General features: G+C 37.3%; 2 protein-coding genes across 3 annotated transcripts; one reads left to right on the forward strand and one right to left on the reverse strand.

Annotated features, from left to right (window-relative positions):
- Window positions 1–3,654: 3,654 nt before the first annotated feature.
- l(2)k09913 (transmembrane protein 53-like lethal (2) k09913) lies at window positions 3,655–38,606 on the forward strand. Of its 2 annotated transcripts, none has more exons than XM_085940039.1 (8): window positions 3,655–3,897; window positions 17,891–18,097; window positions 18,546–18,679; window positions 25,170–25,335; window positions 31,583–31,713; window positions 35,132–35,269; window positions 36,680–36,857; window positions 37,423–38,606. In XM_085940039.1, the coding sequence occupies exons 2-8, from the start codon at window positions 17,999–18,001 to the stop codon at window positions 37,561–37,563; spliced, it is 987 nt and encodes a 328-aa protein (XP_085796165.1). In that variant the 5' UTR covers window positions 3,655–3,897; window positions 17,891–17,998; the 3' UTR covers window positions 37,564–38,606. The 2 variants fall into 2 exon arrangements, with proteins under 2 accessions (XP_085796165.1, XP_085796164.1); XM_085940038.1 differs by lacking the exon at window positions 31,583–31,713 and adding an exon at window positions 32,708–32,844.
- Window positions 38,607–39,202: 596 nt separating this feature from the next.
- Dbp45A (putative ATP-dependent RNA helicase Dbp45A) lies at window positions 39,203–45,677 on the reverse strand. Its single transcript, XM_085940037.1, has 9 exons — window positions 45,481–45,677; window positions 45,176–45,369; window positions 44,335–44,546; window positions 43,923–44,058; window positions 43,661–43,827; window positions 42,418–42,645; window positions 41,388–41,515; window positions 40,475–40,628; window positions 39,203–39,737 (listed from the first exon to the last, which is right to left on the reverse strand). Exons 1-9 carry the CDS (start codon window positions 45,557–45,559, stop codon window positions 39,344–39,346), a joined length of 1,692 nt encoding a protein of 563 aa, XP_085796163.1. The 5' UTR covers window positions 45,560–45,677; the 3' UTR covers window positions 39,203–39,343.
- Between the last annotated feature and the right edge of the window lie 26,412 nt (window positions 45,678–72,089).

The raw sequence follows: 72,089 nt of genomic DNA on the forward strand, positions 1-72,089 counted from the left end.
TCGAAGGCCTATCTAAATGTAAGGAGACAACCCTCTCTGCACTTTGTAAGAAAACTGACTGCGACATCTTACTAGTTCAAGACACCCACAGAGGCCCAACCAGTCATAGACCCTATGTACAAGGACTGCAATTAGTCGTTGAAAGGCCACACGACCAGTACGGCAGTGCCATTGTCGTAAAAACAGGCACCAGCATAGTCTCCACTGCATTCGCAGATAAAAATGACATCGAAATTCTGACCATTGAACTCCCACGCTGCAGCGTCACATCCGCATACAAAGCACCCGCAGCAAACTTTGAGTTTGAAGAACCAAATAATTTTAATGCATCCGACATAAAATTTGTTCTTGGTGATTTCAACTGTCACAGCACAACCTGGGGATACAGTACAACAGATGAAAATGGAGCGACACTGGAAGAATGGGTAGAAACCAAAGGACTTCAACTTATCTACCATCCAAAACTCCCAGCCTCTTTTAACAGCGGCAGGTGGAGGAAAGGATACAACCCTGATAATATATTCATAAGTGAAAAGATATCTGCTCAATGCACAAAGCAAGTGCGTGACCCTATACCGAGAACTCAACACAGGCCTATCATATGTGAAGTTAACGTAATGATTAAACCAACCATAGTCCCATTCAAGAGACAGTTTAACTTCAAAAAAGCAAACTGGGAAATGTTCAAGAAGATCTCGATAAGGCAGTAGATAGCCTGCAGCCACTACCAGAGACTTATGATGAATTCATTGAGGCGACAAAGAGAATCTCTAGGAAGAATATTCCAAGGGGGTGCAGAACTGAGTATATTCCAGGAATGTCATCTGAAACAAAACCTCTGTTAGACAGATATAAGGCACTTTACGAAGAAGACCCTTTTGCTGGCGATACACTTGAAGCAGGAGAAAAAGTATTGGAAGCAATATCTGAGGCACGAAAGGAAAAATGGTGCAATCTGCTAGAGAACCTCGACATGAAACAAAACAGTAGGAAAGCGTGGAAAGTAATAAAAAAAACCTCAGTAATGACCCGACAAGTCCACCTCAAATCACTACGGTAGTCACGCCAAATCAAATCGCCCACCAACTATTGATCAATGGAAAAACGGCTAGGAAAAAAGACAAAAACGTTGCGATGGAAAAAGTTAGAATACGAAACGAAATAAGTGAAAACAACTTTCTTCAAAACCCCCTCACATTGTCAGAGCTAGAAAGCGTCATAAAAGATATGAAGAATCACAAAGCAGCCGGATTGGATGAACTGAGAGGAGAACAAATTAAACATTTTGGACCCAAAGCTCTGCAATGGCTACTACAAATGTTCAATACATGCGTAAAAACTTTTCGGATTCCCAAAATCTGGAGGAAAGCACTGGTAGTTGCTCTTCTTAAACCAGGTAAAGAAGCAAATGATCCAAAGCACTTCCGACCGGTTTCGCTACTATGCCATCTTTTTAAACTGTTTGAAAGACTGATCCTTAATCGCATCTCAATTTTCTTGGATGAAAACGCCACGTTACAACTTACGTTTTTTCGTAACATTACATGGTGAAAATAGCCGATGGCGATCCCAAAAAAAACGGCCTGCCTCAAGGAAGTGTGCTGGCTCCAGCCCTATATAATATTTATACAAACGACCAGCCAACACCATCGAGTACAAGGCAGTTTATTTACGCGGATGATACGGCCGTAGCAGCTCAAGGCAAGACTTTCGAAGATATTGAAAATGAACTATCCGTCACGCTGGAGAAACTCTCAGTGTACTACGAGAGCAACCACCTCAAACCGAACCCACGGAAAACACAAGTATGTGCATTTCATCTTCAGAACAAAGAGGCCAAAAGAGAACTACGTGTTACGTGGAGAGGCGATAAACTCGACCACTGCCCAACGCCGAGATACCTGGGTGTACTCCTCGACCGCACACTGACGTTCAAGTAACACTGCATTACTACAAAACTCAATGGTTATAAAGAAACTAACCGGGTCATCTTGGGGAGCGTAACCACATACCCTGCGCACGTCTGCCTTAAGCCTATGCTTCTCAGCCGCAGAATATGCGGCACCAGTATGGAGCGCATCTGTGCATACCAAACATGTGGATGTATCAATCAACGAGACAGGTCGCATCATATCGGGATGCCTGCGACCGACCCTCGTTGATAAAATATACCCCATCATAGGCATAGCTCCTCCCGATATACGAAGAGAAGTACCGGCGAATGTCGAAAGAAGGAAGCAGACCGTGATCCCAGACACCCACTCCATGGACATCAAGGAGAGACCTCAAGGCTCAAGTCCAGAAAAAGCTTCCTTAAAAGGACAACGGAAGTGGATTGCCTCCCAGAAGAGAGTCGTATCCAGGAATGGAAAGAAAGACTCTGCAATCATTGGATAGAGCCAACAGAGGAACCCTCGCCGGGACACGAACTTCCCTTCGATGTCTGGAAGGCACTGAACAGACTAAGAGTCGGTGTCACAAGGTGCAAGACAAACCTCAAGAAGTGGGGTGTCTTAACCGGCGAGTATGTCTCATGCGAGTGTGGGGAGGTGCAGGATGCGAAGCATAATGTTGGTTTGCCCTTGAATTGGGATTGAGTGTGTTGAGGAGGACCTGTTGAAGGCCAATGACAGGGCGATCTCCGCTGCAACGTTTTGGAAAGGAGCGGTGTGATCCCGGACACGATAAGTAAGTAAGTAAGGAATGAGTGGAGGAGGCCAAATCCCACCCCGGGATGTAGCGCCGTGGAAGAATAACCCATTCATTAAGTCTTTACTATCAGAAACAGCAATTTCACACTAAACACAATATAGATTCTATGAAAATGTATAAATGAAAGTCCTCGCCAATGAGCGCTGGCAGACGTAATGCCAGTGCTCCATTGGCGAGCCAAAAGTCCGAGGACAATTCGTCCGATTTGTCTATGCTCTGCTACTGATCAACGAACGAATAAAAAAGTCGACCTGTCAAAAGTAAAAAGTTACGATTCTCGTAATGTCTTCCGATAATCCTATAATTTTGTGTTATTTATATGTAGACTTGCATAAAATAATATAGCAGTGAAAACAACACAAGTTTTACGATTTCTTTTATGAATTTCATAAATACAAATAAAAAAAAAAAATTGGTAAATCTCTCATTTTCTTATGTGTAAATTAACAAATAAATCAATGAAAATGTTTAAAACAATTACAGATTTTTTTTCGGTCCGAATGATTGCGTATTAATGTCAAATCGAATGTGTATAGTGATCGACTGACGAAGTCTGGCAAAAATATCAAACAGTCATGTTTGAAATCCAACGAGCCTGGTCTGCGGATTAAAAAATCCGCAGGCCTGGGGTGCTCCACGCGAAAAAAAAGTCCGAAGACTGTAAATCGTCTGACTTGCGTGCCAATGGAGCGCCGGCTTAAAATGTTTAATGGCACAAACCAAAAATGTTGGACTCTTCATACATAATCAAAAAACCGTTCAATTAATTTGACAACTGGCAATTTATTTGCGTATTTTACAATGTTGCCATTTGCTCACTCAGGTCAAAGTATATTAGTCTATGGGTCACTCTACAGATGCTCTACAGTCATATAAGTATCTTATCTATGTCTACAGTCTACTGCAGCTGCTCTGCCCGCTAGTATTGCTAGTAATTTCAATCTCTTTCTTTTTGACATTGCTGGCACTTGGTAGTGGCACGGGATATCGAATTCTCGTGGAAGAAGTTTTAGTACCAACACCAAAAGCTGCCAGTAGCTGATGGGCTTCATCCACGTAGAATTTTAGCTCGTACTTAGGATAGTATCCTGGAATTAAATTAAACTAGTTCAACATGGTGAATTAATACTAAAGTTATCAGTCAAGTGTGTGCCATTGGGAATAATACATTAAATCGCTCAAGAGGTATTTACATGTTTCAATTACTTATTGATGTATATGTACAACGATTAACTATTTTTCGGTTCCTCCTGTTTTCATATTAAGTACCTATATTACAGGTTTTGCACGGGTCGGTGGCATTCTTAGTCAAAGTATTTGAAACGTAAACGTTCGTCTTTGTTTACACTGTTTGCAGTGCCAAAGTAGGTACTAATGACGTGCTTTAATGCAATTTATACTATAGGTAGGTACCTACTATTCTAAAAATTGTGTTGAGTTGTAGGTGTCATGACTTAAGTTTTAAGAATGGTATAAGTTAGATACACCAGATCCAAGCAGTGCAGAGAACTGAACCAGAACGTAACACCGGCACCATGAGAACCCACACTAAACTCGGAGCTTTGGAAACCTGAGTCGCTCAACCCCCTTAAAAAAGACGTTGCGACGATATTATGCACTTTACAACCCAGTCTAATATCAATATCTACGTTTTTTTAAACAGAGTACCAGGTACCTACCTATTTTATATGCATAAAATGCTTGCTCAATTATTTACAGTACCGTTTGTACAGTACAGGATGGTTCGGTTTCCGGTTTCAAAATAAGGAGTTCTAATGATTCAGTTCTGGTCAGTGAGTACCACGTAACAGATTGATGAGATATCTGTGAAAGCCAATCGCCATGGACCGAGGCATATACGGTTTATTACGGTTAGGCTATACAATGCAAGAAACATAAAGCGCGCCGAGTGTCCTCAAATATCACCAATATTGAATGCGCGTTTTGTTTACGTGACAGACTTTACTTAATGCATAATTATTGTGATACAGACGTAACTATTGAAGACAACATTCTTTAACAGGCATTTTATCCACACTCGAGAACCTTGTTAGAGCCTCATCTAGAACGCAACCCACTTGTGTGTTACTCGGTACCAATAAATAAAGATTGTTGTTACCCGCAACCAAAATTTAATCAGATGAACCAGTATGTATGATGTACGATAGTACGAAGTACATAATTGAGGTAGGTAATGTAGATATTTTAAGCTTCCATCAATAAACAGAACTGTGACAAATCAGAACAGCGATGAACAGAACTATGACAATTCAGGACTATGAAAATTCAGAACCGGGGGAAAAATATAACATTTAATATTGAAATTGTCGTATTTCTATAATAATTATTATGTTGTATATATTTTTAATAACATTGGTTGTCAATTATTATTCGCCGCAAAAAAATCAATTTGCATATTATAGATTGTGCAATCTAGTCACCGGAAAACCCCAATTAAACGAATTAGACTCAACTCATTGATAACCACAATGAAGATCTCACATATCTATTCTCAACCTGCATCGAAGGAATTACAGGAAGATCACCTCCTTTCCAATTAGAATATGGAATCATTTTGAGGCTGCTTCTGAGAGATGTCCTAAGACCAGAGCCGTAGCAAGGTCTTTTAGTGCCCAGGGCAAGGGGTAGATTTTGCGCCCCACACTAAAAACGTAATTCCTGAAGATAACAATTAACCAAAAGACCCAAGACTTTGTTACGGCCCTCAGTCACAACACAGTCAAGATCACCATGATTGGTCTGGTCAGTGGTTTTTACTAAAAACTTTTTAACAAAAAGCGATTCATAATTAATTATTTATTTATTCATTTGAACCATTTAAACTAAATATGTATATAGAATTAAATAATATGTTCATGCTAAAATTTAACTTTTCGCGCAGAGATAATTGCTAAGCGGGATAAACGTTCTTGTCCAATGGAGGAACGAAGATATTTAAAAAATATTAAAACTTCGTTCACACGAGGCTTCAGTAACTGGTATGGTAAGAAAAATTCGAAGAGCGATTTAACAATCTTGAAGACAGTATCGCAAAAGTTTCATTTGGGATGCGGTGGCTAAATCTAACAAAAGCGAATTTGCTTGATATCTGAAGCTCGCTATTTCGCTTGCAAATTCAGTTTTATCCAAATAATGTTGGTATATGTTGGCCAGATACATTGCACATGTTCTTAATTGTTCGCTTTTTAAAAGCTTCAGCGAGGAACCAGTATACAGTTTCCTGTGTATATTATTTGTGTTCGATATCTTTTTGTATACCTAGATCATATCGACCTCGTTTTCGTATTCGATCGGTCACGTCTATGTTTATTAACATTATATTGAGAATATACAATGGGAAATTCTGGAGAATTGGCTGACGGAACGTCAGATTGGGGATTCAGTCCATCGGTCACAAGATTTTAAATAGTTACCTATCCATAGAATAATACATACATGGTGTCGGCTCTCGAACATCGGTAGTGTAGAAACAATCGCGGCTACCATTTGTCTGTTTCGAAGTTTATTAATATTTTTGTCCGAGTTTTCTTAAAATTCCTGGCATCACTTTGGCGCCCCCTATGCTCCCGAGCGCCTTGGCGCCCAGGGCGATCGCCCTATTCGCCATCCCCTAGATACGGCTCTGCCTAAGACTACAAAATTGTTGTGAAGGTTTGTTTGTTTACCTAAGCATTTGGAACCCATTAACATTAGAATCATTAGATGGTTTAAGACAAGATATAGCTTGCTAGCGATTATTATTAGCCAATGCAATGCCCCTTACGGGTCGCCTTGAAGTCAGAAAAAAAAGTAGGAGACCCTTTTAGTATTCGAGTGGCAATAATGTGCAGGAATATCCAAACCAAGAAGATAAATAAAATTGAGGTGTGCACGCCGAATGGCCAACATTATAGTGATTATATAAATATATTTATATTATAAATTTAAGTTTTATAAGTGCCTACTTAGGTATTTAATTGATTATACGTCAACATCAAATGTTTTATTTTCCCCCTATTCTGAATTATTGTCATATCCCTGTTCTGTTTCTTTGTGTTATATTTATTCGTGTCCTGTTATATAATCCTGTTATGTCTGTATCGTTCGTATACGGTATTTTATGCATTATATGAAAAAATAATAAAATATCCTTATAGGTATGTAACAGTCCCACGATGGCCGCGCGGCTTAAGCATTGGCATGTAACATCGTGGGTTACAGGTTCGAATCCTGGGTCTGGCAGTGTACTTGTTTTTCAATTTGTGTACGAGTCAGAGTATGGAGCTAATAGGATGAGCAAGTGGCTAACATCCATTTCTTGTAAAAACAAAAATCTGTAAATACAAACCTCCACTCTGTGGAGGCCCTTATGATCTGATTAGGACTGATAGGACTTAATGACTTACATTTCGGTAGCGGTATGATAATAAATTTCTCTATCATGCTCCATTATACAGATGATTTCAAACTTTTTTTTTGTCTCACGGCGCCTTTCGTGTCTAAAGATTTTTTTCACTGCGCTTAAAAATTTCAACTCGACGGATCTACTCTCAGCAAGTTGAAGTGTAACCGGACGGGACATTATAATATGGCATAATGATCTTGAACCTATGTTATTTTCCTAAGGGTATTTTTGAAACCAGTTGCAAAGGTGAGACACTAATAGATCTAACTAGATCCTAGGTATTTACGTGCTGTTAAAAAATGTGAGAATAAGTATTAATTGGAGCAGTGGCGCACCCAGGATTTAATATTGGGGGGGGGCCCAAGGAGGAGAATGTAAATTAGTCCCATAAGCTCTTTTTCTTCTTCACAACCTAATTTCTCGTTGTCTATTGCACTCGGTGTACCTAAGGCTAGGATATTTGGCGGGCCCCCTACCTACCGCTAAGATTAAAGGCAGTGTGAAACACTACATTAATGTTTTTCAAATTGTGTTTTAGTTCAAATTAACGGTACTTATACAGTGAATTATTGGCGATTTTCAATACATACAATACATTCCACTTTAATAATAGAGCTGTCGAGTATCGACACATAATAATCAAAAAATATATTGCACAATTATATTCTTCTTCTTATTGTGCCATCCCCTAGCGGAGGTCGGCCACCATCAAGGCGATCTGCACAATTATATAAGTAATTGAAAATGTTCATGGCTATGAAGTATAATAGCGTCGCAGACGACTTTTTTTACTATTAAAGCTAATTTATGATGTGTGTTTATCTCACTTATCTGGTCAACCCGACACGCCGGGCCCCCCACAGCCCGGGCCCCCAGGCTAGAGCCCTGTCAGCCCTTCCCAGCGATGACCTACACCACTCCGGAATTCGGGTGGACACCGAGAATTTTTTGATAGTTCCATTAGGGATTGGGTTTCTAAAAAAACCTGACATAAGTGTTTCGAAATTTTTGTGTTAGAAATAAAAATTTGAGAAATTGTTCTAAAAAGGGTGCTGGAAAAATACAAATCATTTTATTGCCAGTGTTTTTATTTGTCTAAGCCCAAAGGTTTATTGGCTTTCAATTTCAATGGTTAAAATCATTCTTATAATTTTCATGTTTGGGGGGTGTCAGGGCCCCTTGCCCCCCCCCCTTCCTGGGTGCGCCACTGTAACCACCTCACTTCAGTGTGAAAAATCAAACATTCGTACTTAGCTTCCATTGAAAATAAATGCAATGTTTTTTTTAAAAATGCCTGTTTTTAATGGTCTGGATTTAATGAAATTTACCATATTGGTCTACTACAGGTTTTAGCACTGCGGTAATGTTTTCGAAACTGTAGATTCCCTGTGTAAATAAAACAGTGCGTAGATATAATGTTAGGGTTTCTTGTCTTTGCGAGGGTAACAAATCCTTTAAATGAGCCTAACATTGATGGAGCACCATCCATACAAATTCCTCCATGATATTTTAGATTTTTCTAAATATGAAGAAATAGAATCAAAAACATCTTGTCCTGTCGTTCGCTCGGTGAGTTCTTTGCAGCATAGATATTGATCCACTATTTTGTTTTCATTTATGAAACGAAAACCTGTGAGGCCAACGGTAGACGCGTGCGATCGATTCGGCAACATCGAAATCACATTAGATCTTTCATCGGCTTTCATAATTTCATGAAGGACTTTTTCGGTTTTCGCTATTTCGCGGATTTTTCTGCTTTTATCATTATTTTCGCGGTGCACTTGCAACAAGCCAGCGGTGCACCGGTTAAGAACCACTGGTCTAGAGCTACAATATTTATGCTGAATTCCACCGAAAAAATGTTTTTTTTTTATTTACACCACCACCGACTGTGGTGGGCATGGCCCCCACATCATGAATGTTTGGCGGGCCCCCTTACCTATCACCAGGGTTAAGGGGAATGTGATGTTCTACAGTAGTGTTCCCAAATGGTATTCCGTGGATTCATCTATATTATTAAATAATTCCCTTGAATTCTTGATTTGTCGGACCTCATATCATATTATCGATCGTTATCATACTATGAACCACTGGTCGCGACCCCCTCTTGTGGTAGCCAAGTAGCATTCGACCCTTCGATAATGGATAAATAACCATTTTTATTTTTCTAGAAACACTAAAAATAATTGTAATATAAAATGATACACATGAATTATTATCATATAGTTACGTATATCATATTTTCATAATACTTCATATTTTTTATGTTAATTTTGATGAAGTAGTATAGTGCCACATGCGATTTTTTTTATAATATAACAAATTTCTGGTGTGTGTTTATCTCACAATTAGACGAGCCGCCACGCCGGGCCCTCTTAAGCCCGGACCCCCAGGCTGTAGCCCTGTCAGCCCATGGTGGTGGGTGTAGTCGTACTTTTCGCCGAATTTTTATCGTCGATTTTGGGTTTTTTAATAGTGAAGTTCCAAAATATCAATTGAAAATGGAAAAAAAAGTATTGTTGCATTTAACTTATAGGTACACAAACCTACCCAACAGGACACAGCCTAATTTCTCGTTTATCGGACTTTTGTCTATTGCACTCGGTGTACACCACTCCGAAATTCGGGTGGACACCGAGAATTTTTTGACATTTCCATTAGAGATTGAGTTTCTAAAAAAACCCGACATTAGTGTTTCGAAATTTTTGTGTTAGAAATTAAAATCTAAGAAATTTTTCTAGAAGGTGCTGGAGAATTTCAAATCATTCTTTGCCGTGTTTTTATTTGTCTAATCTATTGGCTTTCAATTTCAATGTTTTTGGGGGGGGCCAAGGCCCCTTGCCCCCCCCCTGGGTGCGCCACTGAATTGGAGACCAGAAACTGGTGCAATAATAGGATTTATCATTGTGATCGTAGACCAGCGCGCTGTCTCGCTCGTCTAGAAGTATTATTTTTCAAACAGATTGCAGCGCCCATGGAAATTGACCTAACTAGCATAATATCAAAATACACAGAAAATGGAATTCTTTAGGTAGGTAGGTACATACTTATTTAATAAATCGGTTATTCGTATTAAATCGTTATCGGATGATTTCGAAATATTTTGAAGCCACTAATTATATTTTTGTGTAATTAGAATAGGTAGGTATATTACCTTCTATCCTTTGATTTTTTGAAACTTAATTTGTATATTGCATGCACGGAGCCATTATTAATATGGCGTACACACAAAAAATGGGCAATCAGTAATGCATGGATGATTTACACTATTTTAATGGCTGTCATTCTTATATTATGTGATATATCAGTGCTTCGCAAACGTCATCATTTACTTACTATATTATATATTAATTCCTTTGTATTTTGCATATTTTATCGATAATAAGAAGAGTATCTATAGAATAATACTTCTGCAGATTATATGGCAACAATGTACCCATCGAATAACCGGAATAACACTATTTTATAGCGAATAATTTAAACGTTAAAATAACCCCCGTTTCAGACGGGACACCGGTGTCCTACAACCAGAGAACAGAATTAATACTTACTAAACGGCTGAGAGCGGAATGCAGAAACATTTGTCATAACTAAAATTTCCTTAGCAGAAAACACTATGCAGAAACATTGTCATTAGTTAAGATCATTTCTATTGAAAATAATACCATATTTAAAAATTCTCGTTAGGTAAATTATTTTATAATTGTTAAACGATGACAAAAATATGACAACTGCATTTTATAAATGCAATAACTATGAATACATATTAATATTTAATTATAATACTCTTATGTTTCCGTTATAAGTCATTATACGTGATTCCACAGGCACCACAAGATTTTTTTTAACATGGTAACAGTAGCGTCAATTGTCATTCTTCATCTGGTATTTTGTATTTCTGCGGGCTGGCGTATAAAAATAAAATAATATTCTGCAAGTACATGCCAAACGAATTAACGCTATCAATATCCATATTGAGATACATTGTTAAATGAATTTGAGTGTATGGACTGTGTTATAGACATGCGAATTTATTTTGACAGCAGCTGTCAGTGGTAAATGGTAATACAGAAGGGGGCGTGTTCATAACAAAAGTAGTCTATGGTTAAGGATTCTTTAACTCTATACTCAGGATTGTCTATAGTTAAGTCATGCTTTTCGGCGACTTATCCTTAGGAACGAAATCTTAGATTGTGCATTCCGCTCTGAGTTGTATGTTGTAGGGATGTAGGGGTTGTATGTGTATAACGTCATTTATTATGTGAGACAAATCGTTGCGTTTTGAGATTGTGCGATTGATTTCAATATTATAGACACTTCTATAATATTGAAATCTATCAAGAACATAATATTAACGTAGCAAATAGCTGATATTGTCCATACTCAATTATGCATGTCTACCTATTTTACGATAGCAGTAAGCTGTCGTCCGATAAATTTTATATTACTGCTCTTGCCAACAAGATAGCGTTGCCAACCATATTATTTTCATTAAAAGCAGATTTACAGCCAGAAATGGAATGACGGGCACATTACTTACATAACTCAGACACTTCATATCATTTCTATTTTTTAACATAGGGGTCCGATAACCTGTATTATTGAAGTTTTTATTATTATATAAAAAAACATTGGTATTAAGTAATTAATTAATGAAAAATATATAACTTATAACAATGAATAGTGACAATTTAATAAGTGAGATCTTTGGCATTGGATTTATTCAATCAATTTTTCACAGTTAGAAATATACCTACCTACCTATGTAGATATTCTATTCTTAAACAGTGGTGTAGATTCGTATGAGTGAGTCGCGATCTGTATTCTGATTTTATCATGTTCACTATTGAAAATAATGATTCGCATGAATTACTTGAACCAAAGCATGATTTTATCTTATATGTCGTACATTTTTGGGACATATTTTTTTCGATCCACTAGGTTGCTTGTTCAACGATACATCGACGATGAATTTAATATGTATATCCATTCAACCAACACGAAAATTCAATTTCAAGTACTTTTATTACTAACCGATTTAAAATGTTAAAACAGTCTAATGTTTGTTTTAAAAAAAATGCACAAATGAGTCCGTGGGTGCACGCAAAAGTGTTCGCAGGCACATGGTTTGGAATTCCTGGTCTAAAGTCTACACGTCATGCCACTGAAGACCAAACTCACACTCACCCGCACTCATATTAATTTATCTATATTTCACCACTACATAGGTACTTGTATCGAATGTATTCTTTTTACTTCTGCCGAAATACAATGTAAGCTGAGTACGTTGTTAGGTATATTGTATATTATAAATTATAATAAATAATATTATGCTTAGTTCTAAAGAACGTGCTGTTGAATCGTTATATCGTTATCTTTCTGAGGTAATTTAATGACTATGAACGTTGTGACGTGATGACTGATGGTGACTCTTTTTGTTCCTACGTAATCACTTCACCATTATTCGTCGTGAAATTGCCCATTTTATATAAACGCACGTAATACCTCAGTACCAATCTAAGTACTTATATAACTTTATCTGGCGAGCTTTTTTTAAACGAACTGCTGACCGCACTTATGCAATATTAGGTACCCACCCAAGTATTTGAAGTTACTTAGTTTAGGAATATAAAAGCATGACCGCACTTTGTACCTAGCGGTGTGTTTTCCTCTACCAGTCTACCACGTGCGATCTGCTAAAACCAGCTATACACTCAGTGACGTCCCTAGACAAAATGCCGCCCCTAGGCAGCGTCAAAATGCCGCCCCATTTTTTTTATCATTCTTTCATTACTCCAATATCTAAGAAATGTGTTGTATGAAGCATGGCCCCCGCATCCTGAAGCGGGCCCCCAGGCTAGGATCTTTGGCAGCCCCCTACCTATCGCTAAGGATAAAGGCAGTGTGACGCTCTACAGTAATGTTTTCCAAATGGTGTACGCGTTAAAATTGATGTGTATATTTAGTGTTTTTTTTATATTTTAATACACCCATTTGAATTATGGAGTTTTTGAGTATCGCTACACAATTATAAATTGTATTGTACAACCACATAATTTTAAATATTAATATTATTGAAGAAAATAGCGCCGCAGGCGAATTTTTTGCTATTAGAGCAAATTTGTGATATGTGTTTATTTCACTTATCGAGCCCGGGACCCAGGCTAGAGCCCTGTCAGCCTCCCCTTGTGGGGGGCATGGTATGGATGGATACATTACTAACAAAATATATACCTACCACTAAGCTGAATCATAAAAAAATAAATTTAGATATTAATAAAAAAATAAGCGAATAAATATAATATTAGTTAAACACTTACCCAAATCACCAGAGTCTGAGATGCCATTTGGTTGATATTATGTCTGACACATTGGTCTGTACCATTTAGTAATACCTACGCAGACGTAATATTTTTACACCATTTTTTCTATGCTATTATTGTACCCTACAATATGTAAACACAATAATTTTCCTCATTATTTATTTAATATAAACCTATTTTTAATCATAAATACACTATTAATTAATAGTCTCAACACTCAACCGTTGATGATTGAAATAAAATACCCAAATCCACACTATTATCAGCACAAAATATGTTTACAAAAAAATGACTTAAAAGAAGGTATTGTTATTCACAGCACGGTAAATACGATATAATATAGGTAGGTACCTACTAGTGTACATTTTTATTACAATTAGCTGGTACTTAATGTAAATACTATTATATGCACGAATACTAATTAATTATGACAAATGTCAATGGATTAATAATCATTATGAATATCTATTTTGCAATAGGTACATCCGGCAACTTTTAAATCTCGGGAGTGACTGGCAAAAATATTTGGATAAATTAAAAAAATACGGAAGTATGTACCTACCTATAAATCTCTACCATAATTTTCCTTGTTTTGTCACCAACGTTAAAATCTATATAGGTAATATTATTTTGTTTCAATACCTACCTACGTCGCTTGTTCGGCGTCACCTATGGCGCGACGGCTTTTGCGCGTATACCTACATAATATCACTGTTATGAAAGGAACTCTATGACATTATATTATTATATTATGACTGATTTATTATGGTTTTTTGGTGTTTTACATTTATCATTCATAATGTGTCTACGTGCCAAGAGTAGTAAAAATATTTTTTATTGGCATTTGTATACGAAACCGAGCAGTCAAAAATAAAACAAAAAATCCTCGCGAAGCGTGGTGACATCATACTAAAATATGTACTCTAGTAAGTACTGGATAAAAAAAAAACATCTCCAACGCTCTGGTTATAATATAACTAGTATAAGGTAGCTATTTCTATATAATACCAAATAATTCTCCTCGATTTGCCGCCCTTCGAGTATCTGCCGCCCCCAAGCGACGCTCAATCTGCCTACCCCCACGGGACGTCACTGTATACACTAATTATTGTTCAGTCCATTTTAGTGCCAGATTATACTTTCGCGGTTAAAATGAAGTTTATAATTATCATTATAATAGATAATACTTTGTCTACGTCTCAAGGAAACATTCAAAATCATACTGAGAACTGTAATGTGAGATATCATACAAAAATAGTACCTACCTATATAATATAATAATATCATCTCAGTGGCGAAGAGTCCACGCTAGGCGATTATTTAAAGCCTAGCTTAGACCGATTCCTGCGGGGTGTCTATTGGTTATAATATATTTTTTTTCAGAAGTGTTCTCAAAATTATGTATATTCGATAATTAGAATGTTACACTCTTAAATCTTGTGAATTATTCGTTGAATAAAAAAAATAGTTACTTAATTATAAATTATTGTAACAGGTATTTCATATTTGTCTATAATAGTCAATAAATTTAATTATTTAAAGTTTATATTAATTATTCATGTAAACTTATTCAATTTATATCTAATTATGAATGTGTGAAACTTTTAGAATACATCAGAACACGATGCCAATGCATTTTTTTAATACTTTTAGTCATATTTAAGTAGAATTGAATTCATTTCCAGTTAATTCTGTTTTGTATGAAAAGTTATTTCGGAAGAAATCCGTAATCCAATCCACTATTATTGGTTGCTAGGGGTCTGGGGTCCTAGCAACTAAATTATTAATATATATATATATATATATATATGCGTTACTATGGAAATCAATATGAAATGTCAAAATGACATTTCAGTATTATCTATCAAGTAATTTTTTTTTGATCGTTTAAGCTAGTCAAGTCAAGTTTATATGATTCAACAGAAAATTTAAAAACGTTGTATATAAAAAGTTCTTTTTATCTTGTAATTATTATTAATTTATGTGAAAATGAGGAAAATGAATTTAGGTAAATGAATTGGCAACTTACACTAGGTAAATCAAACTTCATTCAAACTCAGTTTATTTCTAATCTAGTTATTTGTTATTAAAAGTATTTTTTCTGTATATTTTCGTTTTTATTTAATTTTCCATAAAAATTGATAAAAAATCAATCCCGAAAGTTTCGTGATTATGTTACCAATCCCGGGATTCATAGGTATCGAAAATAGTTCGGGATCCCGGGATTGGAATCCCTAGCCACGACGACAGCGTGGATTAGAAAATAAAGTCTTGTCGGTTTGACTGTCACGAAGTGGTAAACGCGCAATGACAAATTATTATTACACTTAGCGATGGTGCCCACAGAACGCGTCGAGCGGGCGAAGTCGGCGTATTAAGTGTTTATTCATAACCATAATCACACGTCTCTCACCGCGCATTACCCTTCACCTATGTAATAAGCGGCCCAAGCAGCACAAAACAATTATTTTTACAGCGTCTCTCATAACAAAGCAATAAAAATATTATATTATTTCGGGGCTTGTAATAAATATTTACGACGACATTATTCAACCAGCGAAATAAAGGACATGCAATAAAATTAAACAATGCGTTCTCTGTTATTAAATAATGACTTTTCGCCCGTCGATCGACGACGCCGTCCAGAGCGTGATTTTGCTCGCTGTGTTCAATGAATGGACTCCATTGTATTTTCTTTCATTCGTATCGCCGAGAAGCGGCGATTCGCGAAAAAACGATGATTCATGCGGCGGGCGCGTATAATGCGTCGCCAAATCCAGTGGGCGCTGGCGTATTTGATTACGTTGTATTTTCGATGATTTACGCGCCACTTTGTAGAAATTTTGCGCGAGCGCCGCACTCGCTGCGTCAATGGGCTTTATGCCTTACGCTGTTGAATATTCAATCTCAAATTTTCTGGAAAGATTGCATTCCCATCATTGCTGACAATTTAAAAACAATCGATATTCTTAATTTGTATTGAAGAAAAAACATTCAATGGAAAATAATATGTACATAGATGCAAGTCAGATAGTCGGATGTCCTTATAAATCTAAGCGGAAGAAACCGGTACCAATATTGTTGTTACATTTAGTGCAACATAATAATATTTTCTTTAACAATTTGACCTTCCGCCAAGAATTTATACTAGTAAACGCAAATAAAGTGACAATATTATTATGAACGTACGACTCTATTAATAGGTATTATTATTTATGTCGCGCATGCCATCCGTGCATGGATGATATTTTTGGAACGGCAAGAAAGGATTGCGATGTCAGCTGATGTGTAAGGTGTGCTTACAAAGTAAAGTGAGTGTAATCGCGACCTTCAATACGCGTTTTTTGTTATTCCTTGTTGGCGCGGAAATATCCACCGACGCCGACGTCGAAAGGAAGTTTCGCGCCAACATAGCGACAGCGACGTTAGGTGCGGTCCGGAAAATTGTAAATCATGCGATGTTGCATTTTCATCGGGATGGCAGCATTGCCGAAATAATTGCAGGGGCGAGAGCACAAGGGCAACGGCCGAAAGGAGATTTAAAACCACAGGCTTTTCCCTAAATAATGTGAGAATTTAACAATGCGATGTGGAGTAGTCAGCAGGTAACCACATATTATCTTATTTTAGGTAGGGTATACGTTTTATAACTTTGCACTTTTTGCTACACTGATACACCTCTTTGCCTGATTCCCTCGCATACAATTAATAAATAAAAAGGATTTCAAGTTATACACATTTATATTTTTTTTAAATCGATGTTTTTTAAAATATATATAAAAATATTAAAATGATGAATTAGTCAAAAATCTTCTTTTTCTTCTTCTTCTTTCGACCATGTCCGATCCTAATAGGATCATATGGGCCTCCACAAAGTGGAGGTTTGTATTGATAGATTTTTGTTTTTACGAGTAATGGATGTCAGCCACTTGCTCAACCTATTAGGTCCATACTCTGACTCATACACAAATTGAAAAACAATATGTTTACTTGCCAGACCCAGGATCTACACCACTACAACATCTACACCACATAAAATCTAAAACTTAATAAACTAAATTTTAATAATAAATATGGCCATAAAATATAATGTAATAATAAGATTTGACCCTGCAACGAATTCACATTTTATTACATTTTTTTACAATTGCCAGTTTATCTTTAAATTTAAAAAAAAATAAAAAATCTTTTTAGTGTTTTCAGATACATATTTATTAATTACTTACTACAGTTGAAATTGTAAATTATCAAAAAAAATCTCAAATTGCAAGCTTCGTATTTTTCCGTTAGGTGCCTCCTTTCGCCTCTGATAGTATAAGCATCCCCCTTAAAAAAATCTCTTATTGAAGATTCACACTCTTTGCCGGTTTAATAATTAATTATATTTAGTTTTTATTAAAATTGAAGTGATAAAATTATAGTTGTGCTGACTCATTCTATTTTGTTACAGATTACTTCTGACAAAGCTGGCATTTTAAGTGGGGATTCACCGACCACACTGCCGACTGACTGCACCGTTCTTCTTTTCCTCTGAAGAAGCTAGTATAAAATTGGTGAGATGTCAGCTCTGAAAATGGCTTTCACGTTCGCGGCGAAGAGCGGATCATCTGTCGTGCTACCGGCCGCTAGAAATTCTACCGGACTTTTAAAATTCCACGTATGTAATCATTTATAAAACTCGAGTGTAGCAAAGTTAAGTGCATAAAACCAGCAATTTAGTTTGTGCCAGATTCTGGGTGATGTCCTGATTGAAAGACCAATCAATTTATCGATTTGTACATAGTCAGATGTCATTCCTAGCCCTCTTAGACTCAGACGCTACAGACCATAGCTGTCAGGCGATCATCAGTAATCATCAAGTCGGTTATAATTTCGTGGTCCCAGATTCGAATCCGGGGTCTGGCAAATACAAATATTGTTTTACAATGTGTGTTTGGAGTCACAGTACGGACCTACTAGGCTGAGCGAGTGACTTACATCCATTTCTCGTAAAAACAATACAAACCTGATCAAATGATCTTCTCAGGATCAGACATGGTCAAAAATTATATATAAAAAAAAATACATATGAATAAGTGTCTCGATCCATCGGTTTTGTGTTGCAGGGAAAAAATAGTCCGCTTCTCACGATAAGTGTCATGCAGAGCCGCCTTCTCTCCAGCCAGGATATTACCAAAAACATCCAGTACATCAGCAATGAGAAAGGATTAAACCTGGAGAGGGACCCGAAGACTTTGAAGTAAATATACCGAACGGACTGTTCTTTTTTAATCTGTATTCCGTTTCAATAATGAACGTAAGTAACGAAGATGCAACATTGAATTTATTTGGAACATAGATTTTTATATGCCATATATTAATGAAACGGTAAATCTAGTCATACTTAGCCCAGTACATAGTAGCCACTCGAAAGGTAGACATAGAGATTGGCGTGATAGTTATGTTCTACGGAAGTACGTGGCACTATACAGGACCGAGAAGAATCGTGAAGAGATCCTTTCATCCAGCATAATATATTATGGATTGATATTGAAGTTGAATACGTTGAATCATGTGTAAATATGTTGTGTTCACATAAGATTATTTTAATACTTATCTATTCCGGTGGAGCGACATAGGATTAGTTTACGGTGAATGATTTAGGATGCTCTCACATAGTATTCATTTAATATCGATTTTGTTTGATGATTTAATTTTTTTCTTTTTGATCTTTCCACAAGTGATATAATACATATGGTAGAAAAAGAAATGCGCTTCACGTGGTATCAATAACTCATTTTCGTCAAAATCACCACGTAGGAGGTATTTACAGCGATGATATTATTATTAATGGCACTAAAAACCTGGTCCGGGTCCCGGCCGTCTCCGACATCGCTCTCCGCCATGCCTTCTCCCTTGCCCTGGAACGCCAGTCGGACACACTGAGAATCGAGAGGTCTTTTTCTACTCCATCTGACCACTGGAATTGCGGCCTCTCTGCGTATTGTCCCTCCAGCTTTGTCGATATTACGCGCTTTGACGCCGATGTATTGTTCATCCTTCCTATGTGTTCCACCTCACCATTGGCTCTTTATAAATTTTACGATATTCAGCTCATCATAGACACTATGGTTTGTGATCGAACCGGCACCGTCATTCTCTATTTTCATAGATTTGCCCAAAGATCTTTCGTAGTACCCTGAGCTCAAACACAATCAGTGGAGCGCAGGGTCCGTGTCATTGATTGTTCTCGATGATCATTTCGATTCAATCCATTTGGCTAGACCGAAGAAGCAACTATTTGTGATGATAACTCTGCATTTCATTTCAGTGCTCACTTTATTAGCTCAACATTCACTAATTCCAACTAACGCAAAATTTGACTCTTCTAAGAACCCCTGTTGCTCGCCAGTTATCTTGCATCTTCCCGGGCAATGCCATCATCCCATAGGTCCGTCGGTGTCAGCGGCGAAAGGTGGAGGTAGGCTGTTGAGATCAAACATAAATAATGCACACTAAACTTTGTCAGTCATACTTATTTGTTCTCATTGAACTAAGAATACAATTTGCTGATGGCGCTGGTTAGTTTTTATAATTAAATTAAACATTGCCTAAAACAAATACATATGACTGACAAAGTTGTTTAGTGTGCACTATTTGTGTTAGATCTTAACAGCCTACATCATACGCGGTCGCTATGAGTTTTCACAAAATACCATGACTCACTACTGTAAAGCGAGGCAGAATTGCCAGAACGCGATTGTCCAATGGGAGGCACTCGGTTCTTACTGAGTACAACTGAGAGTCCCAGACATTGAGTTGCATCTGCATCGTGTCGAATGCTGCTCCGGCCATTTCCATTTGAATAACGAGCTCTCCGTGTGATCTCCAACAATTTCGCTGTCACTGATCAAAGGGCACTCAATCGAGATAAGCGTTATTGCACATAGTATTGGATTTCTTTGTGCTGATTTTCAGGCCAATGTGAGACTAATTATGCAGTGTGTCAGTTGTCTTTTGAATGACCCCCGATAGAGTTGCCAAATAAGGACCGGGTTTAGTTTTCACAGTATGGGTAACGGCTACCTTCGGTCAGGTGATATCGAATTCTGCTGTTCTATATTGAAAAGGGTGGGGGAAAAAATCAGAGCAATTATGCAACCCTGTCTGACTCCAAACATTCTGTGACAGGTGAAAAGTTTACCTCCACCATGGAGATGTAATTTATTTGTCTCAGATGGTACTGTTGTCTGCTTGTTCATGTATCAACATTATCTCCCCAAAATAAATAAAAGAAATGGTTGCTTGTTATTACATGTGACTGGAGGCAGTATTTATTGTATTGCGTTTATAATTATTACTTATCTCTATGAATATAGTAGCCGGTAGTAAGCAGTATATTGATATGACATTGGAATCGAACTTTGGAACCAAATACTTGCATTCTCTAGCCACTGTGTAGATTATTGAGAACATAATGTCAATATTGTCATTTGTTTATCTGTGACAGTGATTCCCAACATTTTTTGAATTTGTTGAATAATTTTGTACAATCTCAGGAAACTCCTAACCGCTGACAATGTATAATTACAATTGACATTAGAGCATGTTGCCGATTGCTATATTCTTGCCATCGCAGTAAGTAAGTACCTACTTATTATTTTCCTTCAAATTATTTGAATAACAACCGATTCCCTTGAAACACTTCAAATTAATATGCAATTTGTAATAATCCTGTAGGCCTATTCCAACATATCACTTAACATAAAAAAGAGCTAATCGTGATAAATATATCACATTTATCACTTTATGTATTCTGGTGGTTAATTATGTAAAAAAGTTAACCGTCTGAACTGTCAAAAGGTGATATCTTTTAACAGCTCGTTTCTTGGCCGTGCTAATTTTGAGAACGAGACAGGGTATGGAAATTTTACATATTGAGATGCCAGACTGACTGTTTTACTGCAATCGCAATGACATGACTAATAAAATTGTAGGTTATGTCGATATGTCTTATGTGTCAATACAAAATTCTCACATTCGGCTCATTACCGACTAGATGGCGCCGGTTCGGCTTTATCCGCTCGGGTTCGGCTTTATCCGCTCGGGTTCGGCAACATGAACATATCCCAATTTGAACGACATATCTGCCGACCAAAATTTTCGCCGTATTACGAATTAGAGATAGCCACCGATTAATGTCTATACATATCCATAATACCTTCCATGTCAATTTGCAACAATGATAATTATGGAAACGTGCTAAAGTCATAACCGTTAAGAATAGACCTACTGGTCACTTTAATGGTGTTAACTTTTTATTCTCAGTGGAAAGACATTATTATATTCTTCTTATTGTGCCACCTTCTAGCGGAGGTCGGCCACCATCAGGACGATCTTAGCTTTGTCATTTGCCACCCGGAACAGTTCGGCGGAGCTGCACTCGTACCGTTCACGGAGGTTCTTAAGCCACAAAATGTGGCGTTGTCCTCTGTTACGTTTACCGTTGATCTTTCCTCGGATGACAAGTCAGGGAATGCTCTACTTTTGTCCTTTCATAATGTGGCCGAGGTACTGTAGTTTTCTTGTTTTGATACTACGCAGAACTTCTCAGTGCTTTCGCATTTCATTGAGAACTTCAACATTCGTCACCCATCCGGTCAGTCCGAGGAATTTTGAGGATGCATCTGCATGATGCACGGCCACATCTCGAAAGCTTCAACTCTCCGTGACATCCCTCGGTTTAGCCTCCATTCTAGGTTTTATTTCCTGAGACTGGTCCCATTTCTCATTGACCTGTGTTCCTAAATATTTATAGTGGGTCACGCGTTCAATTGGTTCGCTGTCAATGGCAAAATTTCACTTTGTTACTATTTTTGATACCAATAGTAATGTTGGTTTCTTGAGGTTCATTTTTAAACCGTATGAATCGCTGACCTCATTAACCCTTTCTACCAATTGATTTTTATCTCCACTGATTTTGTTTTCAATCGTAATATTTTCTGTTCGTTTCCAATGTAGGTTAGCTATCAGTTAAATGTCTCTCGCATCTAAGCCTTTCTCCTGTGAGAGTTCGAGAAGTTTAGGATGCTTAACACTGTCAAATGCTTTCTCGTAATCGATGAAACACATATAAACATCAACATTGACATCTAGGCATCTTTGCACTGGAACAATCAAGCTGAAAAGTGCTTTGCGAGTGCACAAACCGCTTCTGAAACCAAATCGTGTGTCATTCATGCTTCTTCGCATTTTCGGAAATCCCTATTTTGAATGATTTTTAGCAAAATCTTTAACATGCGGCTCATCAAACTAATTGTTCTGAATTCGCTGCACTCTTTTGCATTCGCCTCAACTCAATTTCAACCAATCATCGGGAAGTATGCCCCTTTTGTAAATTTTATTAAACAAATCAACTAGAATTTTTAATTCATCTTATTATTGGACATTATAATGATTAATCTACAAAAATGATGTGGATCAAGTACCTACACCTACACATACTGTATTGTGTTTTATGTGTTGTATTTTACATACATCACCTAACCTGATCCTAAATGAAAAGAGACCAAAACATTTATTGTGTGATTTTAATTATGGAATGATCAGTGACCGAATTGAATGTGTACACTCTAATGGCAGTAATTTATTTGTGAGATGATCGCATGTGAAAATGTCAGTTCAGTGTTAACAGAAACCGTGTTCCCGCCGTACAACAAATAGATACCTATAAAAAAGATAGTCACGAAATAATCATTTGATTAGTTATCGAAAGGAAAATAGTTTATTATTATTAATTATTAATTAATTATGTATGTGTAAAAATTAAGATATTGCAGAATTTTGTTCTGATGCGCTCTAAAATGAGTTGTATATTTCACAAGGGCTCCAAATAATTAAACTATATTCAAGAATATTATGCCCTAACTAGATGTAAGTTGAGTGTTCAGGCGGCTCTGGTATATACCAGAGGTCAGATCAAAATTTAAAAAATCATTCAAATTGGTTTGGTACATATTTTTGACGTATTTATAAAACTCTTTCAATATTAAATATCTACCTATTGATTTGAAGGTTTGATTTTTTTTTGAAAATATTTGCACAGATATAAACAACGCAAACAAACAAACAAACTAACAAACAACTTGACTTGCTTAACAAACAAAACGTAAAAAGATAATGACAAAAAATACCATGTGCCCACAAAAGTAAAAGATCACCCACCAATTGCTTTGTGCATACTAATGTCTTATACTTGGCCTTGCACATCGCAGCTGTCTATAATAAAAAAGGAATGCGCATAATATGCATTTATAAAAAGACAGACAGTAATGCATCTGCAATTTCAAATTTCACTCATTGCCTACAATACAATATTGTATTATGTAATAATTGAATGTGTTGAAATAAATTTAACTTTTAATTTTAATTAAATTTTGAATTTGTATTTTAGATGTAAAATGCAGAAAATAAAAACGTAAAACATGGAATTTAATGTACTAAAATAAAACAGGACTGCAGAAACTATACGCAAATAGCAAGAAAACGTGAATTCCGGACATGTAAAATCAAGGTTCCACTGTACATATTATTATATTCTGATCTAAAGTACCTACTAATGAAGAAAATGAAAATTCAAAATTTTTTAATGCACATTATTTAAAAAAGTATGTTCAACTTGAAAACAACCCATCAATGTGCATCAACTCAACTCAACATGTTCAATCTACTTTTTTTGAAATTCTTAGAATTGTCGTGTCATGCCATCTCGTATAGTTGTAGTCAACAGTGAAAACTTCTGAAATTACACTTTGGATGACTTGTGATTCTTGGGTTCCTCAATTTTGAATAGTCGTTTACGAAAATATTACGTCTGCCATCTCTAGTATATACAATCTTTGACATTTGTGATAGGTAGAGACTTGTTTTCTACAAATTATGTCATTACAATGGATATGTTTAAGTAATGGAACATTAATCTTTATTGATGACACAAAGTGATTGTGATGACGATTATGTGATTATTTGATTACCTATTTGATTATTCTCGATCAAAGTCTAAATTGCCAACACCTGATTTATGTATCTGGATATTTTTCAACAAAAGATTTTGTGCTGTGCAAATGATAAATAGGTAAAATACCAATGACATTAATATGGACGAAGCATCTGGAAAAAAAATGACACTCACTTTTTTGTCGGGTCTGCCGAATGGCATAATCTGTTCTAATGCCATTACAATAAAGGTGATATTGCTATAAATTCCCGATGCGTGATATCGCATAATGGAAATTACGTGACATCTACCTATACATGTGCGAATGTTGCTATGTGCGAATTTACTTGCTAGCTGTATTGAGTGTGAATGTCATTGGTACCTACTTATTATGTCATTATAAATTCTTCTTTAATATAGATTTGAATTCATTATGCCAATATCTACAAGATATGAATAGGATAATAGGTTTTTGCTATTCCGGTGAGAATTTTCTATAATTTATTTTCATCGAAATAGAGAGTTTCCCGAATACCTACCGATCAACATAATATATAAAAAAGGCCGCATCGCCGGTTACCGGTCACATGGTGAGAATGGTGAAATCTCAGATTTAAAAATAACTCAACCGACATGACCACCGTAATCGTAAATATAAACCCTGGAAGTGATGCTTCGCCTGCGGTAGAAAACGTAACATAATAATATAGTTATTATATCGATTGAATGTGGCGTTGCCGATTTACGTTTTCAGGTTGGTGAAGCCGCCGGAGAAGCCACTGTGTGTGATGCTGAACTGGATGCTCGCCAAGCAGAAGCACATCCACAAGTATGCCGGCATGTACCTGGACCAAGGCTATGACGTGCTCTCCGTCAGCTGCACGCCTTGGCAACTGCTCTGGCCCATGAAAGGATCGCAGGTGAGTTTTCGTTTTACCGGCCTCGACTCGCCTTCTGAATCAATATTATTACCGTGTCCTCGGGGTCCGATCCTCTCGGGAAACGTTTCAATTGTACTGCGTTTGAACTGTCACGGTCGTGAATTGTGGCTGGCCTTTTATAATTCATAATGTAAAAGTTCAACAGCATCCGGCGATGAACGTTGATTAACCTTTGGCAAACGATCATCGACGTCTGGCATAAATTTATATCTCGTGAGGATTCGGCTCCGCAGGTTCCATGTGAGTTAATAGATTTATGAAAAAGTATTCAACGCAATTAATACACCCGATACTATGCACGATGTGTGTGCTTTAATCTGACTAGTAAAATATGTTACTGCTCATAACAATATGTACTATTTTTTTTACCAATTACGAAATACCTATATGACCTTTCTATAAAAATATGTCATCACTGTCAGAATACAATAGCAAATGCTAGAAATCAATCAGAATTCGACAGAATGCTTTGTCCTGTTTCGATTATGGACGTCATGCGACAGCACCGCACCACAATCACAACATTGGGCTCGATGACTTGATACAGTTCGATACTTTCCGTCGAGCGCAATTTATTATTTTCTTTATTCCTATATGTTTAATAATTTTAGGTATGTATAAATTTTTCATGCGGATATTTCATTTTACCTGTGCGTCGATCTGACGTCTCTATTGCGCCCGATCCTGCCGAAGGATCCGTAGTTTTATGTCTTTGGCATTGGCTTTTTATTTATCTCCTCGGTTACGGAGTCTGTGTGATATCACTTCCTCCGGGAAAGTCACAGGTCTGATATCGACCTCAAAAACGGCAATGAAAAATATGTACATACAAAATATTATTCTAATCAATTTTTCAAAAGAAATATTACGTACCACCTATTTTTGACACCTTTTCACACTTCAATATGAAGCGCCTAATTTCAAATCCCCCTAAAACAGTTTTTGAAAAATTTTGAGTTAGATAATATGTTTTTAGATGGATATTTTTGTTACCTATATTCAGGCCAAAGATTGAAATTTAAAAAACGCCAAAAACTGTCAATGCATAATATGATCATATATTAGGGTAAATTTCAAAACCCGCTAAAATGGTTGGGTGGGCTTTTCAAATACCCTTAAAATGGATAAACCAAAACAATCTTTAGACTGTACGAATTAAATAATAAATACATAAAGTAAGCAGATTAATAGATATGAGTTTTTCTCATTTTTCACAAAACAGCCTAAAATCGTTTTAGGGGGTTTTGAAGCTAGGCCCTTCATATTATGATAATCGCAAAATTTTTGAATCATTCACTCATTGACTCATTGACTCGAGCTTAAAATGCAGATTTTATTAATTTCCTAAAATGAATATAAATTTTTTTGTTGTCACATACTTACCAACAATGTTTAAATCCACCAATAACTCAAAATAGAGTAGTAGCATGCAACATGTCCAAACGCAACAGTGTGAGGGATCATCCTGCAAACGTGTTTGATTGTCATACAATATTACTCGCATCGCAAAATGGACCTGGAAAGATATTTTGCTTTAGACTTCCCTTTGTATTCGTCAGTCACTTTCTTAAAGTATTAGATTTTAAAAAGTAGATCATTTGATTCTAAAAGAAATAATAGTGAAATGTAAACATAATGCTGTTTACTTAAATTGGTAGGGTGCTGACGATTTTATTCAGCCATATTATGCATGCGTGTCGACCATCATTTTTATCGATAGCACATTGAAGAAATTTTTATATTCACCCGCATGTATATTTTTTTCTAGCTTCCGCTGCTTCTTGAATCTTTTAATAATCCAAGCAATATGTATAGTATTTGTCCATAATTAATTTTTAGATATGTACCTACCTACTTCCTTTGTTTTGAATTCAGTCCTGGAAATGTTCCCAAATAGTTATCGCTTTGGGTTCCCCTCGGCGATCATTATTTCTTCTCATCACTTGTCACTCACTCTTCGCTCTTCATCTTTCATTGTTCACGGTTCACTCTTACTTTCTGGTCATTATCAGATTCAATTCAATCAAAGATATATAATTTAATTTGTATGTATACGATACGATTTACGATAATTTGAAAACCGATTATGAGGATAAACTGAGAAAAAAAACGTAAATATTGCATAATAATGCCAACCGAATTATATTGACATTTTAATGAATACGTATGGAAATAAATAAAATGTACCCGGGGTAGGGCGGGGGGGCTACTTTGATACCTATTTATTTATTTTTCTGCTTTTGTTTGATTATAATATGTGGGATTTTAAACCCATCTGTTGATATACTGTTTCATTATTTTTTCTATTTTTATTTCAGGAATTACAAGCACTAATTTACATCGGGATGACTTTGATAGGGTATCAATGTCACCCCTTGAGTTAAGTCAGTAAAATAAAAATATGTCAACGTATTCCCAATCAAGAAAGTAAATTAAAAATGTACAGAATTGCATTATGTATAGCATTTATTCATCATATCAAAAAAGTACAAGGTAAACAACAAAGAACTGGGACATTTTTATATGAGACCGAAATTATTATTACAATACAAAATAAAATAATTTAAACTTCTTTCGTATCAATGTGCTGATCAAAGCACACACATAACTTTGCACTCCCGGCTCTAGGATGAAAATGATGTAATATATTCTAAAAATATCTTTTTAGAAATATTTATTATCTTTTTATTTTCTTATTACTGCTTTTATAAATACGATTGAATATCATTTGATCTGCGAGGTAATTAGGCAAAGATGCGAATCAGTGTATGTAAAAAGTGAAAAGTTATAAAACGTATACTCTACACAACAGTATTTATGTATTTATATCAATTTTAGGGTCAGGTAAAATTTTAATAATATCATCTCTACTAATAATGGAAACATCATTTTCTACAGCAATACAATAAATACGTTTCTTCCACCTTTACTTTTATATCCCATAACTTTGATCAAATCCATTCTATTTAAAATTTCTTTGACAACGCATACATATCGATACAATTTGTTAAGTTTCGATATAAAATTTAATTTGCAAGAATATTTTGATCTCCAATTTCCAGTGTAGATTGTTATGATGTATTTGTCTGGATTGTCAGTGTTGTCAGTCTGATCAGGATTGATATGGATAATGACAGTCACTGTTTGTTCTTCATCGTCACTAACCTCCGAATTGTCATTTAATTCTGGCATCTCAAAATCTGACTCTGAACTCGATGATTCTGGAGCTGTGACATTTTTCCCCGCCTCAATTAGTATTCGGGATTTAGCTGATCATTGCAGTGTTCTTGTATTTCTTAAGATTGCAAGAATTTGGTTAAACGGCTTTCAATAACATCTCCGCATGCAACATTTGATGAGGTCTCTTCTCTTGGTATTTTCTTTAATACGCGATATTTATTAGAAAGGAAAATATCAGTTCCGAAAGAAAGCAACATCCAGTGGTTGGCGTGAACGCTTGGAGTCAGGCGGCGGTAGACATTCGAACAATACATTGTTTTTTTGCAAGATCGTATGACATTAGGATTAATATGAGATGAAAGGTTATCTCGGATCATAATATTTTTCCCTTCCAATCTTTTCACATGAGGCAAAAATGTCAATTCAAACTGATCTGTGAAAATTTGAGAATCAAACCGCCTGTGTTTGCTACGAGCATATCGAGTTCCCTGGCTGAAGCAGATCTTTTCACAACACAGAGGTCCTTTAGGACCGCCTGCTCGTCAAGTATCCCTCACTGCATGCACTGTTATATTATGATTTGAAGCAAGGTTATGATTAAATAAAGTGTTATAATAATCGTAATATAGTTAAAATGAAATGCCAGATAGTTTATCGATAGAACATGAAATAAATAGTACTTTTCTGTTAACTTGAACCTTCCGCAAAGAATGCCTCATCTCGCAATTAACTTTAATAAAATTCCCATTGTAACCTCGATTGTAATATGAAAATATAATATTTGGGCGCCTTTATAAAGTGTATATTTTACAAATAGAAATGAACAATGAAATAAAAACATTGCATATATTTGTTAAAAAAAGTGTTATTTAATTATACAACACAATTAGGTAAAACATTTAAATTTTGAAATGATACAGAAAAATAAAAAAATAATACAACGATGAGATATATTCGGTTGGTACAGTGGTAATAGAGACTAATTGGTTTTAAATAGTACTTAACTTTAATTTAGGTTGAATGCTGCGTACTCAGCTTGGCTGGAACTCTGGTTTGCTAACTTGTCCCTGTCCGAAAGGGGATCATCAAAATGGCGTAGAACTGTTATTTAAAGTTAAACCGGGAGACATCCGTCTTGTATTGATTCTAATCTTGGAGTGTAGATGTTTCGTGGGCGGAAATAGTGGTTTGGTCCTGACCCCTTCCACATAAAAATTATTGCATCATCCAAAACTTTTTGATTTCTTATTGGTTGATTGTTATAACGGTTATTGTTTTAAGCAGGGTTGACACTCATTATCAACAAGGATGTGTCGAAATTATTATTATTTGTTAATTAATTAACGGTATTTATTTAAAGTTGCATTAAAAAAGATGTAGAAATGTCACATGAAATGTAACATGACAGCACTCACTTCGATAAACAACATGGAGGGAGAAGAACTCCATCAGCTGATCCACACATCATAATTGATGTTGCAGATTCTTCCCCTTCTGTATAATGCGAGCTTCTTACTTGGGTCGTCGCACATTGCTTTTGTCATAATTAAAAATGTCGGAAGATTTTCAAAATAATTATTTATTGTCTCACGAGACAGTGCTACGAGACGACTTTAAATTGGCGGCTAGTCGCTGCGATGCCTCGGATGTATGTCTCTTCAATAGAGATAAGGCCCAATTATTTCCAGGTATATCATTTGTAAAAACAGGTACTGATCTACCTTGCTGTTCTAAATAATATTTCACGAACATTATTGTAAATCTTGAATATTTAAGGGAAATTCCCAGTCGCCGGTAGCTGCTTCTATGAGTGCATTTTCTTCTGTTTCTGTAAAAATTGTAACACCCTGAACTATCCTTGTGTGTTCTCCATTTAATTTATTGTGGAGAGTTCCAAAAGAAATTTTATACTGCTGAGAAGCTGCCTTGATAAACAAAGTTTTGTTTTTTATCTCTAAAGCTGCTTCTTCCGATGTGTCATTCGTGTATTTTTCGTAAGCTCTCGAACCTAGTTTTCTTTTATACTGTCGCACCATCTTATTCTGGAATTAAAAACATGGAAATTATGAAAATTTTCACAAGAATATCCTTAAAATTTAGCGACTACATCATCTTCAGTGTAGGTATTAAATGTGGGGGCGACTTTGATACCCCGTATCAATGACGCCCCCAATGATGACAACCTAAATCAGCATGTTACACAAAAGTGTACATGATAATAAATGTAACATCAATAAATTTGAATTTCAAATATTATGAAAAAGAAATAGTAATACCACACATACATACATTCATAGGTACATTGGATTAATATGACTATACTCATATTAATTAATAGCTCTTCAAATAAGACACCAAATTCACGTTTACGGATTCCGATATACAACAAATCGGACGCTTAATAATTACTGTATTTGTAATTTTTTTAAATCGACTGGTTACTTATAATCCTACCGTTATGGTGGGAACTGTGTTGCCAATTTCAAAAACATGTTCAAAGTATCAAAGTAACTCTTAACGCCCCATTTGACAGTACATTACACATGTATCGTATGTAAACGTTTCATGAAATCATGTTATATAATATTGTTATGCTGTTTTACAATATATTATATCTGAACACACCGTGATACAATTTATTTTTTGCATTTGATTGATTCTAGTGCATCGGGCGGGCATCGGTAGAGGTCTCTTATAATGAGGATAAACAAACCACTTCATTAATAATTATTACAGTTTAAATTACAATTTCATTTTACGGATGACACACTAAAAGAACACCTGTGTAACACCAACTAAATTTCTTATTTTTGCTAAATCCCAAAATCACATGCACAGATTGTCACTTCAGATAACACAGTGGAGTTATTTTCATTTATTCCCTTCCTCTGCCGAGTCACGTTCTCGTTTCATCATCAAAATTCTCACCATCACTCTATTGTTTGTTCGCGTCATCATTCTGTAACCTCAAGTCATGACGTGACATCCCCCCGACCGTACTGACCGGACTAACATTGCGGAACGTTGTGATTGTGTCCGTTTGCAGTTAGTGGCGGCGGATTTGCTCCGCTTCATGGAGTCCAACGGGCGTTTCAGTCCGCTAATTCTGCACAGCTTCTCCATAGGCGGTTACCTCTGGGGCGAGCTGCTCTTCCACGCGTCCAAAGACAAAGAGAGGTTGGTCACACTCACCCCGTCACACATTGACAGCTTCTGCAAAATCGCCCGACCCACCCTTTGCCCCCTCCATTTTGGACCGGCATCGGTCGCCTCTGATGATTTCCTGTCGTATCACCGTATTAGCCGGTTCTGTTAGACATAATGAATGTGCGGCAGGGGTGTCCTGTTAACAGTTGTTGAAAAACTCGCACACTATTACACATCATTAAATGTACTCCATGCCCTTGATACATGATGACACATGAATGATATATTAAAATTTATATTTTTTAAATTAAAATAAGAATAAGTAGGTACGTTTTTAAGGAATTTATCGAAACGACATGTTAATGTTAAAATATTCATAAAATACAATGTTATTAGTATATCCAATATATTTAATATTCATAAATGCATATTGATTGTTTAAAATGAAATTTATCAGTAAAATGTATTAAATTGTAGATTTTGCTATAAGCTCTAATATACCTAATACCCTCCACCTTAAGAGATATTTCCAATTTCGTATGAAATCATAATATACAATTCAATTAAGTGCAGGTCGATCGGTGTCATTCATTCGGTGGTATCAGTGTAGTATTTTGATACTGGAAAGAAGACGCCTTGCCATTTGACCGTTAATTGTCATGCAAATTTTATATCTATAAATGGATTACATTAGCTGATGTGGTATTTTGTTATGATTTGATTGCGGATTCTTAAAAACGAGCTCTCACATTTTAATTCTCTAATTTATGTGTCAGAGGTAGATGTAATATGTCATATCTCTGAAGAATGTTATGATACGATACTGGATTATATTATCAGAGTGCGGCCGAGTTTTAAAAAAATCCTTCCGTTTAGTGACCGCCGCTTTGTTTTAGCTTTCAGCTTATGTTCCAGCCGGCGGAGAAGTGCAACAGACCGTCCGTAATAAAACTAACAAAAGCTGCCATAATAAAGATGATGTCACGGTCTTACTGTGGTTTTGTTTGTTGTTCTGATTTTGCAGCTAGTGGCGGCGGACCTCCTGCGCTTCCTCGAGTCCAACGGCTCCCCCTCCCCCTTCCCGATGGTGCTCCACGGCTTCTCGGTCGGGGGTTACATGTGGGGAGAGGTTTGCATGCTCGCTTCCACTGATAAGACTAAGTAAGCGAGCCCACTTTTCACCGGCCGCCTCGCATTCGATTCGGCGGCGACTTCATTTACATATTTACATTCGCACTGAATTACGACTGCATTTTTATAAAATAAAATCAGTCCATCATGTTTTATTCATTATGAATGACCGGCCTGCCTGCTATAAATGCGATGACACATCATAGATAATTGGATGTGCGCTTTTTGAAAAAAATTTATAGTCGACAGCTTTGTGACAGTTACCGAAGGCGACGTGATGTCATATGAAGTAAGCTTTTATAATGGCCGATGGCTACCGCTACCCTACATCATAATTCTGATGTTCTTTTCTTAATATATAATAATAGAATCATTGCACGATTGAGGTGTCTATTTCCAAATATTAATGTCACATTTCACAGAAAATTTTAATGTCGGTTTCTTTTTTCTATCATATTGTATCTTCAAATGAAATCAATATGCCCATTTTATTTAACCGATGAACCCTTAATTGCAATAAATAGAAGCGAAATAAAATTAGACATGGATAAACATATCAGTATTCGTTTATATTTTTAATCATCATTGTAATTGTAATCATTAAGTTTTGAAACATTTCTTTTCAGATGCTTTTGACTGGTTTCAGAAAATAGATCATTACATTTTGTATGAAATTACGTAGAATATGTACATATGTATTTTTGTTGGATTTTGACTGTGTTTTTGGAAATAGACGCCTTTAATTAAAATATGTTTTCCATTAACTTTGGTGTTATAATCGTGAGTTTTCATCACGCATACAAAGTTTTTATCCACTATGACATTATGAATGATATCTATGGAACTTCATAATATTTTGTATCGCGGTCTTTTTATATATATCCATTCACCGTGGAGCAGAAATTGATGCACTGAGCTCCCGGTCGGTAGATCGTGGGTTCGAATCCTGCAGCTTGAGATCGCCGCTCATGATTTATTCAAGTAAAAAAATGTCTTAATATTCTCTCGACCGGAGGCATGTCAATATGCTATAACTCGGAGCAGAATCGGTGATCTACCTTTTTTATGTTTACACATTTAACATCAGTAGGTCAGGCGGCATTTTGTGGCAGGAGACTGGAGTGTGACTCTGTCGATTAAAACAACATGAAATTTGTTGTAAGAGATTCTGCTTTGACATTTGTAGGTGAAAGTGTTCAGTGTACACTATTTATATTGGATCTCCACAGCCTACCTCCATCCTTTGCCATTATGATAACATTAAGAAAAAAAATCGGTGTGCATATTATGTCTTTACAATAAATTAATTTTTACATTGTTTTATTGAAGAAAATACTGAACTTGCGCCTGTATATAATATTACTGATAGTGATAGGTATTCAACGTGAATAATTCTATCTTTTTCTGATATTTCCTGAGACGTATTTCATACATAATAGATTGAATAAACTACATACATAAAACTACAGAAAAATTTACACCCACTCAGTAATCCATTACATACTATTTAAATTCTAAATAGCGTTTATCCATGAGATATTAACTGGTGTGCACATAACCTCACTCATCAATCAATATTGTGGCCGTATTATTAAAAATCATACATAATATTTTTAGCACTCTTGGGATATTAATAAATTGCCAAAATATATTATGACTACCTATAATTTTGTAATACGTGTTACGGTAGGAGTAGAATCTCGATTATCTAGACTGATCGATTCGACGCCCACGGTGGCCGCTGCGGCTTAAGCGTTGGACTATAACGCCGTGAGTCCCAGGTTCGAATCCTGGGTCTGGCAAGTACACATATTGTTTTTAAATTTGTGTGTGTCAGGGTATGGACCTAATAGGTTGAGCAAGTGGCTGACATCCATTTCTCGTAAAAAACAAAATCTGTCAATACAAACCTCTACTCTGTGCCCATATGATCGAATGTGGTCGAAAGAAGAAGAAGATCGAGGAGAGGATGAAGACAACAAATCCGGATGATCAAAAACTCATACTATTACAATATTTTGGAAAATTTAACTTTTTTCATTAAGTACATATTTTTTTAAATCATACATTTTTCTTATACTATTAAAACGCCAAACTTAATATGACCATGTATAAATCCAGGTAATTGAGGTTCTACTGTATGTGTAAATACATTGTACCAAAATGGTAAATGAGACCCTTCAAATTATATTAGAAGACAGTCCATCATCAATGCTTTGGTAAAGTAATTTTTACCATTTCGTATAAGCCTTATCTGTCTTCGAGGTGTGAGGAAGACTGCCGATTGCGAAATTAACCCATGAAATTGTGTCGCCAGATACCAGCCGGTGTTGGATAAAATAGCCGCTCAGATCTGGGACAGCGCTGCGGACATCAGCGAAATCCAAATCGGAGTGCCCAAAGCCGTGTTTCCCAAGAATCAAGTCATGCAAAATACTCTCTATAAATATATCGGGTAAGTCAACGCCCGTTGATATGTCCTCATTTCAAAATGTGAGTTAAGGGAATCTGTATTTTTTTCCAGTCGATCTCGAAAATCAACAAAATTTGTTTTAACTGAAGAATATGAAGAAGGAGCCTTATACGTCATCATATTTTCTGATTCGACATTTGAATGCATTTATCAAACAAATGATTACACAGTTAAGTTGATATACTTCATAGACATTTTACGATTGAGCCGACCCCAAATAAAACAATGGCTGCCAATATTCAGCGTCTTTGCACTTTATAGTTCTCCTTCGTGCAGTTATAAATGACTTTACAGATTTTTTCATAGAGGTAAATAATAATGCCAAATCTGCTTATATAGGGGTAACTTCATCCCACATTGGTTACTCACTCCTTCTGGTATAGAGGAAGGTACGAGCCGACGACACAATGGCACTCTTTATGAGCCAATCCACCTCAACTGGTGTCAATGTGCCCTCTGCCCACTAGGAGCCGCCGGCCACTCATTGACTGCCAAGTTTTCAGTGTGTAGAAAAAATGATTCAAGCGGATTATTCATACAAAAGGATAAATGCCATTGTATTTATCAAGAAATTATATCTTCAGTTTAATGATGGTAATGATAAAATTTAAATATTTATATTGGATTAGTATATTTCCAAAAAAGTTTTTTCGAAACAGCAGGCAACCTTACCGTTAACCGCCGAGTCATCTTTTTATGAGTGAGAATTATTTATTGAATATAATAATTGTACATTGTAGTGATGACTTCAGCCATAAAATGTGACTAAAATGTTATAATGTATGAAGTTTGGTAAAGTTATACAAGCATATTGATATAAAAAATATTCATTTATTCATTATTCATAGTAAAAGTAAATAAACACAAAATTAACAATGCTCTGATATTGTTAAGCCTTATGCTCGCTCAACAAAAAGCGTTTACGTCAAGAGAATTTCACTGGAGTCAGGGAAGAACAAACGTTCGCTCGCTTGGTCTAAATGCAGCTTTAGACTATCATTCTATGCAGTGGTGATTTTCTTTGACGCAAATGACCTGGTTTTTTTATACGTAACCCTTGCCCCAGTATAATCGGGCATTGTCTTTAAGCAGTTGCATAGTAGCGGGTTTGCATCTAACCATATTTTGATAGCTTTTTTTCGATGCAATGCTGTCATTACCAATTTAATGTAGAATTTGCTATGAACAAAACAAAATTGTGGTTTAAGTGAAATTTGTAAAAACACTAGTTAACTTCTTCGCAATTAGATCTTGCACACATAACTTGGTGGTCAGCGACACGGGCGTGGGTTCGAATCCAGAATAAGATTTGATCATTAGCAAAAATGTCTTTGCAAAATAATCATTGACAAAGTGAAATGATAATTAATTTGAGATTTCGTTCCCTGGCAGTTATCACTTGAAGACGTTCCACGAGGCTGCAACAGTGCACTACATGAGGTCCAGCCAGCAGTTCCACAGGAATCTATGCCGCGCCCCCGCACTCTTCCTGCTCAGCAAATCCGACCCCGTGGGTGCCGAGACTTCGAACCGGAGAGTGCACGACTCCTGGAAGAGTATGGGAATCAAGGTGCATCTTTTTTCTCATTTGACTTACCGCACGATGAATCAGCGACGCTACGCGAGCTAGCATAGCAGTGTTTGACCGACCTTCTTTCTGCTGCAAGGGGCGCAGACAGTGGAAGACTCAGGGATGAAGTTTATTCCATTGCCAATAGTGTTTGGCGACAAAAGCTTGAGATGTAAAATTTCAATTCTATAGTAAAACAATTTGTCAAATAATAAGAGATGGAAATGAAAGACCTTTTCTGTCTTTATCCGACCTTGCCCATCAGGAAACAATCTTATCTTTGTCACAATTATGTCCCCGTGTCTGCGTCTGCAAGGAAAATGAGTGCATCCATCATTTCTCAATGTTAACCGTATTGAATTGTATCAATCTATCTTCTCAAAATCAATATTTTTAAATAGATGGTGTTGAAATCATCCTGAAATTGCCTCATTTGAGTAGATGTGCTGCTTAAGTGTCCCGGGGGTGGGGATGAATGAAGAAATTTTCGATCAAACCGAGTCTGCAACCTCCCCTCCCAAATTGTATCATTCTATGATTATACTAATGGACATTTTTGTTTTAGACGACGTGGAAGTGCTGGGACAAATCTCCACATGTCCAGCATTATATGCATCACCCCAAAGAGTATGTGGCAGCGCTGAGAGAGCATCTGGAAGCCCAGGAACTATTGGCGCACCCCGACAAGATCAGTTTGAGGGTCTGAAGAACCACATTTCTACTTTACCGTCTGCCAATCTATGCCGAGAGGAACACACGACTGATAGATGAAAACGACTACTTATTTCACATTAGTCATTTCAGAATAATAAAGGAACGAAACGTTATAAAAATGATATCACCTGCATTTTTTTTTTGGTTTTCTTTTATCCTGTTATAGGTATAGAAAAACTGTCGGCAGGGAATTTCCATAATTAAGTTTGTAATCCCCATTCATTTTCAGCCTAAAAAGTAAAATATCGACGATTTCATATTGAAAATGACTCATGACAGTTTATTGTATAATGTATGTGAATGTATTTAGGAAGCAGACGACCCGCCCTCTATGATTTATTTATATCGGCATTCTCAGAATAACACTATATTTAAATATAATATAACACTGTTGACCTTGTTGATTTGAATTCTGTTTGATTTTTTTGAGTCAGCTTTGTAGATGCGTATAAATCAAAGTGCTAAATTTAGCTCGGTATATCCGATAAGGAGCTCGTTATAAAAGTGAATAAATGTATGGAGAAAATCATAAATTAAAATGTCAACGAATGTTTCCTCATTACATCCGAGATCTCGCTATATCCGCGATCGTAATAACCGAATTCGACTGTAATTACATAAATTCCTGGCACGTGGCATCTGTCAAAATAAATGTGGAACAAGAATTTTATTTAAATCGATCGCGATATAACGAATTCGCACTCGCCAAGGTCGCGATGAACGAGGGTTACCTGTTGTACTCGTATGTACATAGTTACATTGCAACAAATCTGGAATTAGTAAAAACATGTGCCTAATATTTTTCTTGTTTCTCTGTAATACGTATTTGAACAATTATTAAGTCACATTGCGTGTATTATGTTTTGTGAAGCTATTTTAAGTAGGTAATTATAATATTTCATTATGTAAGGCTGGCTTTTTAAGGAATGTGTTCGCTTATTGAACGGTGGTGTGTAGTGTTTTGGAAAATGATATTAAGAAATAATGTATTTTTATAATGACAAATATAATGTATATAAAGATAAAAAACAAAAATTGTGTTTAATTCAATACTTCAAGTTAACCTGGTTCAAGAGTAAATATATCGTACTGATAAATCTTACTATATGACATGTATTATCTGAGCATATAAAATTGTCATAAGTGAAGTTGGTTCTTAACATGTCTTCACTATAATAAATATGTCAGACAGCGATCAACCAATTTGTAGATTTAACATAATTTATTTTATCATTTTGTAAAATGGTATCCTGCAATAGGTTTCTACCAACTAAATGCCAAAATATAAAATTTCTCTTATCTCCCATTCTATCTTTGGTGAGGCAGTTATCTTTTCAAAGTTATGGGCTCCATCCCCAGCCGGGTGGAAATATATAAATGGCCGCACATCCGTTTGTGATCATGCCAAACAGTACTTTTTTGATATAAGTAAATAATTTTGTGAAACATTCAACTAAAAAATTAAAAATTCTGTACTAAATATTCTGCTGTCCTGTACCTACTGATGATTTTATATGGATATGTTGATATTATAAAAGTCTATACATTGAAAAACACATTTTGATATAAGTACACACCTATTACTGATTTACTTATTTTTATTCATGTCTTCGAATAAAACAAATGAAAGATCATTTTCATATTAAGTAATTTATTTAAATACAAAAATAATTTAAGAAAACAAAATTGAATGAAACTCAATATTAACTCTCCAATCTTTTATTTTGCTTGTGTTTATTCCTCTTGACTGCTTTATTACCCGCCACAGATTTCTACGTAACCTGAAATTTCATTCCTGTTTTCTTAGAGGGATCTTTTTTATTGTCTGATCTTTCGATGAGGTCAACTTTGACAAATCGGCTGCCCTTTTTTATAGCGGTCGGGTGAACTTTGCTGGCGGCCGTTTTATTGCGGATTTTGGATAATTTTTTTGGCATATCTTTGAATCGGCTATCTTTTTTCATGATTGTTTTATTTATTGATTTCATATTATTTTTAAATTCACTGGTCAAACTGGATACATTCCATTCACCATTATCCGCAGGTGATGTTGTAGATGTTCTGGTACTTTCTTCCAAATTAAAAACACGCTGCTTCATCTCTTGCATCTTTTTTATTTTTTCTTTCTTCGCTTCCAATCGATGTTGTCTTATTTTCCTTAAAAATCTACAAAGAAAATTAATTTTATTTTTTGATGACTGAAATCCAGCCGATGGTGTCATCACTTATTATATTACCATGGCATACATTTCGGAATATATGATATTGAGGGCTGGTGGTAAAAGCAGTGGACAACAAATAATTACAAAAAATTGCTTCTGACAGAATCAACAGGTATAAATAAATCATAGTAAAAAGTGAAAGAAGCGGTATGTATCATGTAATCAAATTTAAATGTTACTTTCTTTCTACAAAGGTTTGTTTGTTGTTTGAAAGTGTACTACATACGTATGTACATACCTTGAAAATCTACTTATTTAATGGGTGAGAAGACAAAGGCAAAAGGTTAGATTTACATGTTTCTGTGAGAAATAATTTAATTTAATAATTAATCTAATTTAACAAAAATTATATTATCTATATTTTAGAGTTCTCAATTTTAGATCATTTGTATATTAAACCATTTCGAAATATTAGAAAATCACTATTTCCCCTGTCATTAGGATCTTATAACACCCCTAAAGTGAGGAGATAAGTTAACTCACATTATAAAGATTGACTTTTAAACCCATGGGTCTGAGTGCTGGATTCAAACACATTGAAAAATGTTAATTTGACTCAGTCCTGGGATAAGAAACTGCAACCCACGGAATAGAGGTGAGTTTTCTAGCCTCTACTCGGCTGCAAACGGATTGGGTTGAATAATTCCTGTTAAAAAATAATATTGTAGTCGTGAAAAGTACCTGGCCTCCATGACATCAGGATTTAGTCCTTTCAACAACCAGTCCTTTCGTCTATAATTTTTAGCTCTTTCATCGAAGTCTTCATTGTCTAATGTTATTTCAGCTTCTCGTTTTGTTACAGAAACCTGCGTAAAAATCTTGGCAGCTTCCTTGTCTGAAATTAAACCGACAACAGATACATAATATTATGAGCTTAACACTGCGGGGCAGCCGCAGCGGTCATTTGGTTTGAGATGATACAATGTTACGAGTGATCAACATAAAAACTAAACTGCTTACTTAAGACTTTATTATGCTTTGTTTGAACAGATCGGTGGGCATTCAATCTCGCCTGACCTTTCAGTGATTCAGTCGCATTGCTTTGTTTGCACAGGCAGCTCAGGCTTGCTTGGCATCTCGTATCACGAATTTTTATAAGTCGCAACAAAAATGAAAATGTAAGTTTTTGCTAAATAAATTATATATCCTGCATTTATCGGTTTTTTTTAGGGTCCCTTGAAAATCGTAGAATCGAGGTTTCACTGTATCTAATAAAGTCATCTATTTCGGCGTTGAACTAGATAATAATATGTTAAAATTGCCTATGATGCCATTTTTATAAGGAAAAGTGTAGTAATCAGTGGATCTCTTTTAAGTGGGCAGTGCGTTGTCAATCACAAAGGCCTACCGGACAACATCAACGGACATGCTCCTTGTCTTGGCTTGGGTCCTCCCTCACGTTGTGTACAAATTATGTTCTCTATTCAATTGAAAACCTTTGATGTTGCTAGCTTAGTTAATCAGTTTATGTGTAATGGTGTGTAATTTTTCTAGCCTGCATTTTCAATATGATGAAAAAGAATAAAAAAACCTGTCATGTTCATCGACAATATGTATGTATTAATAATGTAAGTAAAAAATTTGTGAGACTCACCGTCGATCTTATATTCGGTGAGCTTAGCGTTGATTTTATCTTCGATGGCACCTAAGCACAGCAAATCGTATGGAGTGATGAGTGATATTGCCAATCCGGATCGTCCGGCCCTCGCAGTTCGCCCAACTCTGAAATCGAAATCTTTCATTTGACAAATGCACCGATGCGCTTATCTAGTTTCATTTCTTATCTAAACACCGCTTTGTTGATGTTATAATGCTTCCATTTTGGTTTACTTATACGTCTTTATACACTCCCGAAATGTCTTGAATTTGAATTGAGTGAATTTTACAGCAATTTATCAATTACAGAGATTATATAATTTAAAAAATCCTCTTAAATCCTATCCATCACCTACTTTACATTTTTCAGTCAATCTGTAATAATTGTACTATATTGTATATAGTACTCGGTATATCGCAATTATTCTCGCAAACCATTTAAAAATTAAAATGGGGCATTGACGTCCGATAAGTTTTAACCTTTATAAAATGCAAGTTTCCCCACAAATGACTACAAAAATATAATCAGACTATACCACAATGGCATCTGTCAAGACTTATAAGAGAGATTAATGTTAGTTCAATTGTTTTCTTCAAGGACACGGTAAAGTGATAAACAAAACAAAAGTTTGCTACTTTTCAAATATCGAATTAGAGCTGCCAGAATCATACATAATGTAGGTGTGTATAGAAAATTGGTGGGACATTCCTTTATGCGTAGGTATCTAAGAGCATTGGTCATAAACCATTCACTCAATATATATTCTTTCACAAGTAGAGCAATTTAATCTAGAATCAAGGGCAGATGTGATTTCTTCTAGTGCGCATAAATTACATAGAGCGAATGTGACAATGCTCTTATATCTAGCCTATTACATCGCTTTCTGTTGCTCGGCGTCGGTCCGACTGTGTCATGTTTCTATCAATACTATCGAACTTCACACTAATGAAATATTTATAGCTATGGATTAAAGCTATGTTCAAACGCCACAGTGACTTTGGAATTCAGAAGAAAAACCCTGACTCACCTGTGCACGTATTCATTCGGTTCCAACGGCATCTTATGGTTGATGACCAATTGCACAGCAGGAATGTCAAGACCGCGGCTGGCCACATTGGTAGCGATGAGAACGCGGGCCAAGCGACTTCTAAATCTGGTCAGAGCGCTCGTTCGCTCGCGCTGTTTCATATATCCGTGCAAGCAAACATTTTCAAGTCCTATGTTATTCAGTGTCATAGAAAGTAATTGGCAATCTCTGAAAACAATATTAAAACAGTCGATGACGGATTAGAACATCCGCTTGTAACTCGAACATGGAATACTTTCCATATGGCTTATATTTATTTTTCATTGTAAAGATTGTGTATCAAGATTTGAGGCTATATTTATATAAGTATTATTTATGAATAAATTTATATCAATAAATAAATAAATTTTGTGAATGTTGAGTTGGTAAATAATTCAAAAAATATATTAAAATTTCGATTTTTTTATTAATTTATCATGGGCACTTCTGAATCGATTATAACTGCTGTATGGCAAAGATGAGTTTTGGTCCAATACAATAATTAAATTACAATTATCATGTGCTATATGAGACACAGATGAATCGCGTACGTTTTCATCAACCTCAACAATCCACTGTAATATTAATAGACTCAGGTAACGGCTTATTTTGTTTTGTTACGCCAAAGAATAACTTCTAACGCGCGTACATAATTTATTTTAGCCTGGGTGGGCATACGGTATGTTTTGTCAATCTACGTTTTGGCACGAATGTTAGCACGCTTGCTCATTTAAAAACAATGGCGTAACGCACTCAACACGGTTGTGTAGAGCTTCTACATACAACGCCACAGTTGTAACTACTTTATTACATCTTTACATTTTGTTTGTTAAGTTGTTTTGTGTTGAATATAACAAAAGAAGATGCTATGAGGTATATCGAGGGCCTAAAAAGCCATTTACCAGCATTGATGATGTACAAGGCGAAACCTTGAAATCAATCTATAATATTGAAGAGTTTTATATGAACAAGTCAAAAATATACACTAATCCAATTTGAATGATTTTTCGTACAATTTACGTTTTTTATGTCAGTCCCTTCAAAAATGTTAAATGGGGTTTTCACTGTATTAATAATTCTCGATAATTCAATAGTAGCTATTTCGACTTATTTGTAGAATTATGATTCATTTTGGATTGGAAACAATTAAAATAAATGTACTATATTCAGGTGATATCTAATGAAGACGTTTACTAAAACATACTTTTTTGTGGTAGTGAATATCAAAATATTCCCATCGCTGTCTTTTATGTAAGTGCGTAAAACTTCAACAAGAAATACGTCACGAGCGTAAGCGGGACAGATGACATAACGCTGATCTAATGTTGAAACTGTCACAACGAGAGCGCTCTCTTTCCATATCAGCAGTTCCTGAAAAGGAATTTAAAAATCATGTTAAAGCGTTAAACTGACTTCGGAAAACCTTCTATTTCTATATTAAAAGATCTAAAAAATAGATGGCTCACTTTTTTATTAAACGTTAAGAGTTCGTTTTCAATTATCTGTTCCGTGATGGTGGCGGAAAATAACAATGTTTGCTTTTTGGCAGGAAGCACGTTCAGAACTTTGGTCAAATCATCATCGAATGAGCCACTCAATAATCTGCAACATTAAAATTGACATCTTATACTGCACTTACCATAAGTTTTTTGTTTTCTCATTTGTTCTAATTATTCACACAAAATCGCCAAGACGGGTACACATTTTACAATGAAAATTAAAATACACATTGCTGACAGCAACAATTCTATTCTTAACAGAGATCATGTCAGTATATTTACAGTCAAGATATCTATAATATTATGTATGTATTCTTGAAAACAGATTTATTCATTTGAAGACTTATACTAAAAAAATTGAAAGAAAGTTAGCGCTCACCTGTCAGCTTCGTCTATGACCAGATACTTGATTTTCTTGAGAGAGAAAGTGTCGCAGCCTGTTATGTGATCGGCAAGGCGTCCGGGCATAGCCACCACGACATGCGGCCGCCGCGACAAGGCCGCACCCTCCACCACCTGATCGCTTCCACCCGTCACCACGCACACGCGTAGGTTCATAGGCTGCCCCAGCACGCTGAATTGTTCTCCTATCTAAATGATCAGATATTTCAAAAACCTCAAATTTTTTATTTACAAAAGAACCGATCTTCGTAATATTCCCTTTTCACATTCAATGTTTTTAATCATGGAATCGTCACATTGTAATAGGGGTTGGCCTGTAACTGTCTCAGCAGAGTATACTGATGCCAATATGTACACTTCTATAAAATGTTGAGACGCCATATAATTGGCGCAAGTAGTTGCATGTTCAAGTCCCGCCGGGTGTCGTATTTTTTTCAAAAAAGATTTTTTTTAGTGGGTATACATGAGATGTTTTCAAATTATATATTATGCTCAATATAATAAACAGCTAACAAATCCTATCTCTAGCCTCTGATTTAGAGTTCTGGGGCTAACATAGTCAAAATGTATAGCAAATATCGAGTTGTATCCTTCCTGTTCCGTTTTACATCCACCGAACGATTGTTTAGACATCCGGAGGACGATGGCCTAGGATAGGAAGAGATGGGGGAGTCTAGGATCCGCCCTGGGGTATTATGCCACTTAATGAACTTAAGTTAATGCAATTATTATAAGTTAAAGAATCGAATTGTGGATAGTTAACTATTCATGCTAATATTAATTATTGTTAAGCCATATCATGCGGAACGTATATTTACCTGGTGGGCTAATTCATGAGTCGGCGTCAAAATGAGAGCAAATATTCCATACGGATCATCAGACAAGTTCTGCAAAATCGGCAAAGCGAACGCAAATGTTTTTCCGGACCCCGTTTTCGCAGCTCCTATGCAGTCTTGTCCTTTCAAAATGCCCGGAATGCACCCCACTTGGACTGGTGTCGGAAATTTTATACCTATAATCACCAATATATACTTCCATAAACTGTTGGTAATGTTAATAAATTAATTGAGTAGGTACCATGAATTGCGACAGATCATTCAGAGTTCAATACTTTTATACTAACCGAGAGTTTCACATTGTTTAACGAGCCACGGTTTTATTTGTAATGCTTGAAACGACGAATCTCCAGAGTCTGAATCCATTTCTGAGCACACTTTGAGGTTATAGGGCCATCATCATTAAAATAACCAAATATTTTACTTGATTTGACATGAATTTTGGAGGTTAGTAAACATGCGCAATTGACAAACCAGTGTTGCCAAGTCAAAATTTGAAATTTCAGTAGAATGTGTAAAAAAAATTCAGTAGATTCGACAAAATATCAGTAGATTTCTGCTTTAGGCAAAATATTTCGCCGCGGGCCGCAGGTTCCCAATTTTTCATAGTCGGCTAGTTTTCGTTAGGAAAAATATTTCGCCGCTGGCCGCAGGATCCCAATTTTTCATGGTCGGGTTGTTTTTTTTAGGAAAAATATTTCGCCGCGGGCCGCAGATTCCCAAATTTTCGAAAATGGCTGGTTTTTTTCCCAGCTGGTGGGAGTTTTGTGGAATGAAGAAATATCAGTAGATTTCAGAAAATATCAGTAGATTCAGTATATTGCCAAAAATATAAGTAGATCTACTGAAATTTCAGTAGACATGGCAACACTGTGACAAACACTCGACAGTGCTGCCAGCTGCCCATAGATAACAGACGTATATATATATATATATATATATATATTATATTATAGATTCGTAAATTCCATACAAGAAGATCATAGATAACAGACGTATATATATATATATATATATAGATTCGTAAGTTCCATACAAGAAGATGCCCCCTATAATTGGCACCATCTATTGGCGTGACTAGAAGTTTTGACTATGACAGAACCATAGATCCGAACCCAAAAAAGTAATAAATACTTTTAATAATACTTAAAATAATTTAATACAATTTCGTTTAAATAATTGTAGATTTTATAATTATATAAATGAAATTGTGACAACAATGAATAAAAGTCGATATTTCAATTTAGATAGGTACATTTTATGAATAATAACATAAATATTTATGAGGACATAATTATGTAATAAAAATAATAGTAACGCACTCCTACCATGGAAATTATTTGTCAGCACTTCCTGTCAGATTGATGACTTCATTAATTATTTCATTTTGTGTTTCACAGTCAAAACCTCAATGATCGACAATATATTGATGTAGATTCTGAAACAATAATTTAAAAATGTACTTAAATATAAAATGACAATGGTCGCCATTTACACTTTTGTAAGAATTGTAAGAACTGTATTTCGAATGATAAATCAATGTCCAAGGAAATAGCTTCAGAAATAAGTACGATAACTAACCCTAATCACAATGAAATTCCACAAATACTTAAAGAATATCATGAGTCTCCCATAAGCGAACATTCCGGATATCACAGAACCTTAAATCGCGTACGTCTAAAGTACAAATGGACGAATATGAAAAAAGACATCAAAGATTACATTAAACAATGTGAATCTTGTCAGAAAAATAAAATCTCTCGACACCTTAAACAGACTTCAAGAACAGTTAAAATCGGTGATAAAATATATTTAATCAATAACGCCTCTAAAATAAATAAATCAAAAAAATTATCTCCTAATTTCCAAGGACCTTACGAAATTGTCAAGGTTAACAGTCCGTTAAATGTTACAATTAAGGTTCAGAATAAGTTAGTTAAGATTCACACAAATAGAATTAAGCAAGCTAATCTAGATCCCTCACAATAATCTCATTCACAGTTTTATGTTATAATTTACATTATTATAATATGTATTAATATTAAGAATTGTTTTTTTCTATATGTAATATGACTTCAGTTGTTCTATATCTATTTCTCACACAATCACAATCTATTGTTCACAACAAAATCTATTTTCGAAAACCAATGTACTAATATGATTATAATTTCTTTTAACCAAACTCATGGTATAAATTGTATACCATGAGTTTATTCTTTTGAAGGGAGATGTTATGTGCCATTCAAATTCTGTAACTGTTAGTGAGTCAGCCAGTCGAATTCGACCGGCTGAAATGAGTTCATTGTTTCTTTTACATGTTAAATCTTGTTCATTTCTTAAGTTCGTTACATCATCTTTATTGTTCCTTTTTTGGTAGTATTCCAATATATAAAACACTCTTCAGCCGGATTTCTCACAAGAAACACACATTGTGTACCTAGTAATATTCAACCTTATATTAGTATACCAGTAAAAATATATTATGTGATTTTGTGTTATTAAGCGGAAATAAAGGACAACATTAAATACAATTAATAATATCTTTTAATAATTCCAACCCATAACATAAAATTGGTAACTACCTATAAACTAATATAATAAAAGTAGACTTACCCATTATCTTATTTCTTCAGCCATCGGATTGCAAAACCTTTTTATCAATATGGTTTAAAACAGCGCTCGAAATGGAAAAGTTTACGAACCGGAGCGCTCGACAAATTTTCTGAAGATATTTACATAGTCATCAAATCGTATGTGTATTTTATAAAAAATAACTGTGTCAGATTTTCTATTCTATGGCCTATTGCTCAGACGGTCAACATATTATTTCCACGAGACGGAGCGATAATTTTACAAATTTCACGAGCCGGAACGGCGCTCCGGTGCGTTCCGTTCCATTTCGAGCCCTGGTTTAAAAACGCCGAACAGCAATATTATTCTGACACTTGACACTTGGACGACTGCTTTTGTTTTGAAAATATCATGTAGAATTGATATGAAATTTGAAAAGACTGATCGAAAGCTCGAATGTTGATAGGCTGGACCATGGGTGAGCTCTGATTGGTCATTGAAATGGCCTTGTATCATGCGAATTCGTGTGTGACCGTGCTGCCATCTATTCGGAAAACTGAGTATTTCTGATGTATTAGGTGGTCACGTTCGCTGTATGGAACTTTCACCCCCCTGCAGCTGCCCTGCCACCCAGTGTTGTCATATTTTTCTAATCTGATTATAGTACAAGGCGTAAAAATTATAGTATTTCTGTAAAAAATATAGTACAGAAACATTTTTCGGCTCGAATCCTGTAAAATTATAGTATTTTGGAATATTTGGCGTAAAATTATAGTATTTTACATTTTTTGCAGAATCAAAATTATAGTATTGTACTATAATCATAGTACGGTTGGCAGCACTGCTGCCACCACTCAAGCAGTGTTGCCAAGTCACAATTTGAAATTTCAGTAGAATGTGGAAAAAAAATTCAGTAGATTCGACAAAATATTAGTAGATTTATATTTGCGGGCCGCAGGTTACCAATTTTTCAAAGACGGCTCGTTTTTTTCCAGATGGTGGGAATTTTATGGAATGAAGAAATACCAGTAGATATCAGTAGATCTCAAAGAGATTGGACTCCTTCCACAGAGGGAGTCTTCAATCTCTTTGGTAGATCTACTGAAATTTCAGTAGACATGGCAACACTGCTGGACCAGTGCTGCCATCTTTTTGCGACCGAAATATAGTACGCGGTCCAAGATATTATAGTATTTCCGCAAAAATTATAGTACGCAATGTCACAATAATAATGTTGAAAACGCATAAGATTTTAGCTTCTCACAAGAAATTCCGAGACCCCTTTTTATTTAGGTACCTACTTACCTTTTCCTACCAAAAACGCTTACCGACGAATTCAAGAAATTTCAATTTAAACCTAAGTCAAGGGATTTTTTACGTTTATTGAGCAATTTTTTCCAGGTTCTCCAAATTTTCTTATATTGTGAAAATATAGCACTTTGCACCAATTTATAGGTAGTAAGGAAATATCGAAATTTTAGTACTTTTTACGTATTTTTTCCACTATTCAAAATTATAGTATTTTTGGCGTACTATATAATATACCTGTTCTATTTCGTACCTACATAGTGCGCAGACGAAAAATATAGTACAAATACTATAATTATAGCACGTTGGCAACACTTATAGGTACCTAGTTACAAATTTCTCAGCGATAATAGTCACTGGCTGAATGTAAATAATAAGGTTGTACTAATTAGGTACCTACCTAGGTAATGTAATGATAGGGAACTCAGAAATAATGGGAACTGAAATACCCAACCGGTAAGGCTATGCAAGCAACCGATCTAGAGTAAGGTAAACTTAAACCGCGTGTTCAGAAAACGTCACTCTAAACTTGTGCGTCGGCCTGACAACTGCTCTCAGTGCTCTCGGTTGTATGTTCATTTAAAATTGAAAATGGCAATCTGTTCAGTAAAAGGTTGTAGTAGTGATACAAATATGAAAAATAAAACAAATAGTGCAACTACATTAATTTCACAAGTAGCATATTTTTATTGTTATTTTGAATATATATGTCAATATCGTAACATGCATTAAAATTATTTTACGCGTGGTATTTGACGTTACGCGCAAACAATATTACATGTAGGTATTTGGAAAGTGAGACGCACACCATTTTATGCATATAATACGTGTGTTTTGTTTGAATAACAGGGCCGCATTTCAGACAGGGAATATTAGATAATATTTATTATAATCAGCGCTCGGAATGGACAGGAACGCACCGGAGCGCCGTTGTGGTTCGTGGAATTCCAAAATATACCGTTCCGGCTCGTGGATTCATTTAAAATTGCGTTGCGGTTCGTTAGATTGAGATAATTATATATGAATGTATCTTTTAAAGTTTTTCTCAAAATTAAAAATTAACGAAGTTATGTTATGCCGGGCGTGCAAGGGTTAAAAATAAAAATTATGACATCCCTAAATTTCTTTCAACCTTCTTATTTTGTGTCGATATGTCCATGCCTAAATGCATTGTCTAAATAACAAGAAACAACCAGCTGCAAGCGTAAATTACTTTATTACCCAAAAAAATGTGCCTTGCTGACACTATTTGAAAACTCTTAAAAAATAAAGTATACATTGTTTAATAATTTCTAAAGGATGAAACATTTCAAATCTCAATACAATCTTGCCTTTGACTATTACGCATTGTTAATTTACTTGCCTACTAATTTATTATATTATTTTATTCGGAGTGACAAAAAATATTACTTCGCCATTTATTTTCGGGTGAATGAATTGTGTTTTCGGTGGATAAATTAATACAAAAAAGTTTGATAATTTGACTAGTGCAATTACGCTATAATATTCCTATTAGTTGCCTTTTAAAATATTTTGTATTATTTAAGATATAAATACGTTTCTAAACAAAATTGTTTATATTTTTAGTTTGGTGTTTTTTTTGCTACATTCTAGTAAGTTTTGTGTTTTAATTTTAACTGTGTGTTTAACTTGATTTTTTAATAAAAAATTGTTCTCCTAAAAGTTGGTCAAAAATTTCATCAGGCGAAACGTGTTAACCGAAACTATTGAAAAATATTTTATCGCAGGTAATGTAACGCTGGCCACATACCTACACAATTTGATCATTTAAAAAATGATATTGAGTGGTTATTTATAAAAATAATGAAGGTATAATAAAGTAGTAGGTAATTCGTGTAAATCTGCTAAAACCACATTACATTAGGAATTCACTCCAATAACCATTGACGTGGCAACAGATGGTATTCATCTCAACAATTGACTTTTGTTAAAAAAAGTTTATGACGTGTCGTAAACCCCTATTTTTACGATGTTTAAAACATTTGTTTTGTAATTTACATTATTGTTGAATTGCGACTATAGTACAATAAATCTTGTGATATAACTACTACATTCATTCATTTAGTCATGATGAGTATACTTTTTTGTAAGTGAATTTTGTTGCTTCTGGTAAGTTTTGTGTTTTAATTTTAACTTTGTGTTGAACATATTTTTTAACAACAATTTGTTCTCTTAAAAGTTGGTTAAAATTCTCAGCAGGCGATAGGAATACCTTTATATCGTCGGTGTATTGTAAAATGGGCGAATTAACCAAAATACTATTTTACAGGAGGAGGATTTTTAACCTTTGACATTTATTTATTAATTACCTGTGGATGAATACTGTCCTTATAATAGGCTTTATAATATAATATTTTAAAAAGTCTATTATGTTAAATTCGCTTTTTATTCGTAACACTAAGTGGATAATCACCCTTACAATTATCGTTTTTAATAAGTACTTTCCTGTGGGATACAAATTCGCCATTTTTACATAATTATATTATTACTATTGTCGCTGGTATCCAAACTGATTTAAGATAATTCTGGCCACACGCACAATTTGATAATTTTGTGGATATTTATAAAAATAATAAAGGCTTAGTTACGTAGTAGGTACTTCGTGTAAATCTGCTAAAACATTAGGAATTCTTTCCGGTGGACAATACAGTGGCAACATCTGTTCTGTGATTCAATAATTATTATCATCTCAACAACTTGACTCATGTTAAAAAAATATTTATGATAAGTCGTAAACCCCAATTTTTACAATGAATAATATGATTTTTTCTACAAAAATGTGTTTGGGCCATTGACGGTTTGGGCAGAAAATATTTAATAGCCTTCTTCAGAGTTTATTTATTTGGGACGTTCCTATTGTATTACAATTATTATTACATGCATTGTAGCTTGTGACTTTAAAAATAATAGAAATAATACATAGGTAGTGTGTAGAGAACTTTTACTTAATTTTTGTTTATAAATTTGTTTAAAAAAAAAATAGGAATATCCTGCAATAAAAATGTACGACTATCATAATATCTGTATTGTATGTAGGTACTTATTATCACTTCCATGGCAATAATAATGTGAGTAGGGAAGGACAAACAACATAGATTAAATCGTTTAGAATAAGTAGGTACTAACAAATTAGGTACCTATGTGTCCAGTGCGGACATCTAATTATTTTGGGTGGTGTTAAGTCATAGATTATTAAATAAATACGGTGGTAGATGTATATTACAATAATGGTAACCAAAGCATCACCATTGTAACATAACATGCATATAATACAATATTAGTCCTTATAATGTTGAATATAGTAGGTACTAATTAATGACAATTTTATATTATTCTATAAGAATCGCGCTTAGCAACCTGAGTTTCACCTTCCGTCATGTTTTATCTTATATAAATGAAAATGACACACCATTGGTAATTTAATTACAAATAATGCTATGTTTACGTTGTTTGGATGACTTGAAACTTTTATTAGATGTAGGTACGGCCTTATGCCCCCTTATAGTGGAGAAGGTTCAAAATAAATCTTTGAGAATCCTTTAAAGGTGTGTGGATAGTGGATACTATCCATGGTTTTATCCAATTGATTTCTCAAGACGTATGCTTACATACTGTATTCTGAAAGTTAAAAGAGAACTAGGTATTTACGCTACGTACTTTTTCCAACTATATCTACCCAGTACAAATGAGAACTCTGCCATTATTGGTACTTAGTATTGATTTTATTATATATTATTTTATAACTTTCTTGATAATCTAAGTTGTTTGTTCTGCCAAGGTGCAATAATTGCTAATGATAATTGGGCAGGAAATAACTATGTTCAACCAAATCGCTTCGGATAATCGTATATTCCACCTGCGTGAGAAAGAGTTTATGTGAACGTTGTTTTATAAATTCTTGGTATAGGTAGGCACTTACTGTTTTTTCTAATACTATTTCTTTATTTTTTAAACACTAAATACTATTTCTTGATGTTTGATATTCTGTGCTCGTATTTAAATGGAATTTGTAAAATTTTCTATAAGTACGTAAATAAATTTTTAATTTGAATCTATAAGGTACTTATGTGGATATGTTGTTTGTTATGACTAATTAATTACAAACTTATCTATCCCAAATGAGACAGTAATATAAGTTATAATCAGTGACGAGTGGTGGTAGAGGTATCATGCACTGGTTATAGTGGTAGATAAAGTAAGAATAAAGAATAATACAATTTTTGACGGTATACTTTGTTAAAACAAGATTATTTCGCCTGCGGCGCTGACAATCCTTACCAACCTGCCCAATATAGATCCACGTAAGAAGTTTAAAGTTTATTGTTGCATTTTTATATCAAAAGTACGTACGTACGTAAAGAAAGGATTAGCATAAGTACTTAGTTTCGGAAAATTATACAGCGTTCCTGTTCGTGAAATTTTCCATTTCGAGCACTGATTATAATGAATTACTTATAACGGTTTTCGTTTATCATAATGATTTATACAGTTGCATATGCAATATGCTTAGGTAAATGTGTATTTATTTACTGTCAATATTAATTTTAATAATAAAATGAAGAGATAAATACACTAATTACATAGTACAAAGATTAACGATTTTTAATATTTTGTGAATAATTAATGATACTAGCTGAGCCAGCTGGCGGTCGCCAATCTGTCTCACTAGGTCTTGCAGACGGCTTGGCGGTGTTGGATTTTAATATAATTGTGAAGTATGCATAGATGGCGCCATAGTTTTCCCTTCGGGAATTCACGTCAGACAGTTTGACATTTCGCTGATTTGTCATTTTTACGATTTGCAAATCGTTACTGCCAATATAAATTTGGACTCATATGCGTAGTCTATTCAGGAGTCGGGGGCCTTATGTTAGAACTTGCGAGTTGTAGTCGCCCGGTCGACATGACGTCATATGACATCATTGTGACGTACTACCGGAGTGATAGTAGCATTCGAGAAAATAACGCTACTAAAATAGTGGCGTTATACATTGTCCCTATACACAAATAGGTGTTTCAGCATAATTATATCTATGGTGAGCCGTGTGCGTTGGACGGCTTGCCTCGAGCGTGTATTGGCTGACGTCACGATTACGTCATGTCGTCGGGTGACTTCATATCACTAGTTAGAACATAGGGGTGCAGGCCTTCACAATATCGTCTAACACCGCCTTAGGCTGCACAAACAGCCGTACAAAAAAAAGTGTCGTTAATAAATTTTGAAATATGATATCGTTAAAATGCCGATCCGTGCGCGCCCGCGGTGAAATTAAATAAACATTTTTAATGGGAATTCGTATAAATGTTAATGTTTATTTGAATAATTATAGTTATCTATAGGTACTTGCTATAAATGTAAGTTATTATATAGTGCCGTGCATCTTTAAAATCATTATAAGACGTAAATAATATCAGCTACAACTTCGTAATGATACGATGACGGATGGTAGTTTTTAAAAGTGATTTTTTTGTGACTGTGTTGAGTTTTATAAAATTGTGCTCGCTTCGAATTATAGCCACTCGAATGCATCCTATAAGTAAATAATATGTGGTGAGTAAATTGACATAATGTAGTTTAGTATACATAGCGTGATAAATACAGTGTCAAAAGACTTTCTTTCCGTCAGAGGTGTAGAAACTTAACTTAAAACAAAGAACTTAATTCATAAAAATATAAATAAATCAGTTCTAATATGTTTATCGGTTAATCTTATTATGATCAGTTTATGAAAATTGATTGTATATATCGGTTAAAACGCATTTTAAATTTAAAGCGGCCATCTTTGGTGAGTTGGTTTGAGTGTTGCAAAAATTGTGAAAAAATAAATTCCTGACATAATCAGTTGTCAATAAAGTCGCGTGTCGCTCGAAAATGTATCGAGAAATGAACAAAAATCACCGAATTCGAATGGAAACTAATCATGCGGCTGTCAACTATGGAAAACCCTTTTTAAACAATCCGAGAACCGATTATTTTTTTGAACCCATCGGACATGACGAATAAGGCACACAATCGCTCGCCAAAACCCGGAAAAGCTGTAGGCAAATAATATATAGGAGATTATACTATTGACTTCTGGCATAACAGATTTGCACAGGACCAAGTAAGGCATACGATTTGGGCGACAGCAATTGGTCGTTTAAATTGAAAGCCATCAAATTTCCATATCGTCTGTTCGATAAATTTTGACGATGCGTCATTTATATATACTAAGAGCGGACTGAGGAGGCTAACTATCACGGCGATTCCGTCAGTTGCGGGGAATTCTGCGCAGTCCTCAGACTCAACGGTAACTAAATATAAACAACGCCCCTTGTTTTGGATACCCATCTCGACCACCGTAAGCACACACAAAACCTTGTAATTACTGACTATCACTTTATTTCGAAGTCATTAAATGTTTCAGTTATGAATTATTGCTCACTGTTAATGAATTGTGTACCTACCTATATTTAGTCGGAAGGGAAGTGATAATGCCATGTTTAGAGAGATCTTCCATTATACATGCGACAGAATAGTCAAAAAACTTGATATTTGGTTTTTTCTCCCTGTCTCGATTGAATAAATCGTGTATAATATTTTCTTATTTATGTCCGTACCGTCGTTTTTCATATTTATATACGAAAAATGAATAGCGTGAATGAAACCGGGTAAAATTATTAGTAGGTAGGTATATGAACTAAAGAGACAAACAGCGAAAATAGCATGTGAAAGCTTTTTCAAAAACATCGCGTCGTAACAAATAATCAACAACTCAGTCTTACACTCAAGTAATAAATCGCCTGCCTAAATTACTTTATTACTTACTTACCCTTTAAGCCCATATTCCATTGGCAGTTTGCGTCTGGCCCGATCGTCTGCCGCGACTGTCAAACTCTATTCTCTATGGTTTTCAAGGATCGTGAGCGATCGGGTCGAAAGTGGAAAATTTCCTATTATCCGTCGTGCGATCCTTTCATTATCAAGCGAACCGAAAGCGTACGAAAATAGCCGAATATGCGCCTGAGTCATGCAAACGGTCATTCATTTCATTCTACTGGTCGATTTCAACTGAACAACTACAATATGGCGAAAACAAAAAATATATATGGAGTATCACCGAGGACACAGTCCTCGTCGAATAAATACACGCCAAAGATATAGTGTGGAACGTAAAAAAATCCGCCATATTCAATGGCGATCACGCTGTTCTTTAGTTAGCCAACTTTTGACCCAGTGTTTTCGTTTACGGCGAGTCCTGACCGCCTGAGCCAGTTGAAATATAGCCATACTTGCTACAATAAATTAGTCTTTGGATTATTCGATTTCGATATTCGAATTACTCAATTGGTTTGGAGATTCAAGCTCGCCCATTTATTCATGATGTAAATTAACAATAAGTATACAAACTTTCTATACATGTCAAACGGCCGCATAAATTTTAACAGATCTGATGCTCGCTAGGTTTGACAGCTGACAGCTCAGTTTTGTTGACGTAAAATTGCGCGGGAATGCGTTCAGTGTAGCCACCAATCTAAGAAATATCTAGTTTTCACTCAACCTATATTTTTAATAATAGCAACACTAGTACCTATTATTTTAACCAATCAAATCAAGGACCAACGAGATTGAATCGTTGCGTGTAATTGCAAATAGCTAGCGACAATGGTTGGCGTCGATCGTTGGATCGGGTTGGGTCTGTGCGTCTGCCAATGGAATATGGCCTTTAAATGGCTTATTTTTTATTGTTATTGATATAGTGTGAGTCAAATTCCATAGAATAAAATAAATAATAGCGCGGTGGTCTTAAGGATTACGCGTGGCTCAGATATCCCACGGCAAATCTATAGAGCTGTGGGATATCAACAACTGCATTGGGTTTTTTGCTTAATCCCGTAAATTGAGTAGGTACACGTCTTGTCTTGCCCGTAAATAATTTTGTTTGTATAAAAATATATTGTAAATAAGCAAACTAACCGCTAACCGGATAGTAAGTAATTTTCCTCTGGTTAATAATAATTGGAAGCCTTACATGGGTCCCATCATTTTTGTTTATTAGATTGATTTTTTCAACCCACACCATTAATAAAGTGTGTATTTGATGGATGACAATAAGTTAGGTATAAGACAAAGATGTATATATACACTCTGTTAATATATTATTATGAATGCGATTAATGTTATACCTATTTAGAATTACCTGTTGTATGTAAATATTGCTGTACTTATCTTGTTATTACTTAATCTTATATTTTACGTGACGTATAAGTTATAGTATAGTATAAGAGGATCTGTATAATTATATTTAATATTTTTCATAATTATTCTGTACAATGTGTCATTTATGTTCATTCATTTTATATAAATATACTTTCTACAAAATCCAATTAATATCCTTTTATCGTAGTATATTCTTAGGTTTTCACTGTGTCTCCTTCTTCCTTCTTTACTCGACGTTTCGGGCTCGTTGCAGAGGCCATTATCAAGAGATATGTTTTATGATGAAATGTAGTGTAGGTATGTGAATGTGGCCTCTGCAACGAGCCGGAAACGTCGAGTAAAGAAGGAAGAAATAGACACGGTGAAAACCCAAGAATATACTACGATAAAAAACAACCGTGAAAGCCTCAAACATTATATAATATTAAGATTTTAATAATTTCCACCATTAATTATTATAACCCGTGGGTATTCTACGGAAAAGCACTAAGCTAAAATTTTGCTGTTTTGACTTGAAGCGTCTAGTTTCAAAAGCTCTTAAAACGACTTTTGACAGTTCTGAGAAAAATGAGAAAAAGTCATATCTATTGAATGCGTGAACAATATGTATTTATTATTTGATGTATACATTATAAAGAGTATAATATTTAGTATCCTTTACACACTTTTTGCGTATTTTACTGAGAGAATATGTTAAAAATCAAATGATTTTCATTTTAGGGGACTTTGAAACTCAACTACCGTTTTAGGGGCTTTTGAAATTAACATGTATGATTTTAGGGGGTTATGAAACTTACATTATAGCAATGGCGCATTACGAAATTGAAAAAGACGTTCTGTGGTTATATTTCTTGGAGAAAAAATAAATATGTTTTGTCCTAATTCAAAAAATATTTATTCGAAGTAATTAAAATTAAAATTAAATTAAATTAAATTGCCGTGTCCGTATTCGTTGTTGTTGTCGTCTGGGTCTCTCCCCTCATCCATCGGGTCTGTTGTCTTTGACGACTGACTTCCTCACGGCGTTCGCAAACTACGGCGGCCATTCGGCCGCGTCGGCGGTACATTTGCGAGACGAGACACTCACCCGGCGTGCGATTATATTTCGTCGCCACGGCCTATGCAATCGCATCACTCTGGAGTTCCGCGCTAGCAGAATTATCCTGTCGAGTGACGGCGGACGGCGTTTCAGCCTCCGTCGCTCCGTTTACCGCGCCGACGGCGTGCGTTTTCGGTGTGCACGTTTTACGATGAGAAATTGAGAAACGCGGAGCACGATCTCGTGCTCTGTGCGTATGCATACAATTCAATGTATCTCGTGCGTCGGCACGTTAAAAATCGAAAGAGAGCCAGCGTCGCCCGCCGGGTGACTCCGGTGCGCGTTCGCGTGTGATGTGTGGATCGCGGGTGTCGGCGCGCCCGCAGCCTCGCAGAGCAGCTCCCTGGTTGATCCTGCCAGTAATCATATGCTTGTCTCAAAGACTAAGCCATGCAAGTCTCAGTATGAGCCTAATTAAGGTGAAACCGCGAATGGCTCAATATATCAGTTTTGGTTCCTTAGATCGTACACAGTTACTTGGATAACTGTGGCAATTCTAGAGCTAATACATCGTCGCTATAGGATTTGTTTCCCGAATATCCATTTTTGTCGAAATCGACATTTTAATGCAGTTCAATTTCTTTTATCGAACTCTACCGAAATCATTTATAAAAACAATATATTTTTATCTAGGAACAGAGATATTTTTTTGAAAAACCCGAATACGCCATGTTAAGTTGCAATTACTCCGTGTTGTTATCCCGAATGTCCAACTATTCGTACCTGAATATCCAAGTTAATTTCGGTCGAAATAAATCTCGGCTGAGTTTTTATTTCCCGAATATGACTTTTAGCCAATCAAACCGCGCTGACGCCGTGCATCTCGCTCCCACATTCACGCTGTCCAGCTCTAAAACAATCACGCCCACTTTCATATTTTTCGGCCGTCCGGAAAGCTCTTTCAAATTTCGTCTTATTGATATTGTTTTTAAAGTTACTATTGTTTTAATAGTGAATTCATCAAATTTGAAGAGATCATTTATAGCTGATACATCACCAGTTCGCCTTGAACTTATAGTAAAGTTATGGAAGTGAGTATTTTAACCTAAATAACTGCATTTTGTTTTGATAAATGACACAAAATCCCAACGGTTATATGAATTCTACAGTATGACCCGGCAACTACTATGACGTAAAAAATAATTATTATTTCAAATTATTATTAATCAAACATTGTTTGTCTTTATTTTACTTTTAATCTAGGTATTTCTATAAAAATAAAGGCGATGCTATGATTTATTTTTGAATGCGCTGATAGTTAATTTAATTTAATATGTATGTTAGTTACTATTTATTTGGTGAATATTATATACTTAGGATATTGGTACCTACCTAATATTAGCAGCCAATGGTAATTAATTTATAGATGCTATTATTTTGTGTTGTCATTCCAATAGTAAATATATAATATTTATTTGGTGGTTTGTAATAAGTTTAATTGTTAATTATAGAAATATATAGGTATAATAATATACAGATATATATACATAGTTTTTTTTTTTTTTTTTGAAAAAGAATTAATATAAAATTGTTAGCAAGTACGAGTAAGTACCATCATAAAATATTGGAGAAATCCGTGACGTCGGTTAGTAATTGAAGTAGTAGATATCTACTTTTATTTAATAAACAAAATCCGATCGCCAATAGTCGCATGATTTTGAAGAATACTGATGAGCAGGTATTAACAGGCCAATAGTTAAAGTTTGTCGTCATAAGTATGTCACCTCGTAGCATAGTGGATAATTCGTGGACTTGGTTGTAAACCCAGGAGATGCAGGGACTATTCCTGCCGGGTGTCTTACTTTTTTCAAAAAGATTTTTTCTATTGGTTTTAATATATTTTCTCAGAAGTGATTTTCAAAATTATGTATGTTCAATAATTAGAATGGTACATTCTTAAATCTTGTGAATTATTGGTTGAATAAAAAAAAAAGATTATTAAAAATTATTTTATTACTTATTACGAAAAAAACCGAAAAAGCGAATGCCGCATGTTATTATTACCTACGAACTTGGGTTATTACGATCATTAGGTATTTAAATAGTAAAAGTAATCATTACCAATTATCGTGTAAATAAATATAACATTTGAGGTGCGTACTTTTTAACCACTCAGTAATCCGTGGGCCGTGCAGCAATACGCTACGGTCTTAAGTCCCGAACGTCCATGTTTTGTCCCGAATATCCATTATTCTGAGAGAGCGCTAAAAATTTCCCGAATATCCACAACGAGTACTTGTAAATAAAACGCATTTTCTGCGCATTTACTGATTTATACCAGTATATTATTCTTGGAATCTATTCTTAGATAATGTTGCAATCATACAGAGTAGAAAGAATGATTGATACATCTACTGATATTTCAATATACGACAATGAAATTTGTTTTTCGTCTCCTGAAAAATTGACATTTGGTCTATTCGGGAAACAAATCCTATAGCGATGACATGCAAACGTAATTCTGAACGGGAACGTGAGGAATGCTTTTATTAGATCAAAAACCAATCGGCGGTCGGCGCTCGCGTCGTCCGTCGCTCTTCGAGATGACTCTAAATAACTTTGAGCTGATCGCACGGTCTAGCACCGGCGATGCATCTTTCAAATGTCTGCCTTATCAACTGTCGATGGTAGTTTATGCGACTACGGTAACGGGGAATCAGGGTTCGATTCCGGAGAGGGAGCCTGAGAAACGGCTACCACATCCACGGAAGGCAGCAGGCGCGCAAATTACCCACTCCCGGCGCGGGGAGGTAGTGACGAAAAATAACGATACGGGACTCGTCCGAGGCCTCGTGATCGGAATGATTACACTTTAAATCCTTTAATGAGGATCCATTGGAGGGCAAGTCTGGTGCCAGCAGCCGCGGTAATTCTAGCTCCAATAGCATATTATACTAAAGTTGTTGCGGTTAAAAAGCTCGAAGTTGAAATTGTGTCCTGCGGTGTCGGTCTACCGACTGCGGTACGACAGGCACGTCTGCGGAGCTTTTCGCCGGTGCGTCCTTCACCACCATCCAAATTAGGTTAGGTTAGGTTCCCTCCTGTGTCTGTCACCTTGTCGTGGTAGGAGGGCTTACGCTGCCATGGTAGCAAACTAAGAACAGACAACGTCTTTAATCCAAGATAAAGTGGGAGGAATCGTGCTGATGGATGAGTGGCCTGTAGACGTCAAATAACGGGTCGTAAACGATCCCTCAGGGGAACCTGCCACCCCTCCTGAGTATTATGGCTTGTCCGGCCACGCGGGGCTCTGGTCGGATGGACTTCCTTTCCCTAGCTACTCGTGGGATACACTATGGAGAATATCACAACAATAAAAAAAGGAAAAAATGATTTGTGGGAGACCGTGAGCATGCTTGAAGAGCAAATAGAGGCTCTGATGAAGCTAATAAAGACGAAGACGAATGTCCACATCCCCATTAAGGAAGGGATTCAGGGAATACGGCGATACGGTCCGCCTATTGGTTGAGTTCAAAAAAACCGGCGACAAAGCGGAGGCAACTGAGAGGAGGCATAATAAATGCACCCAAACCGGAACGGCTCCAAAGAGCTCAAAGAAGGAAGAGTGGCACGAAATTGTTGCCAAGAAGAAAAAGAAGAAGAAGATTGAGGTGCCGAACGAGACACATAAAGACAGGAGCAACAAGAGCGCTGCCCTAAACGCTCCGAAGCTGCCCAGTCACGCAAAACCTCGACCCCACCCGGGACCCCGAAATGAGGCTATAGAGATTAAGAACGAGGGTAAGGCTTCGTATGCGGAGACTTTGCGTCGCATCCGAAGCGAAGTCGTGCTTCCAAACGTCGAAGTCTCTGCCATCCGGAAGACAAAATCTGGAGACCTGCTCCTTCAAATGAAACGCGGGACGCAGCAGACGGAGGAGCTGGTCAGCTCCATCATTAAGGTGCTAGAAGACGGTGCTAAAGTGCGAAAGCTGACCCCTAGCATCGTTGTAGAAATCCGCGATATTGATGGCGCAACAGATCCAAAGGAAGTCATGGCTGCGCTGGAGACCGCATCTCCAAGGCTTGCGCATGCGTCCCAAATCATATCACTGAAGCCTGCCTTCAGTGGAACCCAGCTGGCGATTGTGAAGCTACCGAGGGATGCATCTGCAGGGATCCTCAAGGCAGGAAAAATCCGCATAGGATGGGTTAACTGCAGAGTCAGACCTCGAGCCCATTTACCAAGGTGCTACAGGTGCCATGGACTCGGGCACATTGCAAATGATTGCAAAAGTCCAGAAGACAGAAGCAAAGAGTGCAACCGTTGCGGGCAGGAAGGCCACAAAGCTGCCTCCTGCCAAAATAGTGCGCATTGCAGGACTTGCGCTAGCCTCAAAAAGAGCCATGAGCACCAAACCGGGAGCCGAAAATGCGTGGCATTTGTAACTGCTCTGAAGATGAAGACGAAACAAAAATGATCCGCTTCCTCCAGATTAACCTGAATGGATGCCAGACTGCCCAGGATCTGATGGCCCAAGTAGCAGAAGAGCGACGAGCGGATCTCGTGATTATCTCCGAGCAGTACCGCAATGCTCTTAACCGGTGGTACTCAGGAGGCGCAGGCTCGAGGTCTGCTATTTACGCACCGTCTGCCCAACTGCGCGTAACTGCCTTCGGTACTGACAGTGGTGGCATCTGGACGTGGGTGGAACTTCAGGCCCTCAGAATATACAGCTGCTACTTCTCCCCCAACTCTTCTATTGTAGAGTTCACGAGCGATCTCAATCGTCTCGAAGACGATGTGAAAACATCATCCCTACCTGTGATTCTCGCTGGTGATTTCAACGCGAAAGCTCCAGAATGGGGTTCTTCTAAAACAGATAGAAGAGGAGTCTTGCTCTCTGAGTTGGCGTCTCATCTGCATCTACATGTAGCAAATGTAGGAAGCAGCCTCACCTTTGCTCGGGGCGGCAGTGGCTCAGTCATCGATGTCACGTTCGCAGACGAAGAAGTCGTGGGAGGAATCAGAAACTGGCAGGTCCTCGAGACATACTCCCACAGTGACCACCGCTACATCAGCTTCGAAGCGGGGGAACACGCCACCAGACCCCAGCCGTATCCCGCCAACTCTGGCTGGGGGGTCCGAAAGCTCAACTTGACAGCTCTTGATGAGGCCGTTGCTGAGGGAAGGAAAGCAGTGATGAACACAATTGATGGTGGTGCTGGAACTGAGGATGCTGTTCGCTCCCTTAACAGACTCTTGAAACAAAGCTGCGATGCCTCAATGGTAAGACGAAGCCAAAAAAACCAGCGAAGGCCAGTCTACTGGTGGACCGACACTATTGCTGACCTCCGTCGCGAGTGCCTTTACTCTAGACGCCGAGCACAGCAAAAGTCCAGAAACAACGACTACCAACAAATTTATCAGGACACAAGGAAAGCGCTTCGGAACGCCATTAAAGAAAGCAAGGCAAGATGCTGGGCTGAGCTCTGCACTTCGGTCAACGAAGATCCCTGGGGAATGCCGTACAAAATTGTGAGTAAGAAGCTCCGGACGGCAGTTGCGGATCCCTACCTGGAGATTCCAGCTAATCTGGAGTCAGTTATAAATGGCCTGTTCCCACACCACCCTGCAAGAGAGCAAATTCACTTGCAGACGACGATGGACGAAACCGTCTCACCATTCTCCGAGGCAGAACTGCTAGCAGCAGCGGAGCGCATCAAGACCGCAAAAGCACCAGGACCAGACTGTGTCCCAAATGCGGTCATTAAAAGGATCGCACAGACCGATCCTGCACTGTTGCTGGCAGTTTTTAACACGTGCTTGCTCGAGGGAACCTTTGCTTCACCCTGGAAGAGGCAAAAACTTGTTCTTATACCGAAAAGCAAAGCGACGCCCAGCGGCCCTTCTTCGTATAGGCCACTTTGTATGCTGGATGGAGCCGGAAAGCTTCTCGAAAGATTGATCCTGCAGCGCCTCCAGAATTCACTGGAAAATGACGAGAAAGGGCTATCGAACAGCCAGTATGGATTCCGGCCTGGGCGTTCCACCATCGATGCGATAGCGCAAGTCGTCTCAACGATTCGTCTTGCCTGGCAGGGAAGTGTGAAGGCCAGCAAGCACGCTCTGCTGGTCACGCTTGACGTCAAAAACGCCTTTAACACGGCGAACTGGGAAAAAACCCTCAGGTCCCTAGTTGAAATTGACGTCCCAGCAAACCTCATAAGAATAATTGAGAGCTACTTCTCCGAGAGAGTTCTTGAATACGAATGCAGTGGCAAGAAGTGCCAGCGAAGTGTATCGGCGGGTGTTCCACAGGGCTCAGTTCTTGGGCCAGCCCTGTGGAATGCAATGTACGATGGCCTGCTGAAGGTGAACATGCCCGAAGAAGCGCGCCTGGTGGCCTTCGCTGACGATGTGGCAATCCTCGTCACAGCCAAGAGGACAGAATCCCTACGTCTTGCCGGAGAAGAAGCCATCAGGCGGGTTAAGGGATGGCTGGACAGCAACGGGTTGCAGCTCGCAGTCCACAAAACGGAAGCCGTTTTCTTCACCAGGCGAAGGAAACTGTTGCCACCCAAACTTGAAGTCGACAACTTTGTGGTGCCGTTTTCCAGGTCACTGCGGTACCTCGGAGTGCAGATCGACGACATTGAAGTTAAATTCCCTCCACCAAACCCGCCCCGCACCACACTCGGTCTTAATCGAGAGTATCACGGGACCCGTCAATTGGTGATGTGAAGCATCTAAAAATTGGCCTGGGAGTGTCCTGGGAGAAGGTGCCCAAGACTTAGGTTGCTACGCTCAGAGTGAGCTCTGACTGAGTTTACTGAGTTTACTCTAATTCAAAGTGCCAGGGAGAGAAAAAGCACATAGAAATTACTTAAAAGAAAATGAAGCTACTTATTTATTATATCAAAGAACGAAGCTAATCATACAGGCAGCAAAATTTATGTGAAGAGATCTTCACGCCCGTAGTAAGACGCCGCAAATTTTTTGAATGCAAGATAGTTGGCCTTAGTAGCAACCAGGTCGGACGGGCCGATGGGTCCAACAACTGGTTGGACCGACCTGAGCATCTCCTCCCGTTCGGAGCACATACTCAGACACTCCCACAGGATGTGATTGGCATCCTGTATTTCCCCTCCGCATGGACATGTCGGACGGCTTGCAAGTCCAAGCTCAAAGAGCCTGCCAGCGAAACCACCATGGCCAGTCACAAATTGACTGGTGTAATGGTCTGGAGTCAAATACTTGGTTATCTCCATTCGCCACTGTATGTCTGGAAAAAACGCGTATGTGAGCCGGCCCTTAGTAGATTCGTCCCACTTTCGCTGCCAGGTCTTAATGGCCGCGTCAAGCGACATGAGTCTAATTTTGCGCTTCAATAGTGCTAATCCCTCGCCGGCTTGTCGAGGGGGGGGGACGAGATGAAAATCACCAACGTCAGCCTCCTCACCTTTGAGGAGCAGCATTGAAGCGCCGCTGACCTGAATGTGCAGGTCAAGTGGGAGAATACCGGCCAGGACCGGGAGCGCGTCAGTTGAGGTTGTACGGTAGGCCTTGGTAATGGACAGGAGCACGCTGCGCTGTCCTCTTAAAAGAGAGGCTCTAAGTTTGACACTCTTGGGAATGCGCGGGCACCAAGCGCTGGCGCCGTAAGCCGCGATTCCCATAAAAATGGCGCCGTAGGCGATCTTGAGCGCCCTTACTCTTAAGCCCCATCCTTCACCAGCCATGCGGCCGACCCTCTGGAAGGCCACCCCAGCCTTGTGGACTTGGGTTTCGGCATGGTGTTGGAAATTTAGCATGGTGTCCATCTTGACGCCTAGATAGGTGACGATCTTCGACACTTTCACTCTCGTGTCACTGAATCGGACTGTGGGTGGTCTCGAGCAGTTCAGTCGTCTCGGTCCTTTGAGGACAATGGCTTCTGTCTTGGAAGGTGCGAATGATAGTCTATTTAGTTTACCCCAAGCCTCAATTGATGCTAAGGCTTCGCCAACAGTGCTCTCAATCTTCGCCCTGCTGTCGGCCTCGACCAACAGCAGCGCATCGTCTGCGTAGGCAATGACAGTACAGTCGGTTGGAAGCGGAATTCTAAGGAGATCGTCGAAGAGTACGTTCCAGAGAAGGGGCCCGAGGACTGAGCCCTGGGGACATCCCATGCTGGTGTTTCTCTCTATTGTTGTTGATCCAACTCGAAACTCGATCGATCTATTCGTGAAGTAACTTTGAATCGACGCGAACAAATTTCCTGGTAGTCTCTTCAGCCGAAGCTTTCGAAGTATAAGAGGCCAGGACGCACTATCAAACGCACCTGCAATGTCCAGGAAAACTCCTAGGACGTATTTACGGCGAGAATTTTCAGAGATGGCAATCACGTTCCTAATGGCGTCGACTGTTGATTTGCCTCTTCTGAATCCAAATTGCTTATCGGAAAGCGGCGAGTGTGTCTCCAGGTGGGCTTCAATCCTGTGGCACAGTAGCTTCTCCAGCACTTTGCCCAGGGCGGGCAGGAGTGTTAGAGGGCGGTAGGCTTTGGGGCTTGACGGTTCTCGGCTGCCAGCTTTGGGGATTACCTTAAGTAAGCCCCTCTTCCAGCAGTCGGGGAACGTGCCGCTTCTGATGCAGTCACTGAAGAGGGCTGTAATCTCTGGCGCGGCGATGGCCCATGTGCGTTTGACAAGTAAGTTGTCAATGCAGTCCGGGCCCGGGGCCTTGCCAGCAGTCAACGTGCGCATGATTTGGTTGATCTCCTGTTCGGAAGGCAACGATGAATGATCCGTGTCGATTGGAAGAGAAGCCTCAAAGCGGGTCGTCCTCATGGCGTCATCATCCCTGGACTCATCATCCAGAGGGATGAGAGCCTCGAGTAGGACCGCAGCCGTTTCAGACTCGGTACTGGTGAATCCGCCACCCGGTTTCTCGATGCCGCACAGGAGGCTCGTCGGTCTGAGTCCCAGCCTCAATGCACGGTATGGAGGACCCCAGGGGTCCGAACCTCCCTCAATGGTAACGAAATTACGCCAGTAGTCTTTCTTGGCTTGAGTGATTGCTTTCTTGTATTCCGTTCGGGTGAATTTGGCCATGGTTGCAAGGGGATCGATGGAGGCAGGTGGTTGCTTGCGCAGGCGTGCACGTTGATGGACCTTGCGCGCTTTTCTGAAAAGATCACGCAGGCGCGAAACATGCTGCGTCCACCACGGCGACTGGCTTGGTGGCTTGGGCTTGCAGCGTCCGAGTGAAGCTTCGGCTGATCCGGTGATGTCTGCAGTCAGTCGTGAGGCGGCCGAGTGTACGTCTGGAAATCGGATTCTGGATGTCCTGTCAAGCTTTTTGGAAAGCGCCTCTTCAAACTTTTCCCAATTCCCGTCGCGGGTTCTAAACCGCGCGGGCGGAGTTGGGGAAACGTCAGAGCCGCCATCGTGCGAGGAGACAGAGGCCAGCTCAAAAGTGATCAACCGGTGATCACTCATGGAAGCGCTCTCATGGACTCTCCAGCCGCTGATTCGTCTCGCAACGGATTCAGTGGCCAGGGTGATGTCGATGTGGGTGCTTCCGGAGTTTGCGTGCGACACGAAAGTCGGCATGCTGGTGGGGTCGTTGAGGACGACCAGGTTGTGCTGGTGAACTAACTCCTCGATGGCGTCCGCGTCGCACAGGGGGATATCCACGGGCGCCCAGAGGGGGGATTGCGAATTTGCATCCGCACAGATGATGACATCCCTGCCACTAACTGCGCGAAGGATGCCGTCAAGCACTGATGCCACAGATGACAAGTTGCGGTTCACCGAGCACGTTGAAAAGGCGGCCTCAAAAGCAACCGCCATAGCAGAAGACCTTGCCAGGCTGATACCCAACACCGGTGGACCAAAACATAAAAGACGGAAGCTCTACTCCGAGGTGGTCCACTCTGTCCTACTGTACGGCGCCCCAATATGGGCCGACGCCACCAAAAAAGAACGGACAAAACTCACCCTGGCAAGGGTGCAAAGACGAAGCGCACTGAGAGTCGCCTCAGCATACCGCACGGTCTCGGGAGATGCCATACTGGTGCTGACTGCCATCCCGCACATTGAACTACTCGCTGCCGAAAGGCAGGCAGTGTACAATGGGCAGAAAAGAGTCGATGCCAGAGAACTGACGATGCAAAAATGGCAAGAAAGGTGGGACGCTTCCGCAAAAGGCCGGTGGACGCATCGGCTCATTGGTGAGCTCATGGCTTGGTGTCAGCGGAAACACGGCGAGCTGTGTTACCACCTTACGCAGCTACTCACAGGGCACGGTTGCTTTGGAAGTTATCTTCACAAAATAGGGAAAGAAGTGACCTGCGAGTGCCACCACTGCGGAAGCATTAAAGATGACGCCGAACACACCCTGTTTGCATGCCCTGCATGGGAGGAAGCCAGAAACAGTCTTAAAATCAAAGTCGGCGAGGAAGCAATGACGCTGACAAAAATGGTTCCTTCCATGCTGAAAAACGCTGCACCAGGGTCGGCGTGGGTGGAGTTTGCATCGTCAGTGATGCAGAGCAAGGAAGAGGAGGAAAGATCCCGGCGAGGGGAGAAAGAGTAGCGGCATAATATAATGCAAGGTCATAGCTGCCCTCCTGAAGCAATGCATAAAAGCGGATTCCGGAAGGGCAGCTGGGAAGAGGAGGGGGGTTTTAGTGAGTAAGAATCCCACACTACTACCAGTCAGTCGCCGCTGACTGCTGGTGGTGTCTTAAGAAGATTTCCCCCCGCCGCAAAAAAAAAAAAAAAGGTTAGGTTAGGTTAGGTTAGGTTTTTTTTTTTTTTTTTTAATTCGTTTATTGAATTCCTTGCTTTTTCGTACAAGGGTTATTACTTAAGTATTACATTATTCATATTTCATTTACATAATTTACAGTTAAGCACAGTATTGTAAACATAAAGAAAATATAAAATATAAAGAATATTAAAATATGTGTTAAAGTAAAAAGTTAAAGAAAAAAAAGTACAGAGATATATAACATATTAAAGTATAAAATATAAAAGAAAAGAAAAGCAGCATTTATTATATCCCAACCGCAGCTGGCTAGACAGGTTGATAACTCTTCTCCTCTTTTATCATTTTTTGGGCTGCCCCACCAGTGACTTTTTGCATTCACATCGCCTCCAATGATGACCTCAGTTCCAGTGCTGGCAAGTTGGACTATTTTGTTTGTCGTTTGGGAAAGTATGGCTGATGGAGAAATTCAGATGGATCCGATAATGAGTGTGGATTTTTCAGTAGCCAATGTGACGAAGGCATGATGTGTGTCAGAGATGTCGTTTCGGAATATGATTTTTAGCTTGGAATTTGTAGTGGCGATAACAGCTTTGCATGGGTTGTCACTGCTACCTGTAGTTTGATATATTTTGAAATTTTTTGGAGCTGTGAGAACGCCTGTTGCACCAACATATGGTTCTTGTAGTAGTAATATGTCATATTCTGATGCGTTGCTCAGTAGATGGTCTGTGGCATTTCGACATCTCTGGAGGTTTTGTTGACAGAATGTTATGTCTATTGTGTGGTGGGTGTTGCTGTTATGTCTATCCTTGTTATGGCTATCCTTATCATCCATAGTTGGTTTTTTGTTTTGTAAGTTCTGTCATTTTATAGTGGAATGGACAGCTTTTGCTCGTTGCTTTGTGGTTGAAGATCTTCTTGTTGCTTGTAAAGTAGTTCCAACATTTTTGTGAGTTCAGATCGTCTTTCTTTGAGCATTCATTTGACTTGTGTTCCCCGGCACAGTGCATGCACCTGCATTTGTTTTCGCAGCACTTTTCTGCCTTGTGGCCATATCCTTGGCACTTGTAGCACTGCAATGGCGTGCAATTGTCTTCGACGTGTACTCTTTGAAAACCTATGTTTATTCGGCCTTGGTTTAGAGCCTCTCGTCTGACGGTGTGGTCCACCATTAGAAAAACATTCTTTAAATTGTCATGTTTGTAATTTCGTGTCGTTTTTATCAGTTTGATTTGGTCTTCTGGTTCCTTGTCACCTATAACCTCGGACAGTGCTTCGTTTTGTAAAAGCATTGTCTTGATTATTTCGCTGTCTTCAATGTCTTTATTTACTCCCTTGAGTACGATGACCGGAGACAATTTTTGACCCTCGCTTGCCTTGAGTAATCCGTTGGTAGCGTCTGGGATTGTTTTGAGTGCTTTTTCTGCATCTTTCCTGGTTTCGCAGTTGATAACAACGCTACTGTTTCTGGTTGCGTACATGTTACTTACTGAGATTTTGAGATTGGATGGATTAATGTTTTTCTTAATTGATCCTTTGATGGTTTCAGAGCAGTCCTTCCCATTTACTGATTTGACGATTACAGCAAACGTGCGATTGTTGGTGGTAGGTGGAATGTGGTTCGGTACTTTTTTGATTATGTCGGAGTATTTAGAAAGAGACTTAGGTTCAGAATTTATTTTGTCTACACGTTCGTTTATTTTAGCGATTTGACTTTCAATTCTTTGTAGCGTAGCAACGATGACGGGGTTTTGTTTGATTTTTTGTTTGTCACCAGCAGTTTGTGTATCCGAACTCAAAATTGCCTCCGAAATTTCAGTGATCGCTTTTATGATTTCTGGTGATTTAGTTTTTTTTGATATAAACTGACATAATCGTATTATTTTTTCATCACGTGATTCATTATGATCATCTTTGTCCTCTGAATTCAATGGCGAAATAGGCAAAGTCTCTTTACCTGCGTTTTTGCTTTGCGAACGCTGTGTGCGCATTGAACGATCAAAGGGGCTCGCGGACTCCATAATGTGTTTTTTTCCTAATATTTGGGTTGCGCCTAATATAAAAATACTAGGCAATCGGGCGTACTTATACTCGTTTGACGTTTTGAAGTGTCATTGTTGAAAATAGTGACAACGTTTCAAACTTTACAGCACTGTTATTGTGTTATTACACCACGGTGGCAAAAAATTTCACTACCACGAACGTATTGTGTAGGTTTCTTATGTATATTAAACTTTGCTTGCTCATTAAAGACTTTTTTCTCACTTAGAAAAATATTTTTGTTAGACACTTCGTAGACGCGTGCGTAGAGCGGCAGGTACCCGGGTTAGGTTAGGTTAGGTTAGGTTAGGTTAGGTTAGGTTTTTTTTTTTTTTTTTTTTTTTTTAATTCGTTTATTCAATTCCTTGCCTTTTCGTACAAGGGTTATTACTTAAGTATTACATTATTCATATTTCATTAACATAATTTACAGTTAAGCACAGTATTGTAAACATTAAGAAAATATAAAATATAAAGAATATTAAAATATGTGTTAAAGTAAAAAGTAAAAGAAAAAAAGTACAGAGATATATAACATATTAAAGTATAAAATATAAAAGAAAAGAAAAGCATATATAAAAATTTGTGTTAGAGTAATATGATAAAAATACAGAGATATATAAAATATAAATAATAATAAAGATGTGTTAATTAATGATATAAAAAGCACAGAAATAATTTTAGTTATTATAACAGAGTAAAAGATTAGTATACATTATATTGATATGAGACTGTGACGGTGTGTTCCTTCTGTGCTGTGTTGTGTTTGTGTTTATGTCCCTCCGTTTACTGTCTTTATTTTTTTGATGGCTTTTGTTAGGTATTCAGTGAATAGTTTTCGTGTTGTTTTGTTGTTTAGTATTTTGTCTGGTTTTGATAAGTCTATTGTGATGTTTTGCTGGTGGCACTGTACCCCGAGGGTCCACCTTGCTTTCTCAAGTATAGGACAATCGGCCAA

The sequence above is a fragment of the Rhyacophila brunnea genome, unplaced genomic scaffold (assembly GCF_057557595.1).
Source record: "Rhyacophila brunnea isolate RB1 unplaced genomic scaffold, BYU_Rbru_1.0 scaffold_12, whole genome shotgun sequence".
NCBI lineage: Eukaryota > Metazoa > Arthropoda > Insecta > Trichoptera > Rhyacophilidae > Rhyacophila > Rhyacophila brunnea.

Coding starts and splice junctions, on each gene's coding strand:
- Dbp45A (XM_085940037.1), bottom strand. CDS start 45,559: ATGGATTCAGACTCTGGAGATTCGTCGTTTCAAGCATTACAAATAAAA. Junction 41,516..42,417: donor CCGAATGAATACGTGCACAG/GTGAGTCAGGGT, acceptor TTTCGATTTCAG/AGTTGGGCGAACTGCGAGGG. Junction 39,738..40,474: donor CCTGATGTCATGGAGGCCAG/GTACTTTTCACG, acceptor TTTTCTTTGTAG/ATTTTTAAGGAAAATAAGAC.